General features: G+C 53.6%; 6 non-coding genes across 6 annotated transcripts; 2 read left to right on the forward strand and 4 right to left on the reverse strand.

Moving 5' to 3' along the window:
• Positions 1-13,235: 13,235 nt before the first annotated feature.
• On the reverse strand, positions 13,236-13,450 carry LOC120376590. The gene has a single exon (XR_005587447.1). It is a non-coding gene; the product is annotated as a small nucleolar RNA U3 (small nucleolar RNA).
• A 20,039-nt stretch (positions 13,451-33,489) lies between these two features.
• TRNAC-GCA lies at positions 33,490-33,561 on the reverse strand. Its single transcript has one exon. It is a non-coding gene; the product is annotated as a tRNA-Cys (tRNA).
• A 1,991-nt stretch (positions 33,562-35,552) lies between these two features.
• Positions 35,553-35,634, forward strand: TRNAF-AAA. Its single transcript has one exon. It is a non-coding gene; the product is annotated as a tRNA-Phe (tRNA).
• Positions 35,635-41,003: 5,369 nt separating this feature from the next.
• TRNAK-CUU lies at positions 41,004-41,076 on the reverse strand. The gene has a single exon. It is a non-coding gene; the product is annotated as a tRNA-Lys (tRNA).
• Positions 41,077-42,944: 1,868 nt separating this feature from the next.
• Positions 42,945-43,016, reverse strand: TRNAQ-CUG. The gene has a single exon. It is a non-coding gene; the product is annotated as a tRNA-Gln (tRNA).
• Positions 43,017-62,891: 19,875 nt separating this feature from the next.
• Positions 62,892-63,056, forward strand: LOC120376270. Its single transcript, XR_005587171.1, has one exon. It is a non-coding gene; the product is annotated as a U1 spliceosomal RNA (small nuclear RNA).
• Positions 63,057-70,434: the final 7,378 nt, after the last annotated feature.

A 70,434-nucleotide genomic window follows, 5' to 3' on the forward strand; every position in this document is an offset into this window, starting at 1 on the left:
GGAGAGACCCAGCCCCATAGACCCATAGGGGCAGCGGGATAAGGGGGGGTAGGAGAGGGGATGGCAGGGGAGAGACCCAGCCCAATACACCCCCAGAGGCAGGAAATGAGGGGAGAAGGGGGGAGGGAGGGATCCAGCCCTATAGACCTGTAGGTGCAGGGAGATATTGGGGGCAGGAGGGGAGAAGGGGGGTTGGCAGAGACCCAGCCCGGGGTGCAGGGAAATGGGGTGGTTTGGAGGGAACTGGGGAGGAGAAGAGACACAGGGCAGGACACACGTTGGGACAGGGAAACTGACTCACTCCGAATACATGCGGAGCAGGGCAGGGTGGAGGCAGATCATGCTGGGCCCAGGGTAATTTTGGGGGGTTCTGATTCCCCACTCAGCCAGGTGGCTCCCCTCTGGGCTGAGGAGACCTGGGATGGGCAGGTGCAGGGGCTGGGTGTGTGTGTCAGGCTGGGGGAGCTGCCTGGGCAGATGTGCTGGAACTGGGGGTGCTGAGCCACGTAAATTATCCCGATCTAAGTGCCATTGTAGAGAACACTATGTTGGCACAGCGCTTCCTGGCAGCCAGAGACTACGCTTTCTAAACCTGCTCCTGTGCATGTGGCCTCTCTCCTGATTCCTGAGGAAAGGAACCTCTCCAGGAAATGGCCACAGCTTCTGGGAATCTGCATGTGGCTGTGTGACGGAGCGATTCTGGCGGGTCCCAACTGAGAGTGCCAAATCAGGACCAATTGCTCAAACAGGGCAGTCACAGCCCTAGGCTGGGGTTTTTCCACCTCTAAGGCAAACCAAGCCAGCCAGACAAAAAGGACTTTGGTCTCACCCCACTGGCTAACCACAAGTCACACAAGCAATTTCCTTAGACACTCCAGTCTCCCAGTATCACCACCAGTGCACTCGTCCTGGGGATAAATGGTTATGAAAACCAACACCCCAAAAAAGAAAAAGGTTCTCTCAATCCCAAAGGACCAAGCCCCAGACCCAGGTCAATATACACATCAGATCTTACCCACAAATCACGCTGTTGCCAATCCTTTAGAATCTAAAATCTAAAGGTTTATTTACAAAGGGAAAAAGGTAGAGAAGAGAGGTAGAATTGGTTAAATGGAATCAATTACATACAGTAATGGCAAAGTTCTTAGTTCAGGCTTGCAGCAGGGCTGGAGTAAACTGCAGGTTCAATTTAAGTCTCTGGAATGCATCCCCCGCTGGGATGGGTCCTCAGTCCCTGGTGTAGAGCTTCAGTTTGTAGCAAAGTTCCTCCAGAGGTCAGAAGCAGGATTGAAGACAAGATGGAGATGATGCATCAGCCTTATATAGACTTTTCCAGGTGTAAGAATCCCTTTGTCCTCACGGTGGAAACTTACAGCAAAAATATGGAGTCTGGAGTCACATGGGCCAGTCCCGGCATACTTTGCTGAGTCACAAGGCGTGTCTGCCTTCTCTCCATGGGTCAATTGTGTAGCTGATGGCCCTTTAATGGGCCATCAAGCCAGCTATGCAGGGCTAACATCAGCTTTGTCTGGGACACTTCCCAGAGGCAGAGCATAATACAAAATATAGACAGTATAGAGCCAATACTTATACTTAAACTACAAAATGATACACAGACATACAGACAGCATAATCATAACCAGCAACCCAGAACCTGGTCTTAGACACCTTATATGACCCCCTTTACTTAGGATTTGGTGCCACCACAGGACCTTGGTTGCAACCCATGTTCTATATGGTTCCCATTTATATCAATAACGTCACACCCCCAACGCAAAATTGATGCAGGAAGGGATGACAAACATCGCTGACTGCATCCCAAGAGCCCCCTTTCCTTGGGTCTGTCTCACTACAGCTAGTGTTGGGCTAGAGGCCGTACCAGTGTATAACCAAAATGGTTTATCAAAGTCATGTTCAATAACATGAATGAATCTCTTTACAAACTCAAGGTATAACTTGGTTAGCTTTTGCAGCATGGTTCCTGTATGTTTCATGTGATCTTGCCAAGAGCTAAAGAAAACAGCTACTTTATCCATACCAGCTTTGGCCAATGTTTTGAACCCAATTAACATTAAACCAGTGTAGATATTGATGTTGTTCATAGTACAGGACTTTTGGCATTTAGCCATGAAAGCAATATGGTAGTGTGCCTCAGTTTCCCCTTTCATACAGCACATCAGGTCTGGAATGTATTTTCCCCTGTGAAAAGTTCCAACACTGTTTACAGGCATTAACTGTGAAACATCAGTATAGCAAGGCCCTTTAACATAAAGTGTGTTTTCATGTATTCCTTTCAACATGTTCAAGGGATTTTCCAAAAGATTAGGCACATTATACATTGTTACAGTTAGCATTAGCAATAACAACAAATTGATTGCAAGTGTCCATCTACAAACATGTTTGTCATGCCACACCCTTGGCTCAATACCATTGGAGTTTGGGCCTTTTAGGGTTAACCTGTGGGTTCCCTTTGCAAAATTCAGTCTTCTCTTTCCTTCTTGTCCTTCAGGATTAAACCCTGATTTCTCTTGCTTAACAGAGATCACTGGCTGATGGGGTGGGCCCTCTGTGCTAACAGCTATTAGCAAGTCTTTCTTCTCCCTGCCAGCCAAGTAATTCGCATCAACACAGACACTAGCTTTTAACTTCTTAGCTGCTATGGATTCCACGGCTGGACTTTGTCTTACAGAGATACCACACAAATCCAAAGAGTCTGAGGGTGAGAGCTGGCTTGCTCTCCCCTGCCTCCTCAAGCATTCAGCCATAAAACTGTTCTGCTTTGAAACACCAGTAACTGAATCTGTCCTTAGATCCTGAAGCACAGACTGCTCACTTACAGATTCAGCATGGAGACATTCCTGTCCCACCACCATTGTCTCCCCAACAAGCTGGCTACACACAGCCAGGTGGTTATAGGGCTGCTCCACTTCCTTAACAGCTTCTACTCCACCTGAGACCTTTTCAAAGCTGCCCACATTGGATCTCTCAAAAGGAAAGTCAGTGGATCCATTCACAACAGAAAATTTCTGGCTGTTAGGAACTGAAACTTCCTTGATTAAATCACTTTTACACCCTTCAGTTGCAGTAAACTGCTTGCACAGGCTACCATGAGGATTCCTTTCACTAGGAGCTTCTCTAAGCAGCAATTCACCCCTCACAGAAATTCTGCCCTTCCCCTCTCCACCTAGGGCTTGCTCTACAGGAACACTTCCCTGAGCAACCACAGCCGCTTTCTGGGTCTCATTTACACTTAGACTCACTTCAGGCCCAACAGGCGGATTTCTACACAATCCCCTTTTAGGCACACCTACAGACTTTCTAGATAACAGGTCAGAAGCAGTCTCCTTCCCTTGGCCATGAACAAGTTCAGGAATCTTTTCCTTCTTGCTACAAGTTGTCAAACTGTCAGTGGGTAACACACTTAAATCACCTTCATGCTCTCCTTGTGCCCTGGCTAGGGTATCACCCTGATCAGACAGAGTTGCTGCACCCTTTTCCAACCACACATTAGCAACTGGCAAACTACAAGCACCAGAACTGTCTGGTCTCTGGGATTTTGCTAAGACACTAACTGGATGCAACTTAGTCACAGTGCCATTCTCCCCAGCAGACACAAACTCAGGACTATTCCCTTCCTGGGCTTTAGCTGTATTTACAACCAACTTCGAGACAACTGAATCACCCTCAACCATCACAGGCTGAAAGGCCCCTTCTGTCTGCTCCACAGACACAGAAGAGCCGGAGACACATTCTCCTTCACCAGACACACAGCTTGGGATCTCATTTCCCTTGTCCCAGCACACAGGGCTGTTCACAGACAACTGCTTGGAGACCGAGATAGCTTCCTTCATAGGCAAGTCAATACCCCTGACCGACACAGGCACATTCCCTTCACTGTCACACTTCTCCACACAGGAAACAGGTAAGGGATATGGACACTCATCTTCCACTATCCCTCCCTTCCCAAACTGCTGATTAGACAAAGCCATCAGCTCACAAGGCTGCCTAGGCTCCTCCAAACTTTCCCTACCAGGCACATTGCCTCTCCCAACAGATAAGCTGCTGCTCTTTTCACTACACTGAGCTTCTTTTAGCAAATCACAGTTACCCATTTCAGGTTTACTTCTACAAGCTGCACTGGCCAACAATCCATTACCCATTACAAATTTACCCTCTCCCTCCTCAGTTAGGGATTTAACCTGAGAAACATTTTCCTCCCCAATGAGATCTTTCTGCTCTTGATCTAACTCCAGATTTCCTTCTGAGACATTAGACAGACATTCAGAAACTTCATTTACAGACAAACTGCTTTTTTGCACAGACAAACCTTTGGAGCAACCCACCTCAGGCAAATCATTGCTCACAATAGACACAGGTTTAAGATTATTCCTCTCCTGTGACTGGCTACCTGGATTGAACAAAGCTTCAACATTTTCCCCAATTAAAAGATCTTTAGGCAATAACTTCCTGACGCCAGCTATCACTTCATGCTGAGCCCCATTCCACTCAAGGTGGATTCTGGCTAAAGGCACATGGACAGTAAACTCACAGAGGATCACAACATTCACACTCTGATTTGGTAAATAATCTTCCTCTTTGACCAGATCTGCTTTAACAAGAGTGATGTTAGAAGCCATAATTTGCCCTAAACAGCTTTTACCATTGACTTTTACACACTCTATGAATTTTCCATTACCATTCCCATCCATAGCACTGGCACAATTTATGGGGCCACCCCCTACTGAACACACAGTAACAGCATTGACATAAAAGGTGGCATTGTTGGGGTACATTTGGTTACCCCCAGACAACTGCTCAGAGTTATACAACATACCAACATTGTTACAAACTGGACTTTCAAGAGGATACAGTCTCTGCTGTTCTTCCATTGCTTTTTTGACTTGGAGTTGGAGTCTAGCTGTCTCCTGTTGCATCTGTCGAGTTTTCTCCTCAGCAGCCAGCAGCTCCAGACGCCTCTTAGAAACTTTTTCTTCTCTCTTAGCAACTTCTTTCTTTCTCTCAGCAGCCTCTTTCTCCATTCGAATTTCTGCCAGTTCTTGCTCATAATCAAACTGCAGGCTGTCTCTCAAGGCTTGCAGTTTCCTTGCTTTTCCTGATGCTTTCTGTCTCATGGTCACTGACCTTTAACCAACCAAACTCTCAATCCCAAAGTTAAAATTTGGATAGCGTGGGGTTCTGACCCAAAGCTTAATTGACCTGGTTCTGTGGATCCAAGCACAACTACGCCACTGTGACGGAGCGATTCTGGCGGGACCCAACTGAGAGTGCCAAATCAGGACCAATTGCTTAAACAGGGCAGTCACAGCCCTAGGCTGGGGTTTTTCCACCTCTAAGGCAAACCAAACCAGCCAGACAAAAAGGACTTTGGTCTCACCCCACTGGCTAACCACAAGTCACACAAGCAATTTCCTTAGACACTCCAGTCTCCCAGTATCACCACCAGTGCACTCGTCCTGGGGATGAATGGTTATGAAAACCAACACCCCAATAAAAGAAAAAGGTTCTCTCGATCCCAAAGGACTAAGCCCCAGACCCAGGTCAATATACACATCAGATCTTACCCACAAATCACGCTGTTGCCAATCCTTTAGAATCTAAAATCTAAAGGTTTATTTACAAAGGGAAAAAGGTAGAGAAGAGAGGTAGAATTGGTTAAATGGAATCAATTACATACAGTAATGGCAAAGTTCTTAGTTCAGGCTTGCAGCAGTGCTGGAGTAAACTGCAGGTTCAATTTAAGTCTCTGGAATACATCCCCCGCTGGGATGGGTCAGTCAGTCCCTTGAGTAGAGCTTCAGTTTGTAGCAAAATCCCTTCAGAGGTCAGAAGCAGGATTGAAGACAAGATGGAGATGAGGCATTAGCCTTATATAGACTTTTCCAGGTGTAAGAATCCCTTTGTCCTCATGGTGGAAATTTACAGCAAAATGGAGCCTGGAGTCACATGGGCCAGTCCCTGCATACTTTGCTGAGTCACAAGGCGTGTCTGCCTTCTCTCCATGGGTCAATTGTGTAGCCGATGGCCCTTTAATGGGCCATCAAGCCAGCTATGCCGGGCTAACATCAGCTTTGTCTGGGACACTTCCCAGAGGCAGAGCATAATACAGAATACAGACATTACAGAGCCAATACTTATAACTTCAACTACAAAATGATACACAGACATACAGACAGCATAATCATAACCAGCAACCCAGAACCTGGTCTTAGACACCTTAGATGACCCCCTTTACCCAAGGTTTGGTGCCACTACAGGACCTTGGTTGCAACCCATGTTCTATATGGTCCCCATTTATATCAATAACGTCACATGTGGGAATAATGCAGAGTTTTTGCTCAGAGGGGAAGAATGGAATGGGGAGGGATCCTGGAAACAGGGCATTAGACAGTGCTGGGAGGGGATCCCAGAAGTGGGAGTGGGGGGCAGAGCTCTGAGGGGAGATCAGGGAAGGATCCCAGCAGCGTGGGAAGTGGGCAGCATGGAGAGTCCAGGCCTGGCATGGGGAGTGGGAAGGGGGAATGTGTCCCTCTAAACTCACCCAGGGCAGACTCGGCAGGACTGAAAGAATTACGTGTTTGTTGGTAAATGTCAATTACTGTAGAAACACACGACCCAATGGCAAAATATTTCCATCGATAATAATCAAAATTGACAGATGGGCAAAGTAAGAAACATGTTGCTTGAGAACGTGTCCTGTTCTAATCCTATATGGGTCCCTTCTGCCTTAGGCACCACCCTGTGGGCGTTTCATTTCCGTCCCCATTTTCACACAGAGACACAATTTTCTTTGCATGGATCCATGAACAGCAAAACATCCCTGTGTCTCTCGTCTGAGCCAGGGCATTCGATTCCAGTGAAACCTTCTCTCCTGCAATGGCAATGGTCAAACAGAGGGGACGTGTCCACCTTCACCCCCCGTCCCCCGGCAGTGAGATATTCTCTCTCCTCTTCATGCTGCTGTTGTTATTCCATGAATCATCAAGGATGGAATAAAAAGCTGAGTTTACTCCAGGGTGAGGAAAGAAAGGAGCCACCAACTCCCTGAAAAATCTCAGTGCCCAGAGAAAAGCTGCCCTGCTATTGGAATCACAGAGGTGCTGGCGATACGACGGGAAAAGGGGCTGTCTGAATTGCCAAGGCAGGGAATGAACAATCTACAGCAGCATCATTAACCACAAACACACTCTAGCCATGCTCCAGCCAGTAGGGAAATGAGCAGGAATTCTTGCTGTTCAGCCATGGCCACACGTACAGAGCTGCACAGCAGTGAGTGTGCTGGGGAAGCTGGTCTGAGCAATTGGAAATGACCCTTCAGTGAGAACAGAGCCATAGTGTAGAAAGGCCCCTGAGTTAAATGGTTGTGGCTGAGGGCTTAGGGAGCTGGGCTCTGACATCATAGGGGTTTTTCTGTGGAGATTTGATTCTTGCCAGCTAGGCAAGGCTGATGTGTGGTTTCTTCATGGATGTACTTTCAGTGATGCAGGTTTCTCTATCCCATTGTTCCATAATTATAATCAGCCAATCAGAACCTCTCCATAGACCCCTTACACAACAACCTTTCTACCATATTGGCTGAAAATATAGAACAGTGGTCGCAACGGTGATCTATACAGTTACAGATTATGTCAATAACGTCACAGGAGGTGACACGGCATCAGTGAGACTGATACTGGAATACTGCCTCCAGTTCTGGTGTCCTCATTTAGAAAAGACGTTGTGAAATTGGAGCTGGGGCAGCAAAGAGCCACCAAATGTTCTGAGGGCTGGAGAAAAATGCCGGTTTCGCTTACCAAAAGAAGATTGAAAGGTGACTTAATTGAAGTGTTGAAGGGCCTTAATGGAGAGAAAACATTGGGTATTAAAGGGTTCTTGAATCTAGCAGAGAAGGGCATAACAAGACCCAATGGCTGGAAGGTGAAAAGAGACAAATTCATATTACAAAAAGGCAAAAAAATTCAAGAGCGAGGATGATTCACCACAGGAACAAGCTACCAAGGAAAATGGTGGATTCTCCATCTCCTGATGTCATTAAATGAAAACTAGATGCCTTTCTGGAATGTGTTTGCTCCAAAAGTAGCTCTTGTGTCATACAGGAGGCCTGTGATATGCAGGGGGTCAGATTAGATGCTCTAATGGTCTCTTCTGGCCATAAGGTCGACTAATTTCTGAAAAACTGAGTGCAGCATTGGGATCAGCGTCTGATGTTTTCCTGTCTAGCCGGCTTGCTTCCTAGAACGAACACTCCTTGAGTGGGGTGATCCACAGGGAGTAGCTCAAACCTCCCAAGTGCCTGGCCAGGGGCAGGACATTAGCACAGCAAGGGAGGGGTGTGGCAGTGACATCACAAAGGCCTTTTGCAGGACCTCAGACTATTGGTCAAATGTGGTGGGGAGGTGGTGACCTCACAGAAAGATGCTGACATCAGCCAGGCAGGACAGGGGTGAGGGGCCAGGGAAACCTCAGAGACCCTGTGGCTTTGATTCAGCAAGTCTCCTTCTCCAGGTCTCTCTTTGAGGACTGAGAGAGTATTCGGGTTCAGGTACGTGAGCGCCAGGAGGAACCTCTTTCGAGTTTTCTCCTTCCCTTTTAGTGATTTTACTAGAAAACAGCCGTCCCTGTTTAGAGGGTAAGAGCCTCCTCTAGGGAAGGGGTGTCCTGGGGGTGTCACAGTTCGGATGCCGGTGCCCCCCCCATGTAAGGAAGTTCCCGCTACCCTGCTCTGTGTTCGCAGGGTGGGAGAGAGCAGCATCCACGGCAGTGATTTGCTCCTGGCTGCTGGAGCAGAGCAGCAGGCTCAGCTGTCAGAACTTCCCGGAGCGATGAAAGGGGAGGGGCCCATGGCTCTGTAGCAGGAATGCAGGGCAGGCGAGTTCACAGCGGGCATTGTGGGATACTGGCAGAGGCCAGTTATGGTGATATAATGAACAGCAGCGTCTACACTGACACTCTGTCACTTTAAGTTTGCTGCAAAAAGCTCATCGAAGTGGTTTTATTTGGTCACCAAAACAGGGCAGTTTTGTCACCAGATGTGGCATTGCAGTGCCAACCGAGGGAGCATAGTGTGTTTTTCACACACCTGAGCAATATAATTCTGCTGAAATAACTTTGTAGGGCAGACCTGGCCAAAGATATACAGACACACAGACACAGACACAGACACACACACACAGACACAGACACAGACACAGACACAGACCCTGCTGCTCTGCTTTGTGGGGCCCAGGGAGTCAGGTGTGAGCAGATGCTGTGCCTTAGTCACAGACAGGCACCCTGGTTTAGCTGGTTAAAGTACCTGTTTTGTAAACAGGAGATCCTGGGTTCAACTCCCAGTGGTGCCTTGGGGAGTGGCTTTTGGGGCACCTGGCATTGGCTACTGTCAGAAAACAAGGTTCAGAGCTAGATAGACCTTTGGTCTAGCCCAGTGTGGTTTTTCTTATGGTTTAAATTACACTCGCAGGCACTGATAATAGAGTTACTGAAAGTTTGGGAGTTAAGAGCTGATAGGTCAGTGGTCCAAGCCCCACGCGGATGACCCCCTCCTTCTGGGACAGGGATAGGTCTGAGCTCTTGCACCAAATGCTTATTGTGGCTGCCAGAATCTGTGGGCAGCTCATTTAGTTTGCACCCAGGGTTGAGTCCTTGATTCACACATCAAGGATAACAACCCTTTGTTTCTCCTGCCCCAATAACAAGGAGACTGGGAATCCAACACCAGCCAAAAGTGATCATTTTGGCAAACAACCCAACCTATTTCCAACATACTGTAAAATCCACATGCAGACTCCTACACGAAATCTTGCAAGAAAATCTTCCTGAGGGGGTCTGAAGCACCTGCTGCTGGAGGGAAGGAGGGAGCTGTGGGTTGGGATTGAGGGGCACTGGGAATAGGAGGGGGCTGTGGGTTGGGATTGAGGAGCAGCGTGAGGAGGGGGGTCCTGTGGGTTGGGATTGAGGGGCACTGGGAATAGGAGGGGTCTCTGGGTTGGGATTGAGGAGCAGCGTGAGGAGGGGGGGCCTGTGGGTTGGGATTGAGGGGCACTGGGAATAGGAGGGGGCCGTGGGTTGGGACAGAGGAGAAGGGTGAAGAGGAGCAGGCTCTGGTTGGGAGTGAGGAGCAGTGAGCATAGGAGGGACTGAGGGTTGGGTCTGAGGGGCACTGGGAAAGAGGGACATGGGTTTAGGCTGAAGAGCATCTTCATTTGGGGATCCAACAGGACAGGGGAAGGCAGCAGGTGATTCTAATTCCTTAGGGACATTCTGTGTGTGTGTGTGTGTGTGCAGGGAAGGAACATGCTATATGCCCAGAGGCCTTTATTCCTCCAGGCTGCAAGGACAGAGGGGCTGTCAGGAAGTTGCCCCTTCAAACCCACACACAAAAAGGCCCTTCTGAGGAAAGGGAAAATCCTGAAGACAAAAAAGTAACACCAAAGAGGATGTGAGAAACACACTTTAAGATCTTGGTGAGTAATTTATCATCTGACCCAGGACTTGAACCTTGGACCCTCAGATTAAAAGGCTGATGCTCTGCCAACTGAGCTAGCCAGGCTCACAAAGCAAAAGAGCAAGTTGGTGCAGAGGAGAAACTAGTCAAGAAAACAACAGCAGGAAACAATAGGGGAAACCTGCTGCTCTCTGGCCTGGTCAACACTACGAGTTTATATCAATTTTAGCAGCGTTAAATCGCATTAACCCTGCACCCGTCCACACAACGAAGGCCTTTATATCGATATAAAGGGCTCTTAATACCGGTATCTGTACTCCTCCCCGACGAGGGGAGTAGCGCTGAAATCACTATTACTATTTCGGATTAGGGTTAGTGTGGCTGCAATTCGATGGTATTGGCCTCCGGGGGCTATCCCACAGTGCACCATTGTGACCGCTCTGGACAGCAATCTGAACTCAGATGCACTGGCCAGGTAGACAGGAAAAGCCCCAAGAACTTTTGAATTTCATTTCCTGTTTGCCCAGCGTGGAGAGCTCATCAGCACAGGTGACCATGCAGTCCCAGAATCAAAAAAGAGCTTCAGCATGGACCATAGGGGAGATACTGAAGCTGATCTCTGTATGGGGAGATGAATCTGTTCTATCAGAACTCTGTTCTAAAAGACAAACTGCCAAAGCATTTGAAAAAAAATCTCCAAGGCTATGATGGACAGAGGCCACAACAGGGACTCAACACAGTGCTGAAACTTAAGGAGCTGAGACAAGAGTACCAGAAAGCCAAAGAATGAAATGGACGCTCACGGAGGGAGGGACGACTGACGACTGTAGCTATCCCACAGTTCTCGCACTCTCCGAGAACCATTTGATTTCTTGGCTGAGTTCCCAAAGCCTGAAGGGTCAAAAATATTGTTGCGGGTGGTTCAGGGTTATGTTGCCCCTCCCAAAAGCGAAGGGGAAAAAATTGTTTCTTGCCTTTTTTCAGTGTCACCGTATGTCCACTGGATGCTGCTGGCAGACACAGTGCAGCAGCGCTACACAACAGCATCCACTTTCCTTCCCTTCCCAAGGGCAGACGTTATAGTAGGACTGATATCTGTCATCATCGTCCTGTGAGTGCTCCTGGCTGGCCTTGGTAAGGTGGGCCAGGGATGCCTGGGCAAAAATGGGAATGACTCCCAGGTAATTCTCTTCTTTAAGCTTTGTCTCCTGGAGATTCAGTCCTGCCTGGAATATCATAGTAGCTGGAGGCTGTTCTCCCTTCCCCACTTTGAGCTCTACTTGCAGAGGCAATAAAGTCAGTGTTGTTTCAAATTCATGTATTCTTTATTACTTCATCACACAAATGGGGGATAATGTTAGCCCAGAAGCAGTGGGAGAGAAGGGAAGCAATGGGTGGGGTTGTTTCAGGGGCACCCCCTAGAATGACATGCAGCTCATCATTTCTGCCGGATGTCTGGGGCTCTGACCTGGAGCCACCATTTGCCTGTCTGGGTCTTTAGTAGGCTTGCCTGATAGTCTAGACAGGACTTACTCTCCATTAGACAAAATGTAAGGAAAGAATGACCTGGGGAATCATTCCCATTTTCATCCATGCACCCCTAGCTGACCTCACCAAGGCTAGCCAAGAGCACCCATAACAGCAGCAGATACAACTTAGATAATTTTTTACCTCTAGGTTCCCAAGACACAGACAAGGTTTTCATCTTGAGGCCAAAAGACCAAAAACACCAAGACACTTGATCACGGCCTTAGATAGACCAAGAAACTACTCACCTGTACAGTATAACTTGTAACTGTCATTGTCAATTTGCAAAGCAGCAAATGGCATAGTATGGTATGGCTTGGCTGGCAACCATCTTTGCTAACTTGCAGTACCGCGTCTGTCAGCACCATCCAGTAGACATACAGTGACGGTGAAAAAAACGCTGAACGGGCTCCATGGTTGCCGTGCTATGGCATCTGCCTGGGCAATCCAGGGAAAAGGGCACGAAATTATTGTCTGCCGTTGCTTTCACGGAGGGAGGATTGACTGACGACATTTACTCAGAATCACCCACGACACTGTTTTTGCCCCATCATGCACTGGTATCTCAACCCAGAATTCCAATGGGCGGGGGAGACTGCACGAATTATGGGATAGCTACCCACAGTGCAACGCTCCAGAAATCGATACTAGCCTCGGTACATGGATGCACACCGCCAAATTAATGTGCTTAGTGTGGCTGCGTTCACTTGGCTTTATATAATCTGTTTCCAAAAACCGTTTTTTGTAAAATCGGAATAATCTCATAGTGTAGATATACCCTGAGACAGCTTTAGAACCCTCTACCCACTAAACAGCCAAGAGACAGCAACTCTCAGATCCTGTGTGGATTGTCTGATGGGCTTGGGGCCAAGAGCAAACTGCATACCCCCTGCCAGAGCAGGAGAAGTAAAAAAAAATAGGGGCTTCCTGAAAAATGGGAAGGGAAGAAGAGAGAAGCAAGTGGAAAAGGAAGAGAACGTGCAGACACAGAACCCTACCTAAATTCTTAAATAGATTACAAGAAAAAAAGAGAGAGAGCAGCATAAAGAAATTTTAAAAATCTTTCAGTAAGTACTGAACTAGAAATCTTTAAAACACCATGTTCACAACTTTACTTCTTTTCCAAATTCTACCAAATCAAATTAAGACTTGCAACTAAACAGAACTGCACAGAAGCTTCAAAAAAATTCAGATAACAGAAAAGAAAACCAAAACATTTATTTTTAAACTTGCTTTATAAGGACTAACCACTCAGTCTGTGTTCTCTTCCTTCCAGCTTCCCAAAAGGAAAGCAAGAACAGTCATCAATAGCAGACAGCAGATGCACTAAAGCAACACTGTCCACACACTTCATGCTCAGAAGAGAACACTTTAACTCCTCATTGTGGTTAGCAAGGTCAGACACTTTCAACCACACTTCTCTAGTTACAAACTATAGAAATGATCCCTGAAAACATTCAAGTAGCAATAATCACACCTCAGATTAACTTCATTGATTATGACACTGCCACTCCACAAACTGCACTCAGTTACACACCCAGGCTAATGTGCACAAGCTTTCTTCCCATGGTGAATGTTTTCATACAACGGGTTTCACCCCCAGTGAATTAAAGAACAAAAATCTAAAACCAGGTTCCCATTTCATTAAAGCACAATCGAGACAGCTTTAGAACACTGGCCATTAGAAGATGTTTATGTCGCTATTTACAGAAACACACCTCCTGATTAGCATGTGGAGCTCCTACCGACCAATCAAACCCTCTTGCTTTGCCCAGCTCTCACAGGCGCCTCTGTACCACATGACAGCTTGTCAGGCACAGACAATGCGGACAGGTCAGCCCTTTCTAGCATGCTCTGCAGCTGTTTCTTGCTGGCTTGCTCTCAAATTCATCTGCACTAGAAGTTTTTGCAGGGTTCTATGTTACCGGTGGTACCTGCACTAAATCAGTGGGTCTCAACCTTTAGAGACACCTGTACCCCTTTCAGGAGTCTGATTTCTCTTGCATACCCCCATTTTTTACTTCACTTAAAAACTATTTGCTTACAAAATCAGATGCAATATTTATAAAAATAAATCACTTGAATATAAGTATTGTACTTACATTTCAGTGTATAGTATAGAGAACAGTATAAACAAACCAGTGTATGAATTTTAATTTGTTACGAATTTGCTAGTGCTTTCTATGTAGCCTGTTGTAAAACTAGGCAAATATCTAGATGAGTTGCTGTACCCCCTGGAAGACCATTGGATACCCCTGTTTGAGAACCACAGCACTAAATCACCCTTGCTTTTAGAACTGGTGCCACTTGAACCAAGGCATTGTGAACCATTTCAGTGCTAGTAGACAGTGGCAACACAGCTGCACTAGGTCTGTTGTTCGTCCCTGCACAATTCCCACTTGGAAAGAAGATATCTTCTGATCTGACCCTATTTACTCTTGTGAGCTGCACAGGCAACTTTCTCTGTTATGTGACTAGAATCCACACAATATATACTACCTGGCCTTGCTGGGAAATGCTCGATCTCTTTATTACAGTGTAGACCTGACCCCTCCTGCCAGGGCTAAATCCACAGACATTTTTCAGCCTCCGCAGTAATAAACTCTCTGGACAAAATGCTAGAAAGGAGCAGAACCAAAGGGGCTGGGCAGGCTCCATAGGGGACACTGGTTCCTCCTTCCCCACCGGTGCCCCAGCCATGCCCTGTGGCTGGCAGAGAACGGCCACCCCATCGCCACCCCAGAGGGAGCTGTGTCTCAGGGCTCCCCCAAACAGCACCCAGGAACCCCCATCCCTTTTGGGGAATGACTCAGGGCAACAATTTCCCACCCCAACAAGGACGAATTGCTGCAGATTAAATGGGGGGTGGGGGAAGCCCCCCAAATATGAGGAGAATTTAAATTGACATTTGAGAATTATAGAAAAAAATCAGGAAAAATAAGAGACTAGAGAGTCAATAATTTTAGGAAAAATGAGGGATTCTCCTTGGGTTTGACAGTCCTGTGTGGTGAGGGGAGAGAAAAGGGGGAGAACCAGAGAGACTTGTCACCAGTACTTGGGAGGGAAGTGGCACAAACAGGAGAAGGATGCAGGTATCTCCCCCCCCCCCCCCCAAACTCACACACACTCTCCCCCTGGACTCTCCCCCTGGCAGGCTCAACCCCCACCTGCCCCACTGCCCTTCCACCGCCTGCAGTTCCGGCTTCTCCATTCCCTGCCCGCCCCCGCCAGCCACACAACGGGGAACCCCCGGGCCCCAGGCTCTGGATCCCAGCGGGGCCGGGGGCAGATCCCGGCTGCAGCGGAGAACAGCGGCTCCGCTCCGGCTCGGGCGGCTCCAGCGCTGCTGGCAGCACGTGGCCACCAGGGAGCAGCTGCCATGTCACAATGTGCCAGAGCTCCGCCCCCAGGAGCTGCCCCGCCCCGGGGCTGTGCCAGAGCCTCGCCCCCAGGAGCTGCCCCGCCCCTGGGCTGTGCCAGAGCCCCGCCCCCAGGAGCTGCCCTGCCCCCGGTCTGTGCCAGAGCCCCGCCCCCAGGAGCAGCCCCGCCCTCGGGCTGTGCCAGAGCCCCGCCCCCCGGAGCTGCCCCGCCCTCGCGCTGTGCCAGAGCCCCGCCCCCAGGATATGCCCCGCCCCCGGTCTGTGCCAGAGCCCCGCCCCTAGGAGCTGCCCCACCCCCGGGCTGTGCCAGAGCTCCGCCCCTAGGAGCTGCCCGCCCCGGGCTGTGCCAGAGCCCCACCCCAGGAGCTGCCCTGCCCCAGGCTGTGCCAGAGCCCCGCCCCAGGAGCTGCCCCGTCCCGGTCTGTGCCAGAGCCCGCCCAAAGGAGCTGCCCCACCCCGGGCTGTGCCAGAGCCCCGCCCCCAGGAGCTGCCCCGTCCCCGGTCTGTGCCAGAGCCCCGCCCAAAGGAGCTGCCCCACCCCCGGGCTGTGCCAGAGCCCCGCCCCTAGGAGCTGCACCGCCCCCGGTCTGTGCCAGAGCCCCGCCCAAAGGAGCTACCCCACCCCCGGGCTGTGCCAGAGCCCCGCCCCCAGGAGCTGCCCCGCCCCCAGGCTGTGCCAGAGCCCCCCCCCCAGGAGGTGCCCGCCCCAGGCTGTGCCAGAGCCCCGCCCCCAGGAGCTGCCCCACCCCCCGGTTGTGCCAGAGTGCCGCCCCAGGAGCTGCCCCACCCCGGTCTGTGCCAGAGCCCCGCTCCCAGGAGCTGCCCAATGTCCCATCTCTGGGCTTAGTTCTCCTGCCTCCTTCTTCCCAGCACCCACCGCTCCCAGCTGCTCCCTTCCTGTGTCTGCAAACACACCCCGCCCCCGGGCGGGCTGCAGCCCTCGCTGGGGCTGTCTCCAGTGGCTGAAGTTGCCTCCATCTCTGCTTTACCTGAGGGGGGAGAGACAAAGAGAGGAGATGGTCCCAGGGTGTGAAAGCAGAATTAGGGGGCAGGGAAAGAAGGACTGTTTGGAAAGGTGGGTTTTTTGCGAGGGGGGAGGGTGATCCAGGGGGAGTCAGAAGAAGTTGGGCAGCAGAGGCTCAGAGAATTTGCGGGGAACCCCCTGGGTGTCCCAGTGTTGGCCAGGGTTTGTACAGCACCTAGCGCAATATAGGGTCCCGATCTCAGTCATGGTCTGTGAAGCACCTGGGAGCCCTGATGTCTGTTTCCTGATCACAGGCACTGGGAATGGAGAGAGGGAAACCTCAGCACCTGAAGGGTTAATCCATCCCTGTGTGCAACCCCCACTGGGTGGCGCTGCTGCTCTTCTGAGGGGTTGTTTTAACAGACAAACATCCCAATCCCAGTCCCATAGGGTCTAGTGGTCAGGATTCCTGGTTTTCACCAAAGCAGCCTGGGTTTAATTCCCAGTGTGGGAATAATGCAGAGTTTTTGCTCAGAGGGGAGGAAGGGAATGGAGAGGGATCCTGGAAACAGGGCATTAGACAGTCTTGGGAGGGGATCCCAGAAGTGGGAGTGGGGAGCAGAGCTCTGAGGGGAGATGAGGGAAGGATCCCAGCAGTGTGGGAAGTGGGCAGCATGGAGAGTCCAGGCCTGGTATGCGGAGTGGGAAGAGGGAATGTGTCCCTCTAAACTCACCAAGGGCAGACTCGGCAGGCTTGTAAGAATTACGTGTTTGTTGGTAAATGTCAATTTCTGTGGAAACACACGACCCAATGGCAAAATAGTTCCATCAATAATAATCAAAATTTACAGATGGGCAAAGTAAGAAACATGCTGCTTGAGAACGTGTCCTGTTCTAATCCTATAGGGGTCCCTTCTGCCTTAGGCACCACCATGTGGGCGTTTCATTTCCCTCCCCATTTTCACACAGAGACACAATTTCCTTTGCATGGATCCATGAACAGCAAAACCTCCCTGTGTCTCTTGTCTGAGCCAGGGCATTCGATTCCATTGAAACCTTCTGTCCTGCAATGGCAATGGTCAAACAGAGGGGATGCGTCCACCTTCCTCACCCAGCAGTGAGATATTCCCTCTCCTCTTCATGCTGCTGTTGTTATTCCATGAGTCATCAAGGATGGAATGAAAAGCTGAGTTTACTCCAGGGTGAGGAAAGAAAGGAGCCACCAACTCCCTGAAAAATCTCAGTGCCCAGAGAAAACCTGCCCTGCTATTGGACTCTCAGAGGTGCTGGCGATACGACGGGAAAAGGGACTGTCTGAATTGCCAAGGCAGGGAATGAACAATCTACAGCAGCATCATTAACCACAGACACACTCTAGCCATGCTCCAGCCAGTAGGGAAAAGGGCAGGAATTCTTGCTGTTCAGCCATGGCCACACGTACAGAGCTGCACAGCAGTGAGTGTGCTGGGAAGCTGGGCTAAGCAATTGGAAATGACCCTTCAGTGAGAACAGAGCCATAGTGTAGAAAGGCCCCTGTGTTAAGTGGGTGTGATGAGGGCTTAGGGAGCTGGGCTATGACACCATAGGGGTTTTTCTGTGGAGGTTTGATTCTTGCCAGCTAGGCAAGGCTGATGTGTGGTTTCTTCATGGCTGTACTTTCAGTGATGCAGGTTTCTCTATCCCATTGTTCCATAATTATAATCAGCCAATCAGAACCTCTCCATAGACCCCTTACACGACAACCTTTCTACCATATTGGCTGCAAATATAGAACAGTGGTCGCAATGGTGATCTATACAGTTACAGATTATATCAATAACGTCACAGGAGGTGACACAGCATCAGTGAGACTGATACTGGAATACTGCCTCCAGTTCTGGTGTCCTCATTTGAAAAAGATGTTGTGAAATTGGAGCTGGGGTAGCAAAGAGCCACCAAATGTTCTGAGGGCTGGAGAAAAATGCCTTCTAGTGAGCTATTGAAAGAGCTCAACCTGTTTAGCTTATCAAAAGAAGATTGGCAGGTGACTTCAATGAAGTGTTGAAGGGCCTTAATGGAGAGAAAAGATTGAGTATTAAAGGGCTCTTTAATCCAGCGGAAAAAGGCCTAACAAGACCCAATGGCTGGAAGGTGAAAAGAGACAAATTCATATTACAACTAAGGCACAAATATTCAACAGCGAGGATGATTCACCACAGGAACAAGCTACCAAGGAAAATGGTGGATTCTCCATCTCCTGATATCATTTCATGAAGACTAGATGCCTTTCTGGAATGTGTTTGACCCAAAAGTAGCTCTTGTGTCATACAGGAGGCCTGTGATATGCAGGGGGGCAGATTAGATGCTCTAATGGTCTCTTATGGCCATAAAGGCGACTAATTTCTAAAATATTGAGTGTAGCATTGGGAGCAGCGTCTGATGTTTTCCTGTCTAGCCGGCTTGCTTCCTAGAACGAACGCTCCTTGAGTGGGGTGACCACAGGGAGTAGCTCAAACCTCCAAAGTGCCTGGGCAGGGGCAGGACATTAGCACAGCAAGGGAGGGGTGTGGCAGTGACATCACAAAGGCCTTTTGCAGGACCTCAGACTATTGGTCAAAGGAGGTGGGGAGGTGGTGACCTCACAGAGAGATGCTGACATCAGCCAGGCAGGATAGGTGAGGGGCCAGGGAACCTCAGAGACCCCTGTGGCTTTGCTTCAGTAAGTCTCCTTCTCGAGGTCTCTCTTTGAGGACTGAGAGAGTATTCGGGTTCACGGACGTGAGTGCCAGGAGGAGCATAGGCGGCAGGTTTGTATAATTTTTGGTGGGGCCCAAAATGGTGCCCCCCCCACTCCCGCCCTGTAAGCCGATATAAAATGAAGCTACAACGCGTCAGTGCCACAAGATTACAAGGGTCAATTAAAAGGGGAAAGTCAGAAGCAGCACTTGCCTACTTCAATATACAGTATTATATTTTGTTGCACCTGTTGTGATGAAATGGGAATGTTCTTAATATTTTCTCTGAATACTGTGTGGGTGCCTCAGTTTCCCCTGCAAGATGCCAACTGAAGGTGTTGGGGACAAAGAGATCAGGTGGCCTCCTTGTCCGGAAGAGAGACAGAGGCCAGAGGAGGGAGTGTCAGTTTGGAGCTGGCTGGGGAAATGGGGAGAGACCCAGAACTTGTTTCTGGGCTCCCCACCCCCCAAGATGGACCTGACAGAGGGGTTCTGTTTTCTGTACCAACAAGCTCTGTTTAAACTGTGTTCCCGTCATCTAATAAACCTTCTGTTTTACTGTCTGGCTGAGAGTCACATCTGACTGCGGAGTTGGGGTGCAGAGCCCTCTGGTTGCCCCAGGACCAGCCTGGGCAGACTCGCTGTGGAAAGTGCATGATGTGGAAGGGCATGCTGAATGCTCCGAGGTCAGACCCAGGAAGGTGTAAGCTTCTTGCCCTGGAGACAGTCTGCTCCGAGAGAGGAGGCTCCCCCAGAGTCCTGACTGGCTTTGTATGGAGATGTTCCAAAGCATCACAGCATCCCCTTCCACACCGTGCACTTCCCAGAAGTCCGCACAGGCACTGACACTCCCTCCTCCGGCCTTTGTCTCTTTTCCAGGCATTAGGAGGCCACCTGATCTCTTTGTTCTCCAACACCTTCAGTTGGCACCTTGCAGGGGAAACTGATTTGGGAGAAATGAAGTAAAATCTGCCCAAACCGAGCTTGAGCACTCCTGAATTTTGAGGTGTTCAAATCTGGAAGGCAGGTGCTGGGGATGGGAGAGGGCTGTGGGCTCCATGGGGGAGCATGGCAGCAACTGTCTGGAGCTGCATGGAGCCAGATACGCTGGTCTGAGTGGCACAGTAAGCGGTTTGGGGGTTGGAGAAGAGCTGGGAGTTCCGGGGGGGCAGTCAAGGGACAAGGAGCAGGGGGAGTTGGATGGGGCAGAGGTTCGAAGGGGCAGTCAGGGGACAGGCAGCAATTGGATAGGCATGGGAGTCTAAGAGGTTTATCAGGGGACATGTAGGGGGTGCGGTCCTGGGGAAGTTGGGTGGGGTCTCAGGAGGGGCAGTTGGGGACAAGGAGAAGGGAGGCTTAGATAGGGGCTGAGGTCCCAAGGGGCAGTTAGGGGCAGGGGTCTCGGGAGGGGGTAATCGGGGAACAAGGACCAGTGGGGCTTAGATAGGGGGTGGAGGTTCTGGGGGGCAGTTGGGGCAGGGGTCTGGGGAGGGGGCAATCAGCGGACAGAGGCTGGGATTCAAAGGGCTCTGGGCTGCTGGCAGCCGCGGGGATCCCAGAGCCCTTTAAATCCCAGCCCCGGCTGGGAGTCAGAGGACTCTGGGCTGCCTGCAACCGCGGGGAGCCCAGAGCCTTTTAAATCCCAGCCGGGGCCGGGAATCAGAGAGCTCTGGGCTGCCCGCCGCGGCCCCAGAGCCTTTAAATCTCACCCGCGGCTGGGATTGACAGGGCTCTGGGCGGCCTGCACCCGCGGGGAGCCCAGAGCCTTTTAAATCCCAGCCACGGCCGGGAACCAGAGACCTCTGGGCTGCCCGCCGCGGCGGGGAGCTCAGAGCCTTTTAAATCCCAGCTGTGGCCGGGAATCAGAGGGCTCTGCGCTGCCCGCTGCGGCGGGGAGCCCAGAGCCCTTTAAATCTCAGCCGGCTGGGATTTACTGGGATCAGGGCTGCCTGCAACCGCGGGGAGCCCGCAGCCCTTAAAAACTCAGCCGCGGCAGGGATTTAAAGGGCTCTGGGCTGCCTGCAACCGGGGGGAGCGCAGAGCCTTTTAAATCCCAGCCGCGGCCGGGAATCAGAGGGCTCTGGGCTGTCTGCTGCGGCGGGCAGCCCAGAGCCCTTTAAATCCCAGCCGCCGGGAATCAGAGGGCTCTGGGCTGTCTGCTGCGGCGGGAGCCCAGAGCCTTTTAAATCCCAGCGCGGCCGGGAATCAGAGGGCTCTGGGCTGCCTGCAACCGCGGGGAGCCCAGAGCCTTTTAAATCCCAGCCGCAGTCGGGAATCAGAGGGCTGTGGGCTTCCCGCTGCGGCGGGGAGCCCAGAGCCCTTTAAATCTCAGCCGCGGCTGGGATTTAAAGGGTTCTGGGCTGCCTGCAACCGCGGGGAGCCCAGAGCCGTTTAAATCCCAGCCGCAGCCGGGACTCAGAGGGCTCTGGGCTTCCCGCTGCGGGGGGGAGCCCCGAGCCCTTTAAATCCCAGCCGCGGCCGGGAATCAGAGGGATCTGGGCTGTCTGCTGCGGCGGACAGCCCAGAGCCTTTAAATCCCAGCCCCCACCGGGAATCAGAGGGCTCTGGGCTGCCTGCAACCGCGGGGAGCCCAGAGCCTTTTAAATCCCAGCCGCAGCCGGGAATCAGAGGGCTCTGGGCTTCCTGCTGCGGTGGGGAGCCCAGAGCCCTTTAAATCCCAGCCGCGGCCGGGAATCAGAGGGATCTGGGCTGTCTGCTGCGGCGGGCAGCCCAGAGCCATTTAAATCCCAGCCGCCACCGGGAATCAGAGGGCTCTGGGCTGCCTGCAACCGCGGGGAGCCCAGAGCCTTTTAAATCCCAGCCGCGGCTGGGAATCAGAGGGCTCTGGGCTCCCCGCCGCGGCAGGCAGCCCAGAGCCCTCTGATTCCCTGCCGCGGCTGGGATTTAAAAGGCTCTGGGCTGCCGGCAGCGCACAGCAGGGGAGAAACCTAGCTCCAAATATTGCTGGAGCAGAGCCCCTGTCTGTGAATATTCCTGGGGCTAGCCCATATAAGTCAGCGCCCATGACTGCTAGGACAGGATCTGCTGCTTTCGTTACCACCATGAGCTGCTCCCCGCCAGGCACCACACCCCATTCACACGCCTTTGGTCACTATGTAGCTCAGTGGCAATCACTGCCCCGAAGTGACTCCGGCGCAGGCACCCACAGCACGAACTCCCCACACCGGATTCTGTCCACACGCAGAGAATTCTCTCCGCCGGGCTCCTTCGGTTCCTCTCGCTGCTCTGCGTCCTGCCGCCAGACACTGCTCATCTGCATAGCCCCGCCCACGGACACATGACATCTTCTGTCGTTTTGGTCTCCAGTGAAGGAGTCGCCTGCGGGGAGTGAGCACGTCACCCTACGTCACAGCCGCCGGGCGGGGATTGTCTCTGAGCCCCGCGCTGGGGGCGGGGCTTCAGGGAGAGACCCAGCCCCATAGACAGCCTGGGGCAGGGAGATATCGGGGGAGGGGAGGTGTGGGTGAGGGAGAGACCCACCCCCATAGCCCGGCCGGGGCTGGGGATATTGGGGTCTGGTGGGTAGACGGGGGGTTGGCAGAGACCCAGCCTGGGGTGCAGGGGAAATGCGGTGGGGTGGAGGGAGACATGTCGGGTGGGGGTGGGGTGTGTGAAATGTTGGTCCAGGGAATCTGAGTAACTCCCAGGACATCGTGTGCAGGGGGGAGCACAGGGGCAGGGAGAGAGCCCCAGCCCCAGCCCCACAGAGCCCCAGAGGGATATTGCGGGCAGGGGAGGGGATGGAGGGGGGAGAGACCCAGCCCCATAGACCCCTAGAGGCAGCGGGATATGGGGGGGCAGGAGAGGGGATGACAGAGGAGACACCCATCTCCATAGACCCCCAGAGGCAGTAAATGAGGGAAGAAGGGGGGAGGGAGGGATCCAGCCCCATAGACCTGCAGGGGCAGGGGATCTTGGGGGCCGGAGGGGAGAAGGGGGGTTGGCAGAGACCCAGCCCGGGGTGCAGGGGAAATGGGCTGGTTTGGAGGGAACTGGGGAAGAGAAGAGACACAGGGCAGGACACATGTTGGGACAGGGAAACTGACTCACTCCGAATACATGCGGAGCAGGGCAGGGCGGGGGCAGATCATGCGGGGCCCCGGGTAATTGTGGGGGGGTCTGAGTCCCCACTCAGCCGGGGGGCTCCCCTCTGGGCTGTGGAGACCTGGGGTGGGGCGGGTGCAGGGGCTGGGTGTGTGTGTCAGGCTGGGGGAGCTGCCTGGGCAGAGGGGCTGGAACCAGGGGCGGCTCCAGGCACCAGCACACCCAGCGCATGGTTGGGGGGGGCAAGCTGCAGGGGGGGGCTCTGCTCGTCCCCGCGAGGGCAGCAGGCACCCCAGCCCCTCCCGCACTCTACCCCCTCCTCCCAGAGCTGGGGAGAACCCAGGAGTCCTGGCTCCCAGCCCCGCCCCGAGTGGGAGAGAGGAGGCCAGGGAGAAGCAGGCGGGGGCGCTGGGGCGCGGCTCTGTGGGGGCAGGGCCAGGCCGTGACCCCAGGAAACGCGAGTTCGCATCAGGAGCCGGAGGGGGCGGGGCCGGGGCTCCCTGGGGGGCGGGGCGGGGATGAGGAGTGGCGTTGGGGGGGAGGTGTCGGGTTGACCCAGGGACCCGCCCTTACCTGGGCTGGAGAGGACGGAGGCGCCCCGGGGCAGGCTGGGAGTTGTAGTTCCTGGCTCGTCTCAGAGCGGAAGTGACGGTCGGTTGCTCAGACAACGCCCCCTCCCGGTGCACTCTGGGAAGCGTAGTTCTCTCTCTCTCACACGCGCGGCCCCTATTGGAGGCGGGGCCGTAACTCGTCACTTCGCCGCGCCCCTCCCCGCTCCCTGATTGGCGGAGAGAGCGCGGGACAGAGACTCGGCGCGTGGGGGCGGCCCCGGTTCCCTCGCCCCGAGGCTGCGCTGCCCCCCCACCCCCCGGCGCGCGCTGCGGCCGTTGGGATTCGAATCCCGCTGGCGGCCGGGGGGGTCTGCGCGGCTCAGTCCCCGCGGGCGGCACCGGAGCGGGGACGGGGACGTGGCTCGGCGGCAGCCGGCGGGCGGGGCGGGGCCGGTCCGAGGGGCGGGACGGTGATTGGCGGCTCCGCACGGGGGCTCAGACCTCAGTTCCAGGCGCCAGGCCCAGCCCTTGCCCCGGGCCCGTGGGATCCGGGCGGGGGGGGCCCAGGGCAGAGGCAGCGCGCAGTGAAAGGGCTTCACCCCCCCCCAGCTGGGCCTGGGGGGCAGCAGCGGGGGGGGGCTGAGCTGCCTGGGAGCAGCCCCACAAGCGGCAGCCTGGGGCCGCGGGGCCCCTCAGCCCCCCCAACCTGCCCCCGCAGTGTCCCCCCGCTGTGACCCTCCTGCCAGCCCCTCCCCGGCGTCCCTCCCCACCCTGTGCGCTCTGCTCGGCCTGTCCTTCGCCCCACCCTCCTCAGCGCCCGACCCCCCACCCTGCTCCTCCCCCTCCCCGTCCTCAGCACCCCACCCCCTTCCTCCTCCTCCCCCATCCCTGTCCTCAGCACCCTCCCTTCCCCTCCCCAGCACCCCACCCTCCTCCTGCCCCACCCCTGACATCCTCCTCCCCTCCCCAGCACCCCTGCCCTCCTTCTCCTCCCCATCCCTGTCCTCAGCACCCTGCCCCCGCCTCCTCCCCTCAGCGCCCCGACCTCCTCCTCCTGCCCCACCCCTGACATCCTCCTCCCCTCCCGTCCTCAGCACCCCACCCCCTTCCTCCTCCTCCCCCATCCCTGTCCTCAGCACCCTGCCCCCGCCTCCTCCCCTCAGCGCCCGACCACCTCCTCCTGCCCCACCCCAACATCCTCCTCCCTCTCCGTCCTCAGCACCCCACCCCCTTCCTCCTCCTCCCCATCCCTGTCCTCAGCACCCTGCCCCCAGCGCCCCGACCTCCTCCTCCCGCCCCACCCCCGACATCCTCCTCCCCCTCCCCGTCCTCAGCACCCCACCCCCCTTCCTCCTCCTCCCCCCATCCCTGTCCTCAGCACCCCGCCCCCACAGCGCCTGACCTCCTCCTCCCGCCCCACCCCGACATCCTCCTCCCCCTCCCCGTCCTCAGCACCCCACCCCTTCCTCCTCCTCCCCATCCCTGTCCTCAGCGCCTGCCCCCGCTCAGCGCCCGACCTCCTCCTCCCGCCCCACCCCGACATCCTCCTCCCCTCCCCCAGCACCCCACCCCCTTCCTCCTCCTCCCCATCCCTGTCCTCAGCACCCCGCCCCAGCGCCCCGACCTCCTCCTCCCGCCCCACCCCGACATCCTCCTCCTCCCCTCCCTGTCCTCAGCACCCCACCCCGCCTCCACCCCATCCCTGTCCTCAGCACCCTGCCCCCGCCTCCTCCCCTCAGCGCCCCGACCTCCTCCTCCGCCCCACCCCTGACATCCTCCTCCCTGTCCTCAGCACCCCACCCCTTCCTCCTCCTCCCCATCCCTGTCCTCAGCGCCCTGCCCCCGCCTCCTCCTCCTACCCCCATCCCTGTCCTCGGCGCCCGCCCCCACCTCCTCCCCATCCCTGTCCTCAGCAGCCCGCCCCCGCCTCCTCCCCTCAGCACCCGACCTCCTCCTCCTCCGCCCCACCCCTGACATCCTTCTCCCCCTCCCCGTCCTCAGCACCCCGCCCCCGCCTCCTCCCCATCCCTGTCCTCTGCACCTCCCCTCTCCCTCCCCAGGGCCCCGACCTCCTCCTCCCGCCCCACCCCGACATCCTCCTCCCCTCCCCCAGCACCCCACCCCCTTCCTCCTCCTCCCCATCCCTGTCCTCAGCACCCTGCCCCCTTCCCCTTCCCCAGCACCCCGACCTCCTCCTCCCGCCCCACCCCAACATCCTCCTCCCCTCCCCGTCCTCAGCGCCCCACCCCTTCCTCCTCCTCCCCCATCCCTGTCCTCAGCACCCTCCCCTCCCCCTCCTCCAGCACCCCACCCGCCTCCTCCCCATCCTCAGCACCCCGCCCCCTTCCTCCTCCCCATCCCCATCCTCAGCACTCCGACCCTCCTCCCCCTCTGTAGGGCCCCGATAGCCCCTTCAAGCCCCCGCAACCTGCCCCTCCGTGTCTCCCGTTCTGTTGTGACCCTCTCGCCAGCCCCATCCCCATCTGTGGGGATCCCTCAGCCCCCAGCATCCCCTCCCCCATCCTGTACAATCTGCCTGGCCTTTCCCTTTGCCGCCGCCGCCCTCCTCCTCCTCCCCCCTGTCCTCAGTGCCCCATCCCCCCTTCCTCCTGCCCCTCCCCGTCCTCAGCGCCCTGCCCCGGATTGATTCCAACCCATGTCTCCAGTGCTGGGCCCCACTTTCCCATCCCCCCACTGCCCCAGTCCATCCCCAGGGTGTGAGGTTCCTCATCTCCGATCTCTGCTGCCCCCCAACCTGCCGGGTTCCTCTTTTCAGCCACTGTGGGGTCCTGCAACCCACCCCCACCCATCCACTCTGGGCTCTAAATCCCACCTTCCCACAATGCACCTTGGTATCCCCACCCTCCTCTATCCCTAATCCCCCTAGTCCCTTCCCTTGGGTCCCCCTGGACACCCCAACCCACAGTCCGGCCCCCACATACACCCCAGTCCCTCATTCACACGCTGAGCTAGTTCTTCAGGGGCCCCCACAGCCCCCCAAACTCCTCCATCCATGAGCCCCGTGGGCCTGTGGCCGGGAAGTGGGGGAAGCTCCCAGTCTGGCTGGGCTGGGGGTGGGTGTTAATCTTTTCCTGGCTTGTGTGTGCTGAGCTCACAAAGGCTTTTTGCTCCCTCGGGGTGGGGGGTGGTTTTTGGCCGAAGGTGACGTGGTTTGGTAGCCCTGTGGATGCTGCGTGGTGTCTGGAATGGGGCGTCTGTGTTCCCATCATGCCCCTTCCCCTCTGCCTGCAGAGCTGAGCACAGACAGGTCTGAGGAGCAGAGCAGGAGCTCTGGGAAGGAGAAGAGCAATATGAAGATGGAGTCTAAGACGAGGCCAGGTGACTTCTGTGGAGGGAGACATGCTGGACAGCGCCAAGGATTGGGGAGACAACCAGGTGTGAGCCCAGGGCTCAGATTTCTAATTGTAGCTGTGATGGCAGAATGGGAGGAGGGTTGAAGCCGGAGCCCTGGGTGCGGGAGTAGCGAGAAGAGGAGCCTCGCCACCATTGCTTTTTCTTTTCCTCTTGGGTTGTGTTTCCTACCAAGGGAAAAGAAGTCGCGGGGACGGAGTCCAGCCCCGAGGTGAGATGGAAAGTGAGCGAGAACAGTGACAGGGTGAATCCTGTTGATGCCAGGCAAGACCTGCCCAGCTGGATGAGAGTAGCTGTCTCTGTCGGTGAGAGAAGTGTCTGGTTTGGGGAGGGCTCTGGTCACAGCCCCCCTGGCTCCAGGCAGGGACGTCCCGTTACCTGGGTGTGGGTTTCTGGACTAGCTGTGGCTTCAAGGGAGATGATGTTGCCATTCGTAGGGGCTGATCATCTCTCTGGCCAGGAGTGGTGTGTGCTCCCTAGCAGAAGGTTGGATCCATGAGGGTGACTCCCTGTTCTGAGTTTCTTTCTTTCTCCAAGGTTTCTCTCTCTGTGTTGGCCAACTTACACTCAAACTCTCTCTCTCCTTTCATGGACACCTGTCATGTTCAGTTGCCTTCATCCTCTTCCTCTGCTCCTCCTCCCCCAGTCCCCTATGGGCTCAGCTGGGTCTATCTGCCCACGGGCAAGGTCTCTGCCATACTGGGAAGGATGTGTCCTGCCTGCCAGGATAAGGGGGTTGCTCCTCCCACCCCCTATCTTCAGGGAGACCTCATTGCTGTAACTGGGTCACAGCATGAGTGGCCGGTCATGTCTTTGGGGCTGTGGGGTCTGAGACTGAGAGGAGTGGGCTCGCAGTCATGGCTTTGGGCACAGGATTAGAGATGCCCAGAACCCCCGTTATCACCCGCTAGCTCCATTACTGCATCACCCAAAAGCCTCGCTCAGGGTCCACTATGCCTCCTTGTGCTGGGCACTGCAGGGCCAATCAGAGGGACAGCAGGATGCATGAGGAAATAGATGTGTGTGTGAGGCAGATGGGTGGTGGGGGGGTGGCATACATTGGGGATGGATGGGAGGTTGAGAGTTTGACGGACAGCGGGACAGATGGAGAGCTGCAGGGACAGATGGTGAGGTCACAGGCTGGACTTTTGATGGGTTCAGCTCATGGCCGCTGGCCCTGTCATCTCCTGCCCCCATCTGCCCGTCTGACTCTGCCCCTGTCTCTCACGGGCAGCACTCAGCAGAGTCTGGCTCTGTCGTTACACTGGTGCCTACATCCAGTGCGCACCTGTGTGTTATGTGCTCCTGGAGAGCTCAGGCAGGGACAAGCGTGCGGCTCACGGCTGCTGAACCAGCTACTCCAAAGCCTGCCACAGATCTCCCCCTCCTTGGGCAGCCAGACCCTGGCCGGGGGGTTCCCTGTCCCTCCTCGCTGCCTGCTCAGCACAGAGACCGAGGTCACCTGCCTCCACCCAGCCTCTAGCTGGAGCTGCTCCAGCCCCGAATTGCTGGTATCCAGCCTGGCCGGAGTTGGTGCGATGTCCTAGCGGAGTCCGTTCTTTCTCCCCGGTAGATGACGATTTTCCCCACAGCAGTTAGTTGCTCTTTCTCTGCTTCCCCATAGCCCCTCCCCAGTGATAGGGACCCCTGCTGGCCAGGCACGGGAGTGTCCTGTAGATGCCTTCTTGTAGGAGCAGTGACTCCTGGTGGCGAAGGGCAGCAATGCCTGGCATGTATCTCCCCTAGCATTGCTGCAGCGACCCCTGGTGGCCACTGAGGGCAGTTGCCTATGTGACCCCACCACTGCCATTGCGCCTGTGAGCGCTGGTGGGTAGGTGAGGCAGGGCCCTGTATGTATATCAGCCATTGGGGCAGTGCCCTCTGCGTATCCCACTCTCATCTCGGGGACTCGTGTTGTCCCAGTGGGGCAGTCCCCTATGTGTATTTACTCCCCCCAACCCCTGCATTGGGCCAGTGAGCACTGGTAGCCAGAGGAGTCAGTGCCTGAGGTGTGTTCTTCACCTCCCCCAAGGTGGCAGGGTGCCTGGGTGGCCGTGTCAGGCAGTGCCCTGGGTGTCTTCCAACCCCTTTGTGGCAGTGAGCCCTGCTCCTGGTGTGTGTCACTCCCCCACTAGGGATGTGCACTGGTGGCCAAGTATGGCAGTGCCCTGTGTGTAGCCGCCTCCCTCTCCCCCCCGCCCCCCCAGGGTGACCAGATAGAAAGTGTGAAGAATCGGGACAGGGTGGAGGGTAATAGGCACCTACATAAGAAAAAGCCCCGAATATCGGGACTGTCCCTATAAAATCGGGACATCTGGTCACCCTATCCCCTCTACCCCTGAGCCAGGTATGGCAGGCACTGATCCCTGGCATCCCCGTGGGGCAATACCCTCTGAATATTCCCCAATTGGGGCAGTGACCCCTGCTGGTCAGGTGGGGCAGTGCCCTGTGTGTGTGTCCCCCTATTTAGGTAGTGACCCCTGGTGGCTAAGTGAGGCAGTGGCCTTTGATTTCCTCTTCTCTACCCAGCCCCCTCTCTCTCTGGGGTAGGGCCCCCATTTGGGTCACTACCCGATGTGTATCTTTACTAATTGGAGCAGTGACGTCCCCGTGGTGCCCTGGTGTGGCAGTGCCCTATTGGTATCTCCCTCCCCCTCTCCCCACACCATTGTGGTAGTGGCCACTTCAGGCAGTGGCCTGTTTATCATCCCCCCACACCACCACCACCACCATCGTTGCAGCAGTGCCCCCTGGTGGCCATGTGCGGCAGTGCCCTGCATGTATCACCCCCAACCATTGCTGCAGTGACCCCAGGTGCCCAGTTTGAGTAGTAGCCTGTGTGTACCTCACCTCTTGGGGCAGTAACTTGTGGGACCAGCTAAAACAGTGCACAGTCTGTGACGTCTGGTGGCCACGTAGGGCAGTGGCCTGTATGTACCATCTCCTCTGGAGCAGTGACCACTGGTGTCTTGGTGCTAAGATGCAGCCACCTCTGGGTTACATGGTGGGGCTGTTTACAGGACAATGGGGACAGGCCCCCCTGTTCCAGGAAGTAGGGGAATGTCTGGTGTTCGGGGCAGAGCATTCCTCCTATTGAACTGTGATGCTCTGAGCGGTAGCGGAGTCGACATGGGGCTGGCACAATCCATAGATCAGGTTGTTATATAAAATGCACATGGATTTTAACCCTTCACATACAGTAATGGCAAAGTTCTTGGTTCAGGCTTGTAGCAGTGATGGTATAAACTGCAGGTTCAAATCAAGTCTCTGGAGTCCATCCACAGCTGGGATGGGCCATTCAGTCCTTTGTACAGAGCTTCAGTTTGTAGCAAAGTCCCTCCAGGGGTATGAAGCAGGATTGAAGACAAAATGGAGATGAGGCATCAGCCTTGTATAGTCTCTTGCCAAGTGGTCTTTGCTTTCTTTTTCCCAAGGACACTCTACCCAGCATGAGGCATAGAAAAACCTTAGAGTTCTGTCCATAGGCAGGTCCCTGCATACCTTGCTGAGTGACAAGGGATAGCTGCCTTCTCTCAATGGGTCGATTGTATAGATGATGGTCCTTAATGGGCCATCAAGCAGGTTAGGCAGAACTGACACCAACTTGTCTGGCTGGGGTGTTCCCTGGAAGCAGAGCACAAGATTGAAATATGGACAGTATATTCATAATGTCAACTACAAGAATGATACACATCTAGAGATAGCATAATTATAATCAGCCAATCAGAACCTCTCCATAGACCCCATACACGACAACCTTTCTATAATATTGGCTGCAAATATAGAACAGTGGTCCCAACGGTGGTCTATACAGTTACAGATTATGTCAATAACATCACAGGAGGTGACACGGCATCAGTGAGACTGATACTGGAATAGCCTCCAGTTTTGGTGTCCTCATTTGAAAAAGATGTTGTGAAATTGGAGCTGGGGCAGCAAAGAGCCACCAAACGTTCTGAGGGCTGGAGAAAAATGCCTTCTAGTGAGCTATTGAAAAAGCTCAACCTGTTTAGCTTATCAAAATAAGATTGAAAGGTGACTTCATTGAAGTGTTGAAGGGCCTTAATCGAGAGAAAAGATTGGGTATTAAAGCAGAGAAAGGCATAACAAGCCCCAATGGCTGGACGGTGAAAAGAGACAAATTCATATTACAACTAAGGCACAAATATTAACCAGTGAGGATGATTCACCACAGGAACAATCTCCCAAGGAAAGTGGTGGATTCTCCATCTCCTGATGTCATTTAATGAAGGCTAGATGCCTTTCTGGAATGTGTTTGACCCAAAAGTAGCTCTTGTGTCATACAGGAGGCCTGTGATATGCAGGGGGTCAGATTAGATGCTCTAATGGTCCCTTCTGGCCATAAAGTCGACTAATTTCTGAAAAACTGAGTGTAGCATTGGGAGCAGCATCTGATGTTTTCCTGTCTCACCGGCTTGCTGCCTAGAATGAACACTCCTTGAGTGGGGTGATCCACAGGGAGTAGCTCAAACCTCCAAAGTGCCTGGGCAGGGGCAGGACATTAGCACAGCAAGGGAGGGGTGTGGCAGTGACATCACAAAGGCCTTTTGCAAGACCTCAGTTTATTGGTCAAAGGTGGTGGGGAGGTGGTGACCTCACAGAGAGATGCTGACATCAGCACGGCAGGACAGGCGCGAGGGGCCAGGGAAACCTCAGAGACCCCTGTGGCTTTGCTTCAGCAAGTCTCCTTCTCGAGGTCTCTTTTTGAGGACTGAGAGAGTATTCGGGTTCATGGACGTGAGCACCAGGAGGAGCCTCTTTCGACTTTTCTCCTTCCGTTTTCCTGATTTTACTAGAAAACAGCCGTCCCTGTTTAGAAGGTAAGAGCCTCCTCGAGGTTTGAAACCCGTTCAGTCTGAGCCATCTGGTGATGAAATCTAAGCATGGAAAACACGAGCTTAAGGAGGCAGAATTTTATTCCGCACCTGGGATTTTGTCCCCTAGAATTACTGGAGACATTAGGGTTTATCCTTTGTGTTTCACCTTTTCCTCCATCCCTTCCTCCTTTCTCTTCTCTTGCTTCTTTTGTCCTTTCACCTGTTTCCCTCCCAACACCAAGAGCGGGGTGTGTGTATGTGTTGCGGGGGGAGTGTTTGGCAGCTCCCACTGTGGGAGGTCCACCCAAAAATGTGGGGCTGAAATAGTGCTCGGGCAGTGATCCCCACCAGTGACCTGAACCATCCTTTGGGCTCTCTGGTGAGAACCCTCAGCCTCCCGTCCTCAATCTCTACCCTGATTGGCTCAGCAGGGGGTTATTGACAGGGAGGAGACTCAGGTCCTTGTTGTTCTCTTTTAAGACCAAGGAAATAAGTCAGAACCAGTTCTATGTTTGATGAATTTTGCTGCTTCTCTGCATTAATGGTCTCTGAGCAGGTCATGATTCTCTCTAACATTGCAGTTCTCCTCAAATACTTGCTGAATAATTACTGTGCACTGTTGGTCTGGAGCTCATCTGAGAGCACTTTATTCAGGTCATTCAATGGATGAAATTCAAGATCCGATGGTTAGTTTGAAAATCAGGGGTCTTGAGTCCTATTCCCAGCTCTGCCACTGGCTGGCCGTGTGGCCTAAGACAAGTCAATTCTCCTGTCTCAGCCTGAGCTTCTCCCTCTTCCAAGTAGGGATAATAATGATCCGCTCCTACCTACCTTACGGTATGTGGAGGCAGGGCTGGCTCTAGGTTTTTTGCCTCCCCAAGCAAAAAAAAAATTTGTCTGCCCTCCCATCCCCCTGCTGCCCGAGCCCTGGGTTCTCCCCTCCCTACACCTGCACCCCTTGCCTCCCCAGCTCTGGGCCTCCCACCACTTTCACTCCCCTGCCAACCCAGCCCTGGGCTCTCCCCCACACACACCCTGTGCTGCCCCAGCTCTCGACTCTCCCCTTCCTCCCTACCAGTGCTCCCCCACCCACACACCCCCTGCTGCCCCAGCCCTGGGCTCCTCCCCGCACTTGCACCTTCTTCCACCCCAGCCCTGGGTCACTGGTAACTTGCTCCCAGGTTAATAAAATAGAAAAAAGAGAGGATTGAATGTGTAACAGGGAGTTTGGTAAATCTTGGTTATTTTATTTTTTCAACAGGCTCCTGTCCACCTCCAGTAGAATTTTCAGTCCCAATGGCAACTTACTTACCAAATGTAATACAGACTAGTCCATGCCTCCCAAGTGGATGTGGTTCTTGTTCTTCTGCACATTGTAGCCTGTGGAGGCCAAGGACCTGTAAATGTGTCTTCATGTGCCTTTGTTTCATTGATGAAAACATAAACTAGACTCTTAGAGGATTGGAACTGATTTCAGCTGGGGGACATATTTGCTAGATTTTTATGCATTTGCACAGGAAAATGTTGAGTGTTTCCATTCATCCCTAGTCAGTGGAGCTCCTGAACATAATGGAAATGGGTATGCGATTACTTTTTGTTGAAGGACCAGGCTTTTAAGGGGGCACTTGGATTTGAACCAAGGCCTGTTTGATCTGCAGTCAAACACTCTACCACTGAGCTATACCCCCTAACAATTACATTGGCAATGGCAGTGATCTCAAGGATCTTGAAACCTGAGAGTGGAGTTCGTTTCTTCCACACCAGTGTTGCTGTCTGTGCATTCTGGAGCTATGGGGTGAGTGGGAAACGCCCACAACTAGCTTGTCAGTATCAAGAAAGGAGCAGCCGACATCAGGACCAACAAGACGTGTTGGTGGCGCATCAGGAAGAACCCACACTCCCAGAGACTTCTTGGTGAGGGCACGGTACACAATGGGGGCTACCTACCCGCCACGTCCCAGCAAGGGTCTTTCTAGTCCCACTTCAGTGTTACCCAATTTCTAATCAGTCTTTGGCCCAGATTCCCTCCCTGAGCGGCACCAGCACATACCTGGGCCCCCTGCTAGTGTTAAATCTGCCTTGAGCTGAGACCCAGCTTGGCAAAGAGCCTGCAGCCCCCTCTGTGCTGGAGGAGTGAGAGCAGCCCTGGCACTGGGCAGGGCAGCCCTGAGGGAATGAACCCAATGTGCCCGTGAGGCCCTGATCCAGAACCTCTGCCAGGCAGCTCGTGCTGCTCGGGCGTCTCTAGTCTCCAGCGAGGATTCAAAGCTTCTCTGCTCCAGGGGAAGCCCTGGGGGAGGGGGGCAGGGCTCCTGCAGGATAAATCTTCCTGCCGGCAGAGCTCCGGTCCCCTCCTCCTGGGCACAGGGCATTGCACACAGCACCCACCACATGCACACACCCCTTTGTGGGGAGAATCAGCTCTGGGATATTGGGGTCAACCCCCCCCCCCACCTCCTCCCTGCAAACCTTCTCCTGGCTTCAGTGAGGGAATGGGGGCGTGAGGGGCTAGTGCGGTAACAGCAGCAGCGTGGCTGTGGGGCTCGGCTGGTGGCTGGGGCGAGTTGCCTGAGCATGAACCCAGCCGACCCCAGGAGATGGACCCGGGTCACCAGCCCAACCCACCACGCGGCTGCTGCCGCTGCCCCGTTAGTGCGCGAGCTCCCACAGACCACGCTGGGGAGAGCCCCCAGCTGCAGGGGAGACGCCCCTGAGTGCCTGGCAGGGCCCAGCTCCTGGCTGACCTGCACTGCTGGGGGTCAGGGGGCTGGGTGACAGGGGGGCGTTGGCTCTGGGGTGGGACTGTCACTTCCCCCCCTGCCAAGCCAACAGGATCACAGCAAACGAAACCAGCTCGGCCAGCAGGGGAAGAGTTCAGTCCAGGGCCTGGTGCATTCTGGGAGCAGGGGCGGTGCAGAGAAAGGGCAGATACGGGGCAGCTCTGAACACTCCGCGCAGAACTGCCTGGCCTGTCCTGCAGCCCCTGTTACAGGGGGCTTTTAGCGATAGTTTTAATCAGGCCAATAAATTGAAACAAACCCCTGTTAAATCATTGCTCAGCCCGAGTCCTTCACCCACATTCCTTAGGGTGTTTCATTTCCTGCCTCAATTTCACACAGAGACACAATTTCCTTTGCACAGATCCATGAACAGCAAAACCTCCCTGTGTCTCTGGTCTGAGCCAGGGCATTCGATTCCAGTGAACCCTTCTCTCCTGCAGTGGCGATGCTCAGACAGAGGGGACGTGGCACCTGCATCCCTGCCAGGGAGATATTGGCTCGGCTCTTTCTTTCTGCTGCTGTTGTTAGTCCATGAAACATCAAGGGTGGAATGCAAGGCTGAGCTCACACACCAACCCCCTGAAATATTTCAGTGCCACAGAGAAATCCTGCCCCCGGCTATTGGAACGATGTGCTGGAGATTTGACTAGGAAAGGGACTGTCTGAATTGTCAATGTGGGGAATGAACAATAATCTAAAGCAATGTCATTAACAGAAACACACTCTCATCCTGCTCCAGCCGGAAGGGAAATGGATAGGAATACTCGCTGTTCGGCCATGGCCACACGTACAGAGCTGCACAGCAGTGAGTGTGCTGGGGAAGCTGGTCTGAGCAAACAATTTGAAGTGACAATTCAGTGAGAACAGAATCATCGTGTAGTAAAGCAAACATATATCAAATAGTTGTGGCTGAGTGGTTAAGGTGCTGGATTAAAAATCCATTGGGGTCTCCCTGTGCAGGTTCAAATCCTGCCAATTATGCAAGCACTGTGCTGCTGTTGTTATTATTGCTCTAGTCTAAGTGCCTGAGCATCCACAATGCAAACTGGAGCTAAATCTAGTTTCACTCTGTCTACACTTAAAACGCTGCTGTGGCATTGCTATAGCACTCTGGAGTAGACAGTGATTGGAGAGGTTTTCCCATCCCTATAATAGCTGCATTGACAGAACAATTCTTCTTTTTATTTAGCACTATCTAACCAGGGCTTAGGTCCCCTTAATTCTATGGGTTTGGGGGGGGGGGTTTCACACCCTGAGAGACGTCGCTCTGCCAGTTCAGTGTCCAGCGTACACCTGCCCTTAGATCCCCCTTGGTATTTCAATGCAGGCACTGACCTGTGAGAGGAAAACATCAGCTCACAAACACAGAGACTGAATTCCCCACATTTAATCTCGCTGCACTTTCCAGAAAGTCACGAAATTCAATTCATTCTTGCTAGGACAGAGAAAAAATAAGTGACACTAAGTTTTTGGTTGATTAAATAAAATTAAGTGTTTAATTAATATAGTAAAAAAATCTGTCCTGATTCCTCTAACTAACACCCCAGCGTGAAACAGGAACAGAGACAAATCTTGTCAGTGACGACTAATTTTGCAAATGATCTTCCCATTATTAATTTCCACACTGCTCCCATTGGAGGTCTGGGCATCTCCAGTGTCATTGCTCTGCATTCACCTTCCCCTAGAATTGTTCTCAGACATTTGCCTTCCTCTGCAGCACGGAGGATTCCCTGCACCTTGAAGTCTTTAAGCCACAATTTGAGGACTTCAGTAACTCAGACATAGGTTAGGGGTTTGTTACAGGAGTGGGTGGGTGAGATTCTGTGTCTTGCCTTGTGCAGGAGGTCAGACTAGATGATCATAATGGTCCCTTCTGACCTTAAGTCTATGAATCTATGAATCTATTCCCAAATTTGGAAAACTGCAGTTCAGAATGTGAATGGTGACCCCGTCTTCCTGCACCTGCTCCACATTGCTCCACAGCAGCTTCTCCACCTGCAGAGTCACCCCAGCATGGCAGTGCAGCCTCCCAGGGTTCAGCAGGGGCCCCTGGCAAGGACAGTGGGTGCAGCTAACAGCCCAGTGTGCCTGGCCATGAGGCAGCTGTAAAAAAGCAACAACCCCCTACACAAGTACAGAGATTGAATTCCCCAACTTTAACGTCATGGCCCCTGTAGAAAGCCACACGTGTCAGTTGTAGTTTCACAGGGAGATGCAAAAATCAAGTGACACCAATTTTTAAGTTGAGTAAATAAAGTTGAGGAGATAGTTATTAACCTCACAAAACTATACTAAAGATCCCTCAACATAACACCTGAAGGTGAAATATGAACAGAGACAAACCTTGTCAGCAAAGGCTCATTTCCCAAACGATCCTCACAATGTTACTAATTCCCACCCCTCCTCCACAGGAGCTCTGTGCAGTGTAACTGTTCTGCAGGCAGCTTCCCATTCAATGCTGTTGTGGGACATTCCCAGGCCTGGAAATGTACCAACGACAGAATTTGAAGAGCAAACCTGGCTCCCCGCACCAGGCGGGATTTGAGTGTTTTGTCCCTGTCACTTAGTCTTTGTCAATAGTACAGACGCCAGGGGCAGGACTCCAGGCTCTGCTTGAGGGATCCTGGCACAGGGGCTGGTGAGGGAAAAAGGATTGTAGATTCTCACCTGTTCTCTGGAGAGGAGGTAATAAGTGAAGGGGGCATTTTTAACTTCTCCTCTCTTCAGTGTCCTAGGGCTGGAATTCAACATTCCCCAGAGCCAAATGAGGGGGTTATGCCACTTGGTTAATGAAAGCCAGTGCTTCAGGGGAGGCTTGAATTCACAACCTCAGCATAGCTCCTCTCAGCACTGCTCTATAAGTACTGTGCGCTAACCAATTGTGCCACTGGAGCACCTGTTAACTGTAATTCTCCAAGACCCCCTAGGTTGATAAAGGCGAGGGGTGACCCCAAAACATTCTCAGTGGGTTTGAGAGCAGGTAGCGACAAGTGTTGTACTCGGTGGGGTGGATTCTTCTTAAGGGTTCCAGGCCCCATTTGACCCTTTTGTTCTTCCCTGTGTAATAACAGAGCTGGTTAAGACTCAATGGAGAGTCTTGCTGCAGACCAACAGATCTGAAATCACTGATAACCAGCTCTAAGCATTAGTCCTGCTTTGGGACAGTGTCTCTCGTGCAAGAAACTGCCCAGTCTGCGCTAGCAGTGAGGCTCCCTCACTAACAGCTGAAATCAGGGAGAGCTGTGTGAAGTGCAGGGCCCCAGGGGTGCCTGAACAGGGGGGAACAACACCCCAGGGCTTTTAAAAATGGGAGGGCTCTGCCTTGCCACTTTCTAATGACCATAAGGGCGAGTGAGGGGGGGAGGGGACGGAGAACAGTGAGCGGGAGGAGGGGTCTGGTGGGAAGAGGCATCGTAGGAGTGGGGTCTTGGGGAGAGGGGTGGGGCAGGGGCGTGGCCTCGAGTGGCAGGGGTGGGGCTACTGTTCGGGCTCTGGTGGCTGCTACTTTTAGGAAGCCTGTTCCGCTCCTGGTGGGACCACAAGACGTCCCAGAGCAGAGAGGGTGGCCAGCAGAGCGGTGACAGGGTGGAACGGCAAGGGGCCGGCAATGTGGCCAGACAGCGGAGGGAGAAAGGGGCTTTCCCCCCAGGAGGTGAGAGGTGAACTCTGGGTTTTCACTGACCCAGGGCAGCAGCTGTGGGTGAGGTGCAGTGAAGGGAGGGGCACATCCACAGAGCTTCTGGGGTCTGGATTTAAGAGCCCGAGGCAAAAGGCCACTACCCAGCGCACTGTGGGTGGGTGTTTTGCTCATAGTGTTGTGTTATGAATCCTGATTGTGGTGTTTTCCCAAGTTAATACAAGGTGATTTTCCTCCTTTTTATTAAAGTTTCTTTCCTGCACTCAGTGGTTGTGAGTGGGGAAAGTATCACCTCTTAGAGGCACCCAGTGGCCAGGGTTAGTTTACCCAGGTTACTGGGTGGGGGCTTAAGCAGATTGTGTGTTGTATTGTTGAAGAGGAGCCCCAAGCACCCAGACAGGGAACTGTAACTTCAACCTTCAGAGTTAGAGCCAGAGGTGCTGCCAGCTGAGCTAGCCAGGCCGGCTAAATGTATTAAGCCCTTTCACCGCAAAAGCAAACACTGGGTACTTCTGTGCTTCTCAGCAGCTGGGAAAAAGCCTCTTGGGGGAAAGCCTCCTGCCCCACCGCCAAAAGGAGCCCCTTGAGTGGGAACGGTCAGAGGCCCCACTCAGGGGCTGGCCCTGCTTTCCTACCGCCTTGTGATGCTGGCCGCTGAATGAATGCTGGTCTGTGGGTGGCCTTCAGTGGGGGTTCGGCATGCCAGGGAGCAGGCTGGCCACGCATAGGCATGGTCCTGCCCTCCTCTGGCCCTGCCCTCGGTTGCTCTGTGGCTTTTAAGCCTTCCCTTGGAGCTGTCAGCACCAGCTGCCTCTGCTCCAGGTGCCCAGAGGAGGAGAGGTGCTGGGCTCCAGCCTGGGACTCTGCCTCCCTCCTGCCTAGCCCTGACTATGAAGCCTGGCCCTGGCCCTCCTTTCTTCAAGTGCCAGGTGGACAAGAGGTAACATGTGGCTGCAAGCAAAATGGCCAAACTTGTGGGCCTCATGTGATGCAGCAAGAATCCCAACCACCTGGTCAAACCACAGGCATCAGGGTCACAAGTTCTAGAGCCCCAACCAATTTTGGCCATCAGACCTGGCTCCAGTGGGCAAGTCACCCAGCAGGAGGGGAAAGATTTGCTTTTGCACAGCTGGAGACAGGGAAGTTGAGCACTGTGAGCTCCAGGGCTTTACCACAAGCCAACACAAGGTCCCACTGAGATTTGAACTCAAATTGCCAGATTCAGAGTCCTGAGTGCTGCCCATTACACCATGGGACCAGCTTGTACTGCTTTCTCTGCACAGTGGTGACTCTCACGGGGCTGGCTCGTGTAAGGGACTGTTGGCCCCTTACTAAAACTTAGTGGGGTTTTGGTTGGCTAGTTCCCAGCACCAATAGAAGGGGGAAGGGTCAATGGGAAATCAGGCCCCTGAGACTGACAGTCCCCAGGGGCAATGGGGAGAGGACAAAGCTCCAAGTTAGCCGCACTGACAGGCCAAGCAGTGTAATGAGGAGTCACCAGGCCAGGGTCCCATCCTCCATGGGAGCTGGAACTGCCTGGGCCAGAGTGGGGCAGAGCTAAGGAGAGAGCAGGAGCCCGAGAAGAGCCGGGGAGCAGAGCTGCACCAGCCAGGGAGAACCAGAGCAGATCTGTGCTGGGAGCCGAGCCGGAGCAGCACGAGCTGTAGAAGCTGCCTAGGGAGCAGATCTGTGCTGGGAGAAGAGCTGCAGCAAGCGGAGCCAGAGGAGCAGCCCAGGGAGCTGGAGGCAGAGCCGCAGCAGCACTGGGGCTGGAGGTGGGTGCAGTGAGCAGCGTGGGAGAGCGAGGGGGACCTTGGGCAGAAGGCCCAGTGCAAGGAGATGCCATCAGTCAAGAGATCTTGCAGGCCAGACTTTTGGGGGTGGGGGGATCATATCCCCTACATGGGGGCAGACACTGGGAACAAGGGGCCTGTCACCTAGAGCGTGTTGCCACCACCAGAGCAAGTGTCCAGCCCGTGGTGTCCCTGCAGCACAGCCAGGGCCTGGGGAGGAGGCCTGGGACATGTGAGGGAGAGGCTGTGACCTGCCCTGACCCTCCAGAGACGCTGGTTGTGATCTCCCTGCGCCACAGAACAGGGTGACGTGTTTTCCTTTCCCATCTTTCCTTGTGTTTTACATTGATTGCTGGGTAATAAATGGTGTTCGCTTGAAGCACATGCAATGAGGAGTGGGTCAGGGAATTGCCCAGAGCGGAGCGAGTACCCCAGAGTGAGGACACTGTAGCCCCCGTTCAAGTGATCATGGCAAGATTGGAGGTCAAGCCCCCTAGGAATCCTGGGCCCAGCCTTGTTAGGGATACAAGGTCTCTGCCATACATGAGAGTAGAAAGAGAGTCCTTGAGGTCAGGCAGCCTCTGGGTAAGGGGGTGGGGACTCAGATCCTTCCGCTGGCCAATTCCACTGGGGTCGTGTATAAGCCAGATTAGACTCTCCTTACACTTGTACTCTGTCCTCACTGCTTCTCTCTCTTCCTTCCCCCATCTCTGCTGCTCCCCCTCTGGGCTTTCTCAGCACCTGGCCCCACAGCACTTCCTGGCAGCCAGAGGCTGCGCTTTCTGCATCTGCCGATGTGGCCTCTCTCCTGATTGCTAAGGAAAGGAACCTTTCCAGGAAATGGCTACAGCTTCTGGGAATCCCTGTGTGGCTGTGAACAGCATATGGGTCCTGGCACATAAGGCAACTTAAAAGCTGAGCACCCAGACAGGGGCTTGAACCCTGGACCCTCAGATTAAGAGCCTGATGCTCAACCAACTGAGCTACCTGGGCTTGTTGAGAAATAGCTTCACCGTTAAAGCAATAAAGAATCCTGTGGCAGACGTTTTGCAGCATGAGCTTTCGTGGGTGAATACCCATTTCTTCGGATGCAAGTGGTGGAAATTTCCAGGGGCAGGTTTATATATGCAAGCAAGAAGCAAGCTAGAGATAACGAGGTTAGTTCAATCAGGGAGGATGAGGCCCTGTTCTAGCAGTTGAGGTGTGAAAACCAAGGGAGGAGAAACTGGTTCTGTAATTGGCAAGCCATTCACAGTCTTTGTTTAATCCTGAGCTGATGGTGTCAAATTTGCAGATGAACTGGAGCTCAGCAGTTTCTCTTTGAAGTCTGGTCCTGAAGTTTTTTTGCTGCAGGATGGCCTCCTTAAGATCTGCTATTGTGTGGCCAGGGAGGTTGAAGTGTTCTCCTACAGGTTTTTGTATATTGCCATTCCTAATATCTGATTTGTGTCCATTTATCCTTTTCCTTCACCGTTCAGCACAAGAGCAAGCAGGCAGGCAAACGAGAGGCAAAAAAAGTCCCAGGAACCCCTCCTCTTTTTCTGCACAGCCACTGCCTGTCAGCAGGGTTCCCCCTCCTCCTCCTCAGTGAGACTAAATCTAAGCACCTAGACAGCCGGCCTGTCCGCTGCACCCCAATCCCCCATGCCTGAGCCTCCCTGCCAAAGCCCTGCACCTGGCCCAATAGAATTAAGTCTCACGTCTCGCTGGGAACTCGACTTCTTGTGCCCAGAGAGTCTCAGCCCCGCTCAGTAGATGACCCGAGAAACACAGTGTCCGGCTTTTCCAAAGAAGAGCTTAGACCCCCTCATCATGTGGCCTAAAGGATAAGGCATCTCCCTGTGGATCGGATGATTCAGGATTTGAGTCCCCTCGTGGTTGTGCTCACTTTGTGCTGAAAGTCCTGCTCCCTTCAGGGCTGGAACCTCTTCTTGGCCGCTCAGGCCAATGCTCTGGCTTCAGCTAGAGCCCCGGGAAGGAGTTGGGGGGTGGGCGTCACAAAGGCTGGGGCATGAGCCCCAGGTGCTTCCAGTCTCGGCTTTGCCCTTCCTGACTTGCCAAAGAAAATGGGCGGCTGCCCGGGCTAGCGTGTGCGCCTGTCCCTGTGCTGGAGGGGGGTTGCTACACAGCGTCTTTGGAGCCTGGGTCTTTCTCTGCTTCTCGCCAGCTGGGGAAAAGCCTCTTGGGGTAAAATCTCCTGCCCCACTGCCAAAGTGAGCACCTGGAGTGGGAACGGTCAGAGGCCCCCCCAGGGGGGCTGGCCCTGCTTTCCTACCGTCTTCTGGTGTTGGCCACAGAGCGACAGCAGCCGCCCCGCATGCTCCTCTGTGGGTGGCCTTCAGTGGGTGTTTGGCATGGCAGGGAGCAGGCTGGCTGGGTGTTTTTGTGCCCATCTGAAGGTCACACATAGGCATGGTCCTGCCCTCCTCTGGCCCTGACCTCAGTTGCTCTGTGGCTTTTAAGCCTTCCCTTGGAGCCATCAGCACCAGCCGCCTCTGCTCCAGGTGCCCAGAGGAGGAGAGGTGCTGGGCTCCAGCCTGGGAAGCCTGGCCCTGGCCCTGCTTCCTTTAAATGCCATGTGGGCAAGAGGAAGAGCTGCAGCTACAGGGACCAAAGTTGTGGGCATCAGGTGAAGCAGAAAAAAACCCAACCATCAGGTCAACCCGCAGGAATCTCTAGCCAGACGGTTAAGTTCTAGGACCCCACCCTCTAGCGGCCCAGCTGGACCAGAGACCCATCTCCAATGGGCACCAGTGACCCAGGAGGAGGAGAAACAAAACATCCACTCTAGTTCAGCCAGGGAGAGGGTAACCGAGCACATTGGGCTCCAAGGCTTTACAGCAAACCACCCTACCTGGCAGAGGCCCCACTGAGATTTGAACTCAGATTCCAGGATTCAGAGTCCTGAGTGCTGCCCATTACACCATGGGACCTGCTGCTGTTTTGCTTTCTAGACCCCTGTGACTCTCAGCTGGCTGGTTTGCACTCTGCACTTATTGCTTCCCACCAGCGGCTTCCTGTCGCAGGACTCTCTCTCCTCCTCCAGCGACTGTGGTCCTGAACTACCGGATCCGTGGGTCCTGCCCTGAGTCCCTGCATCCCCCTGCTTTGTCTCCATTCCCTGCAGGCTGCAAAAATGTCAGGGGAGGCTGCTCCTCCCTTCACTCGGTGCTCCCGCTCATATCAGCCAACTGCAGCCTCATCTCCTGGAACTCGGGCAGCTGTCGCTTGATCCTGTTCTACAGTCACATGCTGACTGGCTCCCCTGCCTGGATGCTCTTGTGGAAATCCCACAGGCGACACTGCAGGACTTGGCACTGTTGGTTTCTTTAATGTGGTGTTTGCACGACTGCCAGAACAAAGCCGCCAACTCCTCCCTCACCGACTCCCACCAATCCCCCCGGTAACCACAGAACCCTCTGATGCTTTCCCGTTCTGCCAACACCGCCAGGCCTTGCCCCCCTGCTCCTTTATCTTGCAAGCTCTGGATGTTCAGCTTCCAATATCCTCTGCCCTGGGCCAGGGACGGGGCGGCTCCAGGCACCAGCGCAGCAAGCGGCGGGGGGTGGCCTGCTGGTCGCTGTGAGGGTGGCAGTCAGGCTGCCTGCAGGAGGTCCCCTGGTAATGCGGATTAGGCGGCATGTCTGTGGGAGCTCCGCCAGTGCCCCGGCTGCAGCAGCAATTCGGTGGTGGTACGCTGAAGGCACAGGATCGGCAGACCTCCCGCAGGCATGCTGCCGAATCCGCCTTACCAGAGAACCTCCTGCAGGCATGCCACCGAATCCGTGTTACCAGAGGACCTCCCGCAGGCATGCTGCCGAATCTGCCTTACCAGAGGACCTCCCGCAGGCATGCCACCGAATCCGCCTTACCAGAAGACCTCCGGCAGGTGTTGGGATAGATCTGTATTACATTATACACTAATGTTAGATGTGTAGAAAGTGTGACTAGAAAGGAGCAGTGTGACGGTGCTGCCTGTGGGAGCCAGCTGAGGTCACTCAATCAGGGTGAACTGCAAACAAAATGGGGCAGACAAACCCCAAACATTGGTGGTTATTCCAGTACTTAGATTTACCAACCAGCACAACACAGCTTCTGTAGCACCTCACTGGTTACTCAGAAGTCCAAACAACGCAGTTCCCAGCCTCCGGCCTCCGTCCAGACACACACATCAGATATGATGATGATTCCTGAAAATCTGATCTCATCATATAAAAGAAAAGGTTCTTCCAATCCCAAAGGATCAGCCACATACCCAGGTCCAATTATAACTTAGATCTTACCCAAAATACACGCTACAGCCAATTCTTATTAACTAAGCTAAAATTTATTAAAAAAGAAAAGAGAGAGAGTGTTGGTTAAAAGATCAATATACAGACAGACTTGAATTCAATTCTTGAGGTTCAGATGCATAGCACAGATGAGCTTGTAGTTGCCAAAAGTCCTTTTAGAAATAGTCCATAGATTATAGTCCAATGTCCATATTCAGGGTGACTCCAGTCAGTGACTTGGGATCTCAATCCTTATGGCTTAAGGTTTCCGTCTCTTGAAACCCAAAGCAGTTCTGAGATGAAGCAGGATCATGTCCCAGGCTTCTTATATAGTTCCAGCAGCCTTTCAGCCTGAGAAAACTATAGGTTTAACTCCTTCTCCCAAACATCCTGGCAATTAGCACAGGGTAATTTACCCATTAAACAGTTCAGATACAGGTTAGTACAACCTTCAAAGAGACACAGAGACAATAATGCTATTTCACTCAAGTATCATAAATATTAATATTCCTTTTCTGATCTTTGAATTAAAACTACAGCAATAGACAAGACTTGTTTGCTGACATCACAAGCCCTGAGCAAACATCTCCCCTTCTACCTCTAACAGTGCAGACTTGCATTTCAAAGCTCTGTTCATTTACAGATCTTCCTAACCAGTCCTTAAGGTTCACCCATGGGTCAGGTCAGTGGGTGAGGTGAGTTAATTAACGCTTTCTGGCCCTGTCATCTTTCAATGAAATATTATATTACATTCATAACGTCACAGGAGGTCAGGAATGGGATGGCAGGGGCTGCGGGTCGGGAGTGAGGGGCACCATCAGAGCTGGAGGGAGCGCAGGGGGCTGCGGGTCGGGAGTGAGGGGCACCGGCAGAGCTGTAAGTCTGGAGGTCAGGACTGGGACAGCAGGGGCTGCGGGTCGGGAGTGAGGGGCACCAGCAGAGCTGTGAGTCTGGAGGTCAGGACTGGAATGGCAGGGGCTGCGGGTCGGGAGTGAGGGGCACCAGCAGAGCTGTGAGTCTGGAGGTCAGGACTGGGATAGCAGGGGCTGCGGGTCGGGAGTGAGGAGCACCAGCAGAGCTGTGAGTCTGGAGGTCAGGACTGGGATGGCAGGGGCTGCGGGTCGGGAGTGAGTTGCACCAGCAGAGCTGTGAGTCTGCAGGTCAGGACTGGGATGGCAGGGGCTGCGGGTCGGGAGTGAGGGGCACCAGCAGAGCTGTGAGTCTGCAGGTCAGGACTGGGATAGCAGGGGCTGCGGGTCGGGAGTGAGGGGCACCAGCAGAGCTGTGAGTCTGCAGGTCAGGACTGGGATAGCAGGGGCTGTGGGTCAGGAGTGAGGGGCACCAGCAGAGCTGTGAGTCTGGAGGTCAGGACTGGAATGGCAGGGGCTGCGGGTCGGGAGTGAGGGGCACCGTCAAGGCTGGAGGGAGCGCAGGGGGCTGCGGGTCGGGAGTGAGGGGCACCAACAGAGCTGTGAGTCTGGAGGTCAGGACTGGGATAGCAGGGGCTGCGGGTCGGGAGTGAGGGGCACCAGCAGAGCTGTGAGTCTGGAGGTCAGGACTGGGATGGCAGGGGCTGCGGGTCGGGAGTGAGGGGCACCGTCAGAGCTGGAGGGAGCGCAGGGGGCTGCGGGTTGGGAGTGAGGGGCACCAGCAGAGCTGTGAGTCTGGAGGTCAGGACTGGGATAGCAGGGGCTGCGGGTCGGGAGTGAGGAGCACCAGCAGAGCTGTGAGTCTGGAGGTCAGGACTGGGATGGCAGGGGCTGCGGGTCGGGAGTGAGGGGCACCAGCAGAGCTGTGAGTCTGCAGGTCAGGACTGGGATAGCAGGGGCTGTGGGTCAGGAGTGAGGGGCACCAGCAGAGCTGTGAGTCTGGAGGTCAGGACTGGAATGGCAGGGGCTGCGGGTCGGGAGTGAGGGGTACCGTCAGAGCTGGAGGGAGCGCAGGGGGCTGCAGGTCGGGAGTGAGGGGCACCAACAGAGCTGTGAGTCTGGAGGTCAGGACTGGGATGGCAGGGGCTGCGGGTCGGGAGTGAGGGGTACCGTCAGAGCTGGAGGGAGCGCAGGGGGCTGCGGGTCGGGAGTGAGCAGCACCAGCAGAGGTGTGAGTCTGGAGGTCAGGACTGGATAGCAGGGGCTGTGGGTCGGGAGTGAGGGGTGTCACAGAGTCCCCGGGCGATGCTCTGGAACTGCTCCCCACGAAGCCAGGCAGGACTTTGGGGAGCCTCCTCTCCCTTGGAGCAGCCTGTCTCCAGGGCAAGAAGCTCTCACGGCTTCACCTCCTGGGTCTCTCCTAGGAGCATTCAGCATCCTCTGCCCCTCCGTGCGCTTCCCACAGCGAGTCCGCCCAGGTGGGGTCCTGGGGAAGCCACAGGGTCCTGCCCCCCCACTGCGCAGTCAAACGTGACTCTCAGCCAGCCAGTAACACAGAGGTTTATTTATATGACAGGAACACAGTCCAAAACAGGTCTTGCCGGTACAGACAACAGGACACCCTTTAGTTAGGTCCATCTGGGGCCCCAGGGAGGCCACAGCCCCGTTGGGAGGCCCAAGCCCCATGGGGGCTCCCCTCCATTTCCCAGCCAGAAAACTGCCAACCCCCCTCCAGCCCCTCCTCTCTGGGCTTTGTCTCCTTCCCAGGCCAGGAGGTCACCTGATCTCTTTGTTCTCCTGCACCTTTAGCATCCCCTTGCAGGGGGGAAGGGCCTGGCCATTAGTTGCCATGGAGACTTCATCACATGACCCACTCTAGACGAAGTGAGGCAGAGTTTGGGCCAACGTCAGTTTGGAACAGCCCGACTGAGCCCGGCAGTTTTCTCAAAGTATCTGCTGTTGTAAACCGCATGTAGTGTGGACGTGCGAACCCCAAAGGTATCAAACATGAAAGACACATAAGGCCAGTTACGGGGACGTTTCCATGGCCAGGCCTGAGGGTTAAGCAGCTGGGATCTAACAGCTGCCTCCTCAAAAGGAAAAGGGGCCTCAGCACCCATAAAAATAACTGGTTGCAAAAATCAATCATCCTGCATCCATCACCACTTTAAATTCTGACCTCTCCTGCCCGATGTGTCTTTGTTTAGCAAACAAGTGAACTGGGGAACTCTGTGGCTGTTACCCTCTAACTCAGGAGAAGGTTACACATCTTGACTCAAGCAATATTCCTCTTGAAAAAAAATTATTTTAAAGTTTATCAAAATAAATTCCATTTGAAATAGAAATAATTACAATCTACGCTGGGGCTCTATTTTCATACATGCTATTTCTCTCCCATGTTCCCCCACTCTAATTCCTTTGGAGTGAGGTTTTACTTTTAAAGATTAGCCACCATTTCCGATATAGTAGGAGGGCAGGAGAGAACTAGAAGAAAACCTGAATTATATTGTAACACTGAAAGTTATCACATAATCAGCCTCTTACTTTACACTAATTAACTTCATGTTTAATTTCATTGTCGCTGGTAACAACTTATTCAAAGATTACAAAATATAAACCTATAGGGCAGTTTTCTCTTAATTCCCATTTCCACCCAGTGAGCTTTGTGTGAAATCACATTCTACAATAACCTAGGAGCCTTCCATTTCTGTGAGTTCATTTCGTCCTGGGTCTTCTCCCAAAAGTGTGGGTGGAAGAGCTCTCATGCTAGTGGGTAGGTTGCATCATGAGAAAACCACCTGTGCTCTATTTCCACACTTTCTAATCTTTCAAAGTAGCAGGAGGTGGAGAAGTGATACAAATGCTTAAGACCTAATAGCAAAACTAAGAGACAAAACCACGGAGTCAGGACTCAGCATTCATGTATCCTGCGGTCTGAACTTGGAATCTGATACATTCCCTCATTGGCTACCATCATTTGCCCAGCATGGAAGTGCTTCTTGTCCAGCAAGTCAGCCAGATTGGGACCCATAGGCATGGAATGGCTCGGAAGGAATCAGCTGTTTCTCTCTGTGCTTTATGAAACTTTGGATCCAAATGGTAAAAGACAGTTGTTCCCAATTTAATCATGGCGTCCTTTACGAGTGGGACCAATGCCACTTAACTAGGGAACAGCGTTCTAAAAATAGTTTACCTGGGCCACAGGTCACCATAGCTTCCATCTCTAGGGTGAAAATCAAAATCTGCAGTTTCTCCCTGAGTTCTTGTCAAATCTTTGACCTTTCTTGGAGTAATTTTACACGTCTCTGGTGTAGAATTCTTCACCAACCACACAACGTATCAATAGCGATAGTGAGGCACAACTCTCCCAAATATGCCCTTTCATTTCTTTATTCTGGTCGCACAGATTTAAATTAGGGACTAAATTCAGGTGCGGCTTAGAATCCTTGTAAAACACCAAATGTCAGGTCTCTATTGAAAACAGGTCTCTTTCTGCAGCTATATCACATTCAACACGGATTTCATTTTCTGCATATTTGCAGCATCTCCCAGGGGTGAGCAGAACAGAGACATCACTTCCATTTTCCCCATCTCTACCTAGATAGGAATTGCATTTCCCAAATAATAGGCAACACGCACCTGATTAGGAAGGCGATATCTTCAGGAGTCACCTCCTGCAGGGCCTGGGCCACAACTGCTTTGGAAGCCCAATGCAGGGGTATCGTGCTTAGTTCCAAGCCATTTGCTAGGGACTCGTTTTCCCAGCCCTTTAGAAAAAATACTGACCTAACCAATTGAACAACAGGGGGATTGGGATGGTGATGGGGAATAAAGAACAGGGAGCTGCAAAAGGCAGAAGCAGGCAACTCATCTAGGGGAGCTGAGAGACCACAGTGAACATGGTGCAAAGGTCGCTCTGTGGGAATTCGCAATTGTGATTTTTTAAAAAACAATCTTTGTCCAGCCGGAATCAAGGTATTTCTTACAATTCTCTCATATGTGGATTTTCTTATGTCTAACAAGGTGTGAGCTCCGATTGAAGCTTTTCCCGCACTCAGAGCACGTGTAGGACGTCTCTCCACTGTGGATTCTCTGATGAGAGATGAGGGCTGAGCTATAACTGAAGCGTTCCCCACACTCAGAGCATGTGTAGGGCACCTCCCCGTGTGGATTCTCTGATGTGTGATCAGGGCAGAGCTCTGCTTAAAACTCTTCCCACACTCAGTGCATGTGTAGGGCGTCTCTGCTATGTGGATTGTCTGATGTCTGATAAGGTTTGAGCTCCGATTGAAGCTGTTCCCACGCTCAGAGCACATGTAGGGTCTCTCTCCCCTGTGGATTCTCTGATGTGTGAGAAGGTCTGAGCTCCCATTGAAGCGTTTCCCACACTCATGGCATGTGTAGCGTGTCTCTTCCAAGTTGATGCTCTCGTGTGTAATAAGGTCTGAGAGGCTACTGAAGTTTTCCTCTGGCCTGTGCTTAGTCTCACAGGCTTTTGTTCTTTCTGGGAGTGCACAACTCCTGGAAACATTTCCTTTGGATATTCCTGATAACATCCCATGTGGTTCTACTTGCTCAGCATCTTCCTGCTGGGGAGTCTCCTCGTTCTCACTTGCCATCCCACCGCCTGATGGGAGACAGAGAGAATCCAGACATAGGTCACTCCCTGCGCCGGAGAGAAAAGGAATCTCAGAGAGAGGAATGGAAAAAGGTGTGAACAAACCAAAATATGTGCGGGAGAAATCAAAGCTATCAGGAGCTGATTTTCCCCAAACCCTTCCCCAGAGCAGAGAGAGGAAGGGATCAGTTCTGGGTCTGCATCTCACCAGAACTCTCAGGGGAAGGTGAGATTGGGGAGGGACCTGCTGCCAATTGTCAGTCAGGATAGGAGGGAAGCCATGAGTGACATCTGCCTAATGATTCCACATCTGCAGGGAACAGTTCTGAACTTGGAGCACTTACAACTTGGAGAGTCTTTGTAGGGCATCCCAAAGGTTTCCTGTATTCACAGACAGTTGTTGAGATGGTTCACCCAATTCCTCACCTGTGCACACGGCTCTCGGGAGCACTTTTTTTCAGAGCCATAGAGGTCTGAGACCCACGGCTGTTCCCCTCATTCCAGCTGCGAGATCACATCAGGTTTGGAAACTGGAAACCCTGGGAAGGGAAAGAAAACAAGGGAGGTCAGTGGAATTTGTGAGATACTTGTCACAAGGAATATTCCAGGGTTTTAACCCCAGCTCATTTTTAAGACGTAACACCCCACGGCCGGCTTCCTTGGCTCAAAGTGGCAGAAGAGTTATTATTATAACTCATATTCATGACCTTAGTGCCTAAGAGCCAATGAACCGTGGGCCCCTGTTGTGCTAGGCACAGCACAAACCCAGAATAGAAGATGGCCCATGCCCTGAAGAATTAACAGTCTAACTAGACAAGACAGACACAGATGGGGGAAGAGGTGGAACCCGCCAGCAGAGTGAACTATGTGAAGGCAGAGGGACAGATCTGATGAACACAGGTATAGAACTTGAGACTATTGTATTTAATGTTATGACTAGGGCCAGTGTTTTCCGGAAATTGCTGCTATTACTGCATTTCCCCCTGAAATTACTCTTCATTTCTGGAATCACCCTTTGTATCCAGAATAGCTGAACAGAAGGTGGTTGGGGATGCAGGGTCACAAACCCCACATTTCTGCCTGGAGACCCCTGACTCCTCCCCAGGGCACGGGGCAGAGGCTGGGGGCTGGCTGCTTTTGAGACTTGCTGCCAATTTCTTCCCTCCTCATACAAGTCTGGGCTCAGAAAAAACACTGGAGCTTCCCCTTGGGAGACGGGGCACTTGGCAGTGGGACGCTGGGCACCCTCATTGTGCTGCAGCGCAGATGGCATCCACAGCACCTCTCCCCTGCACACAGCTGGTTCATGTCCCATCTCCCCAGCACACAGCCGGCTCTAGGCTCTCAATGCCCAGTGTCTGGGCCCCACCTCCCCCCCACAGCTGGCATAAAGGATTATATATTGCTCATGTCCCCTCCCCCCAATGCACTTTCCGGCTGTAAAGGATTATATGTTGCTCATGCTTGTCAATTACTCTGTTTTCGCTGCCAGCAAACACTGGCCCTACTTATGACTGTTATCTGTATCTTTGAGCCAGCCCTTGAAAGCACGAATACTTCACAGACTGTGGTGCTGAGATGGGCCAGATGATACCGGGGAGGCTGAGGGATGGGGGGATGGGTTTCCTGTGCAATCTGGTGTCACTAAGGCTGGATCTCAAGGCTGGTTATGCAGAACTCCATCTTCTGAAGCTTTGTCCAGCACAGAAAGGGGCAGTGACTGATTTTACCTCTTTCGGGAGACTGAATATGACAGACTTTTTGGGGAGAAACAGTTGAGTTTGAGCTGACTGAGAAGGGCCTTTTTGGGCTACAAACTGCCATGACCTGATAACCCAGACGTAAGCTTTTAAAGAAGGTTTTTAATACACTTTGGAATGATCGGGGATTCCCAAGAGGACTGATGGTAAATATACATTTTGATGCTTTTCTTGCTTTGTATCTTTTCCCCATAAGGCACACTGACACTGTCATGGATCCACAGGATCTGTGCAATGCCCTGGCTTTTAAACTGTCCTTGGGAGGTGCCCCTTGAGTGCACTAGACCCCCAAGGGCTCCTACTCTTCCACAAGGACAGGCCATGTAGCTTCAGCATCTGAGACTGAGCCTCTGGCTTCAACACTCCTATTTCAACCTGTGAGCTCTGCCAGCAGATCCAGCCGAACTACACTCCTGTTCAGAGACTGTTCCTCAGTCAATGCACAGAGCAAGTTTGTGCTGTGACACTGGGCAGACTTTTAAAACATAGCAGGGTTCATTAGTCAACTGAAATACAGCACTGAACGTCTTTAGATTAGCACAGAGAAGCAAAGACGACGATACAGTCCATACTGGCCAATGCCCTTGAGCCAGGCTGCTGTAGAAAACAGTTTGGTTTCCTTTCACTGAGCCTGTCCATTTATCTTCGCTCCGGTAGAGCTCCCTGCATCTGCAAACCCAGTTCTTCCTGCTCCCAAGCACATCATGAGTCCATGTATGCTTCACTCAGCCAAGCTGAGATCCTCCCATGGACAGGTGACAATTATTCCCTGGTCTCTGTCGGGTATTCCACTGATGTAGGTTGGTCCCAGCCTGTCCTTAATGACCCATTCATATCACCCCATGACAGTTCCGTGACAAAACACCTCATGTCTCCTGCTCTTTATAATCATGGCAATACCAACCACAGAGGGAAACTGAGGTGTGTATTGGCATCACCAAAATTCCTGCCTCTCTCACACACACACTGCTCACAGCCCTTGGAGAGAAAGCAAAGCACGGGAACTGGAGGTTAGTCCAGTGAACACAGTGGAGGACAAGCTGCAATCCTCACACCCTGGTCAAACAGGAGAGGCATGTGGGTCCCCACCCACAGAGAGGGGCTGGCTAGAGGCCTGATACCCGAGAGGCCATTCCTTGAGCAGACCATGGAGGCAGGTCAAAGGCTTCGCTACCCCAGAACAGTGGCATCGCAAAAGCACATTTTGGGGAATTAGGAAATCTAGTGACTCAGGTGTAATGGGAGGGAGAATTAAACTCCCCAGTGTGTGGAGAAGGCTGGGGAATTAAACACTAAAATTCAGGAGCAACAGCCTCTAATTCTTCCAAAAAGAAGGAAGTTTGGGGTGGGCTTTAGCAATTAGGTTGCAGCACATTCATAGATTGGAATTATTAATTAATAAGTGATGTAAATCATGAGTATTAATGCTTGATGCTTATGGACTTCCCAAAGGCCATGTATGGGTTGGGGCAGCTATTGACATTCTTGTAATCAGAGAAAAGGAGCAGATATGGTATATAGCCATCCTATTACCATAAGGAAGTGGATAAAATACCTCTCCTAGTTACCAGGTTTTCATTTTTTCGGGTCCCTGAGACAGTGTAAACTGAAGCAGGGCTCCCTTCTGATGGGCTCCCTTGCCCGTCGATCTTTCTTTCCAATGGTGTCCGTATCTTGTAAGTATGCACAGGGCAAAACCCTCTTTACTGTACTGATCTTAGTTGAATCGTTACGTGTATTGAGCCTGGCCTATGATTCCAGTTATAACTGTCTGGATTAAATCACGTTTCTGCGTTTCACCAAATTCCATCTTCTCAATTAACTCTGAGTAGCCCTGTACAAGGGCAAGTTGTGCCCCAACCTGTAATCTTATAAGTGTAGAAACTGTCCAGGCTACACCACCGCCCTGTGACAACATCAGCCAAGTGCCCATTGGTGCCTGGGAGGTGGCCCTGGTGTGGGAGGGAGGATGCAGCAAGGACTCAGGGTCGGAGGCCGGGGTCACTGTGCATTGAGATGGGGAGGTCATATGGGGAGGGGGGTAATGAGCGGGAGAGGGAGGTCAAGAGTTATAATAATAATAATATTGGGGGGGGGGTGTATAATGAAGTGAAACTGAACAGAAAGAAAACTGGAGTGGAGGCTCTAAAGCAACAAGGTTTGGGTAGGGATTCGGGGTTAAAGGTCTGGGATCCCCCAGAGCTCTGGATCCCCAAACCTCTCCTCCCTCCCACTGACCCACCCAGCCCACTTCCCGGGTGCCCTTCCCCCACACTCCCCTCCCCTTCTTCCCACTACTCTCAGCCGGCACCACCTCCAGCCACCTTGGGAGCTTCTTGTGTTCCCTCCTCCTCTCTCACTACCTCCTCCCTCCCTGCTGCTTCTTAGCTCTAACCCTGCACACGCCCGCCCCATGTCCTGGCACCCCAGAATTATCTACTCCTCCCTTCTCCTCCCCTCCCATAGCTCTGTTCTCCCTTCACCCGTGGGGTCCTGAATGGCAACATTATACACTCTCCTATCAAAAGAGGAGCTCACCTGACTGTCACACAAGCCAGGCATGAGTCACACACCTATTAACTCAATTTAGAATTCTACAGGAGGCATGAAAGCTACAGTGATTAATGTAGTTATTAAGGTATCCTATAAGGATACATTAAATGCAATTTTAAAATTACTGTTGGCACCAAAAAGGCAAATGTCCAAAAATTATTCTAATGGGTGGGAGATAAGGCAAAAAAAGGAGGGCAAGGGAACTTGTCAAAACTTGTATGACAAATAAAAAGGTATAAAGTTATCACTACTCAGGGTTTTTAGAGCCCCCACAGCTTCTAATACCCCAGGGGACAGGACTCCTCACCCAGCAAGACCACCGTCTCATAGTTCTCCTGCATGACGTCTCTGTAGAGGGCTCTCTGAGCAGGGTCCAGCAGAGCCCACTCTTCCCTGGTGAAATACACAGCCACCTCCTCGAAGGTCACCGGCCCCTGAAAGAGCGAGAGTCCAACACTCAGTATCTACTGCACCACTCACAACCCCACCACTCACGGGGGAGAGGAGCCAATCAAAGGGAAGCTCTGGGTGGCTCACAGGCAGGAGTCCCACCCCCACCCTGCTCAGAGCAGCCAGGAAACACCAGGGGGAGGGGACGAAGCGAGAGCCCCTTGTCTCTCCCAGCAGATCCATCACCCCTACTAGCCACAGCCGGACACAGGGGATGGAGCCCCTAGCAGGGCGCAGGGAGAGCTCGCTGGCAGAGAGCCCAGCGCTGTTCTCATTGTGAAGAGTTGGACAGGACCAGACTTAGTGGGGGGCAGACGACATGACGGTCCAGGGGGGCCTTGCTGAGGGGTGTCCTGTCTCTCCTCCCCCCACTTCTCTTCAGCTGTCTGCCCCTGCAGCTCTTCCTGCAGCCCTGCCCCCTCCCCCCCCACTTGGAGCTGCCCCTGCCAAGCTGCTCCCAGGAGCCTCCCGTGTGCTGTGCGGGGGGCGGGGGGGGGAGTTTGCTGATGTCAGGGTGGCCCCACCCTCCTGCCTCTGCCCAGTCTCTGCTGAGCTGAGCAGGGGGGACAAGAGTCTGTGCTGCTGCCTCTGGGTCAGGAGTGGGAGCCGCTGGCCCCTGCTGCTGTGTGAACGAGCCTTCGGACTAGTGAGTGCCGCTGGGCTGGGAGTGACAGCGGGTGTGTCTCTCCCCCGCCGCCCCCCACACACTCACCCCACAATAGACACTTCAATTACTGTTATTACTTCTTTTTACTTCCTGTCAAAATGCGCAAAGTGCACATAGTCTCTGTAATTTTATTCTTTCACATTCGGTCAGGATGACAGTGCTGGTATTTTAGCTTTCTAACTGGTCTGTGCATTTCAAAATTTTATTTCTGTCTTATGCTTAAATTCAATTCTTTGAGTAATGAGTTCTAAAATGCCTCACCTGTCCTGGCTGGAGTAATTATCATTATTACTGTTATTACCGTATTGTGCTTTGTCATTCATTATTTAAAATGGTACAGTCAAACAACAGACTCTACATTTTGCATGTACTTACCTTAGCAGGGCTTGTTAAAAAAAAATTAGCTAAACTCAAAACTTTAGACACTGTAAGAACATAAGAACATAAGAAAGGCCGTACCGGGTCAGACCAAAGGTCCATCTAGCCCAGTATCTGTCTACCGACAGTGGCCAATGCCAGGTGCCCCTGAGGGAGTGAACCTAACAGGCAATGATCAAATGATCTCTCTCCTGCCATCCATCTCCATCCTCTGACGAACAGAGGCTAGGGACACCATTCCTTACCCATCCTGGCTAATAGCCATTTATGGACTTAGCCACCATGAATTTATCCAGTCCCCTTTTAAACATTGTTATAGTCCTAGCCCTCACAACCTCCTCAGGTAAGGAGTTCCACAAGTTGACTGTGCGCTGCGTGAAGAAGAACTTCCTTTTATTTATTTTAAACCTGCTGCCTATTAATTTCATTTGGTGACCCCTAGTTCTTGTATTATGGGAATAAGTAAATAACTTTTCCTTATCCACTTTCTCAACATCACTCATGATTTTATATACCTCTATCATGTCCCCCCTTAGTCTTCTCTTTTCCAAACTGAAGAGTCCTAGCCTCTTTAATCTTTCCTCATATGGGACCTTCTCTAAACCCCTAATCATTTTAGTTGCTCTTTTCTGAACCTTTTCTAGTACTAGAATATCTTTTTTTGAGGTGAGGAGACCACATCTGTACACAGTATTCAAGATGTGGGCGTACCATGGATTTATATAAGGGCAATAATATATTCTCAGTCTTATTCTCTATCCCCTTTTTAATGATTCCTAACATCCTGTTTGCTTTTTTTGACCGCCTCTGCACACTGCGTGGACATCTTCAGAGAACTATCCACGATAACTCCAAGATCTTTTTCCTGTCTCGTTGTAGCTAAATTAGCCCCCATCATGTTGTATGTATAGTTGGGGTTATTTTTTCCAATGTGCATTACTTTACATTTATCCACATTAAATTTCATTTGCCATTTTGTTGCCCAATCACTTAGTTTTGTGAGATCTTTTTGAAGTTCTTCACAATCTGCTTTGGTCTTAACTATCTTGAGTAGTTTAGTATCATCTGCAAACTTTGCCACCTCACTGTTTACCCTTTCTCCAGATCATTTATGAATAAATTGAATAGGATTGGTCCTAGGACTGACCCTTGGGGAACACCACTAGTTACCCCTCTCCATTCTGAGAATTTACCATTAATTCCTACCCTTTGTTCCCTGTCCTTTAACCAGTTCTCAATCCATGAAAGGACCTTTCCTTTTATCCCATGACAGCTTAATTTATGTAAGAGCCTTTGGTGAGGGACCTTGTCAAAGGCTTTCTGGAAATCTAAGTACACTATGTCCACCGGATCCCCCTTGTCCACATGTTTGTTGACCCCTTCAAAGAACTCTAATAGATTAGTAAGACACGATTTCCCTTTACAGAAACCATGTTGACTATTGCTCAAGAGTTTATGTTTTTCTATGTGTCTGACAATTTTATTCTTTACTATTGTTTCAACTAATTTGCCCGGGACCGACGTTAGACTTACCGGTCTGTAATTGCCGGGATCACCCCTAGAGCCCTTTTTAAATATTGGCGTTACATTAGCTAACTTCCAGTCATTGGGTACCGAAGCCGATTTAAAGGACAGGTTACAAACCTTAGTTAATAGTTCCGCAACTTCACATTTGAGTTCTTTCAGAACTCTTGGGTGAATGCCATCTGGTCCCGGTGACTTGTTAATGTTGAGTTTATCAATTAATTCCAAAACCTCCTCTACTGATACTTCAATCTGTGACAGTTCCTCAGATTTGTCACCTACAAAAGCCAGCTCAGGTTTGGGAATCTCCCTAACATCCTCAGCCGTGAAGACTGAGGCAAAGAATCCATTTAGTTTCTCCGCAATGACTTTATCATCTTTAAGCGCTCCTTTTGTATTTTCATCGTCAAGGGGCCCCACTGGTTGTTTAGCAGGCTTCCTGCTTCTGATGTACTTAAAAAACATTTTGTTATTACCTTTGGAGTTTTTGGCTAGCCGTTCTTCAAACTCCTCTTTGGCTTTTCTTATTACACTCTTGCACTTAAGTTGGCAGCGTTTGTGCTCCTTTCTATTTGCCTCACTAGGATTTGACTTCCATCTTTTAAAGGAAGTCTTTTTATCTTTCACTGCTTCTTTTACATGGTGGTTAAGCCACGGTGGCTCTTTTTTAGTTCTTTTACAGTTTTTCTTAATTTGGGGTATACATTGAAGTTGGGCCTCTATTATGGTGTCTTTAAAAAGGGCCCACGCAACTTGCAGGGATTTCACTTTAGTCAATGTACCTTTTAACTTTTGTCTAACTAACCCCCTCATTTTTGTATAGTTCCCCCTTTTTGAAATTAACGGCCACAGTGTTGGGCAGTTGGGATGTTCTTCCCACCACAGGGATGTTGAATGCTATTGTATTATGGTCACTATTTCCAAGCGGTCCTGCTATAGTTACCTCTTGGACCAGCTCCTGCGCTCCACTCAGGATTAAATCTAGAGTCGCCTCGCCCCTTGTGGGTTCCCGTATCAGCTGCTCCATGAAGCAGTCATTTAAAGTATCGAGAAATTTTATCTCTGCATTTCGTCCTGAAGTGAAATGTTCCCAGTCAATATGGGGATAATTGAAATCCCCCACTATTATTGGGTTCTTAATTTTGATAGCCTCTCTAATTTCCCTTAGCATTTCATCATCACTATTACTGTCCTGGTCAGGTGGTCGATAATAGATCCCTAATGTTATATTTTTACTAGAGCATGAAATTTCTATCCATAGAGACTCTATGGAACCTGTGGATTCGCTTAAGATTTTTACTTCATTTGAATCTACACTTTCTTTAACATATAGGGAATCTACACTTTCTTTAACACTGTGCAGATGAAGATCACTTATCTTCAGATTGTATTTTTAAATCTGTCTGTAAAGTAACTTAAAATGTCTATGAAAATAAATACAGTTCCAAGTATGATACTAATAGCAATGATGGAGTGAAATGTTAGTGAGTCACCTACATGATAGTGATTAGTTAACACAAATGCCAAAATAACTAGAGAAACAAATTCCCATTCGTAAAAAAGAGAAAAAAACTTGAATTCCCTATGTAAACTAAGTAAATATGTTTTCAGTGGAATGAAAAACAATTGACTAAAATAGAGGAGATAATGGCAGTAACATGGAGCGTGTCTGTTAGAGAAAGTAAGCAGATTTTATTTATTTTTATTTATCTCTACTAAAGATGGGGTAAAAAGTATCAACCTTGTGTTTCTGATACCTGCATTAAAGCTCCAGAACTGATACCTCAAGGCTTGGGATAGGGAATATCTTGCTGTATTGTCTCCTGATTGTTCTAAATTTACTTTTAAATTTAATATGTGGCTGTATTAAGATTATGGGAAAAGAGGTACCAAGTGGTAACAGGGTGAACAATTAGCAGGAAGATTAATTTTAAATAAATTTTTTTTTGTAAAGGCACCTCTGTTTCCAAATGTGCCTTAACCACAGGATACAGGTTGTGTGTCAATGCTAATGAGGTATAATCAGAATCTCATTATAAAAAGGGGGTGCCCAGAGCAGGAAAATTGAGCTCTCTGTGGGAAATTCCAGCAGGAACCATCCCTCTACTGATGATCAATCCATGAGAGATACCTCAGACCCTAATACTATTGAACAGGATGTGAGTAGAACTAGAGTTGTAACTTTTGCACAGATCTTTATAGAATGTCTATATGCTGCAGCTTGGGTATTCATAACCTTAACTGTAACTTCAATAAAACTTGTAAACTCGACTAGACCTTGTAGCTGTGAATGTCTGTGTGGTCACTACCCTTGGTCTGTGTGTGTTCCTAGAGACTGTACATTTGAAGCAAGTAGCAGAGGCGACTTTCACTCTGTTAAGCTTGAAACTGTCGCCACCAGAGCCGACACCGCGGCGGTGTAATATCACGTTACAAACTGCACTTTAAATAAAAGGCTGCACAATACACCACACACCAGGCCACCCTCACTTCTGCGCTGCTGCTGCTGGCGGTGGCACGGCCTTCAGAGCTGGGCGCTCGGCCAGCACCCGCCGCTATCAGGCCGCCCTGCCAGTGCTTAATTTGTGCCATGGCTGAGCTCTGGCACCTCTTTCAATACAAATTAAGCAATAGAGGGAGGCACCGGGGCCTGGACGTGATGGTGGGGAGCCTGTGAGGGCCAGGGGGGATGGGGGGCACCAAAATACAAGTTCACCCAGGGCGCCATTTTCTCTAAGGCCAGCCCTGGAGCTGGGTATGGGGGAGGGGCACATCCCCTAAGGCCGTGGTTCTCAAGCAGGGGTCCCTGGACCTCTGGGGGGCTGCGAGCTGGTTTCAGGGGCTCCTCCAAACAGGGCCAGTGTTAGACTCGCTTGGGCCCAGGGCAGAAAGCCCAAACCTCCCTGCCTGGGGCCATGAGCCCTGCCACCAGGGGCTGAAGCCAAAGCTGGAGGAATTAGCTCTGTGGGGGGCCCTGTCACATGGGGCCCCAGGCAATACCCCTGTTTGCTACCCCCTAACACCAGCCCTGGCTTTTCTGTGCAGAAAACCAGGCATATGCAGGGCAGTGGGGGTTTTATAACATGTTCAGGGGCCTCAGAAAGAAAACAGTTGAGAACCCCTGACTAAGCCTCATTGGTGGGTGCCCCTCTACATCTCACAGCAGCCGCTGGTTAGTCGGGTGAGGCTCCAGCCCTGGGATTCTGCTCCCTTTACCTAGCCCCACCTAGGTGTGTTCTTTGCTCTTCCACAAATCAGAGCATTTCCACCTTCTAACCTCATGGGTCTGTTCCTAGAATGGAAGCCACATATTAAACAAGTCCCAACAGGTTTGCTACACCCTGGCTTCCTCCCATTCTCCACCCTGTGAATTTCCTGCCCCGCACCAACCTCTAAACCAGACTGCCCAAGCCTCCCACCTCCTGTGTATCTGCTGTCACTTTCCCTCCAGCAGGAACCCACCAATAACCCCCAATAATCCCTACCTGAATGGGATCCTCTGAAGCCATTTCCCTTCCCTGTCCCATAGGAGGATGGGATGAACCGGAGCGAGATGTGGGCGTCATTCTGCAGCCTGGCAGGATGAGAAGGGCAGTTGTGGATGTTTCAGAACTGGCTTTAGTTCATTTCACATCACAATTCCCCCAGGCCCTTTCCCTGCAGACAGACATCCTAGACTCTGCCATGCTGGAAAATGCTTGATCTCTTTATTACAGTGTAGACCTGACCCCTCCTGCCAGGGGTAAATCCACAGACGTTTTTCAGCCTCTGCAGTAATAAAGTCTCTGAACAAAATGCTAGAAAGGAGCAGAACCAAAGGGGCTGGGCAGGCTCCATAGGGGACACTGGTTCCTCCTTCCCCACCGGTGCCCCAGCCCTGCCCTGTGGCTGGCAGAGAACGGCCACCCCATCTCCACCCCAGAGGGAGCTGTGTCTCAGGGCTCCCCCAAACAGCACCCAGGAACCCCCATCCCTTTTGGGGAATGACTCAGGGCAACAATTTCCCACCCCAACAAGGACGAATTGCTGCTGATGAAATGGGGGGTGGGGCGAAGCCCCCCAAATACGAGGAGAATTTAAATTGACATTTGAAAATTATAGAAAAAAAATCAGGAAAAATAAGAGACTAGAGAGTCAACAATTTTAGGAAAAACGAGGGAATCTCCTTGGGTTTGACGGTCCTGTGTGGTGAGGGGAGAGAAAAGGGGGAGAACCAGAGAGACTTGTTACCAGTACTGGGGAGGGAAGTGGCACAGACAGGAGAAGGATGCAGGTATCTTCCCCCCCCCCGACTCACACACACTCTCCCCCTGGACTTTCCCGGCTGCCCAGAGACCGTTCAACCCCCACCTGCCCCACTGCCCTTCCCCCGCCTGCAGCGCCGGCTTCTCCCTCCCCTCCCGCCCCCGCCAGCCACACAACGGGGAACCCCCGGGCCCCAGGCTCTGGCCCCACCTGGATCCCAGCGGGGCCGGGGGCAGATCCTGCTGCAGCGGAGAACAGCGGCTCCGCTCCGGCCCGGGCGGCTCCAGCGCTGCTGGCAGCACGTGGACACCAGGGAGCAGCTGCTGAGCCCGGGCTCCTGCGTCACAATGTGCCAGAGCCCCGCCCCCAGGAGCTGCCCCGCCCCCGGGCTGTGCCAGAGCCCCGCCCCCAGGAGCTGCCCCGCCCCCGGTCCGTGCCAGAGCCCCGCCCCCCGGAGCTGCCCCGCCCCCAGGCTGTGCCAGAGCCCCGCCCCAGGAGCTGCCCCGCCCCGGGCTGTGCCAGAGCCCTGCCCCAGGAGCTGCCCCGCCCCCGGGCGCCGCGCGAGCCCCGCCCCCTGCTGCGGCCCCGTCCCCGTCTGTGCCCGAGCCCCGCCCCCAGCAGCGGCCCCGCCCCCAGACTGTGCCAGAGCCCCGCCCCCAGGAGCTGCCCCGCCCCCGGGCTGTGTCAGAGCCCTGCCCCAGGAGCTGCCCCGCCCCCGGGCTGTGACAGAGCCCCGCCCCCAGGAGCTGCCCAATGTCCCATCTCTGGGCTTTCTTCTCCTGCCTCCTTGTTCCCAGCACCCACCGCTCCCAGCTGCTCCCTTCCTGTGTTCAGAACACCCCCGGGGCGGCTGCAGCGCTCGCTGGGGCTGTCTCCAGTGGCTGAAGTTGCCTCCATCTCTGCTTTACCTGGGGGGGGGGGAGGGACAAAGAGAGGAGATGGTCCCAGGGTGTGAAAGCAAAATTAGGGGGCAGGGAAAGAAGGACTGTTTGGAAAAGTGGGTTTTTTGCGAGGGGAGGGGAGGTCATTCCTGTATTGGACCAACTGCTGGTGGGGGGAGAGCGAGAGAGAGAAGCGACACGCAAGCTGCGCTATTTCCCCAGCAGCAAGTGGGCCATGCCGTCTCTCTGATGGCCTGGCTTCCCGGGACGGGACCCGGCTACCACTACAGGGCAGGCCAGAGCGGCGGCCCGGGCGGGCAGGGGGAGGGGCCCGAGTGGAAGGGCGGAGCCGCGTGAGCAGGTATGCAGATCTGTGTGCGAGCAGAGCATTGTGGGAGCGGACGCAGGCTGCCAGGCAGGGCCCGACTTTGGCACTGGGAGCTCGGCGTGGGGAAGGGACGGCCTCCGGGGGCCGCGTCGGGGCAGCTGTCGGCAGTGGGGGCCGGTGTGGGCGAGGCCGGCGGTCGGTCCACCCCGTGTGTTATAAGAGCGGGGCGAGTGAGGGCGGGCGGCGGCCGGGCAGCAGGAACTCATACTTACCTGGCAGAGGAGATACCATGATCACGAACGTTGTTTTCCCAGGGTGAGGCTCATCCATTGCACTATGGGTGTACTGACCCCCTGTGATTTCCCCAAATAGGGGAAACTCAACTGCATAATTTGTGATAGTGGTGGACTGTGTTCGCGCTCTCCCCTGGTGATTGGTTGGAACAACAGAAAACCAAAAGTGGGCTACTTAGTGCACTGCAAAGCAGACTCTAAGGTTTTTTTTTCTGTACCTTTAGAAGTGCTCTTTTCCACAGGCCTTGTACTTTTGGGCACCTTTGCCGTTTCTCCTCGTAAGCAAAGCTCAGCTCTGAAACTTTACTCGGGCCTTATAAGGCTCTCTGTGTTCTTGGTTTTCCCTGGTCTTTTGCAGCTGGTCTGCTCTCTAGTCTGCTTTTGGGGGGGCTTGGACCGGTGCCTTCTTTGGCTCTAAGGGGAGCTGCCTGCCTGCTCTGCTTCTTTCCCTGCTTGTAGCTTCTTGCCCGGCCCTTCTTCTCGGGCTCTTCCTCCTTTGACGGGAGGACGGCCTGTCCAAAACGCCTGTCCCACCTGGTCTCCTCGTCCAACAGGCAGCCTCGCCCCCTGCCCTGGGGCCGCTTTGGCTTTCGCTGTCTGTTCCTGTCTCTTGGTGGCCACCCTGTCTGTGCTACGGAGACTAGGCTGTCACAACCCCATGCTGGAGGAGGGCTTTCCGTCGCTTGAGGCCCACCCACCGCCTCCCCGAATGCCCTTTAGCTACGCTGCGGGTTAGGGCGGCGTGGCCGCGTCGCCCAGGAGCGGGTTTTCCCTTTTGCACACCTCTGACGGACGGAGCTGTTTTGACTTAACTGTTCAGCACGCACCGACCCTCGGGCCTGGGCTGCACGGGGAACGTAAATCGGCGCGGCTACATCAGTCCGCGCCTTGGTCGGAAGAATTCTTCCGTCGACCTAGCTCCCGCCTTTCGGGGAGGTGGATGGCCGGCACCAACGAGGAAAACCCTCTCCAGGACCCTTCTCCGGGAACAGTGCCCTTCCGTTTGGGGAGATTATGCTGCTTTAAAAAAGAGAAATTGTTTAACTGCCTTTCTCTGAGGCAAGGTTGACTTTGTATTGCTTCCCTCGTGGCTCCTTGTAGCAGTTGTGTTCTGAAATCTTTAGGGTTTGACTTCATTTATGATGAAATCTTGCTGTAACTTTATTCTAATTTTGAATCCTTGCAGCCAATGAGACGCTTCGGGGGCGGTGTCTGGGGGCAGCAGTACACGGAGGCCCCCCAGCCCGCCCTGCCTTGGAGGCTCCGGTAAGTGCTGCATCCCTGACCCCCTCCCAGAGCCTGCACTGCCAGCCCCTCCCCACACACCTCGTCCCACCCTCCACACACCCCTGCCCCCAACTCTCTGCCACAGGCTGCACTCTCTCCCTCCATACCCCCAGCCCCCAAACTCCCTCCCAGAGCCTGCACCCCCTCCCCCTTCCCACACCCCCCCTCCCGCCTGCCCCCAAGCTCCCGCCCAGAGCCTGCAACCCCACCCCTCCTCCTGTTACCGCTACCCCCTGCCCCAGCCCAGAGCCTGCACCCTGCACCCAAACTCCATCCCAGAGCCTGCACCCCAGAACCCCTCCCCAACCCAGGGCCTGCACCCTAGACCTCCTCCCCCCTCCCAAACTCCCTCCCAGAGCCTTAGGCAGGTGGAGGGTGGAGTTTTGGGGGATGGGGTCTGGGCGGTATGAGTGACATTATTGGCCCACTGGGAGGACTGGAGGACTGGCCCTGGCCCTAAGGTAAATTGTGGTTGAGACCCTGCTTTAAGGGATTGGAGCAATGCTGGAGAGACTGACGGGCAGGGAGCTGGGGAGCTGTGTGTGCTCCAAGGAGAGTTGTTGTTGTGCTCTGGTGACACAGAGCGGGGGTGGGGAGTTTGTAAGCTGTGGTGTTTGTATAGAGAGAAAGTTTACTAACCCCCAGGTTAAAAACTGTTCCAGCTCTGGGCTATACAGGACACCCTTTTTTGAGAGTGTAGATCAGTGGTTGAATGTTTCTCTGCAGGATAATAAGTTTGTAGTTCCAATCCAAGTGATTCCTTTTAAAATCTTTTTCGAATGAAAATCAATTTCCAGACCCATCTCCAGTATTTTCAGGAGTTCGCTGAATGGGGGCAGGGTGTTTGAAATGAATTTAAACACTCAGCATTTTCCTATGCAAATGAATAAAGACCTAGCAGAGCTGTCCAGCAGCTGAAATCAGTTCCAGTTCCAGTTCCAGTTCGGCGTCTCTAAAGGGACACTCGGTAGCTGAGGCAGGTGGGACACCTCTGTGGTGATGACAGGTGAAAAAATGCTGGATTCAATGAAAGATGAGCCCATAGGAGGGGAAGGTGAACGGCGGCACCACACAGGGTCATAACACTCAGAGACGGGGCTTCACTGTCACTGCCCCTGCGTTTTCCATTATTTCTATCCTAAGGAACACACCCTCCCCCTCCCCCCCCCCACTGTCACACAAAACTTTCTCCCCTTGAGCCCCATCCCACCCCTACCCCTCCCCACACGCCATGGGACACAGCCTCTCGGTGACTCACCCACATGGGGGCTTGTCTCTGCATCTCCCCAACAGGGGAGCAGAGAGCCGAAAGGGCCATAGGAGACCAATGGAGCTAGGCAGGGATAGAAAATACTTCCCCTCCCTTCCCAAGAGTCCCATTAATCTCACCCATGGGATGTTCCAGCACCGGGTGGGCTCAAAGCACCAACCTTCCCCTGAGAAACGGAAGGGGCAACCAGCTCTATCACATGGAAGGAGACACCCCACCTCTGCTGCTGCCATCCTGCAGCCTTTAATGTGGATTTGTTTTAGCTAATGCAACCCCCACTCCGCTAATCCATCCGTGAAACATGGAGACAAACTCCTGAAAACAGGGTTCAGTGGTGCAATGGGTTAGTGCCCAGTACTTACAGAGCAGTGCTGAGTGGAGTCATGCTGAGCTTGTGAGTTCAAACCTCCCCTGAAGCACTAGTTTCCTTTAAGCAAATGGCTTCTGCCAATCATTTTGCCCTGCAGAAAATACAGTTGCAGCTCAGAAGACACCGAGGTCCCCTTGCTTTACAGAGAGCAGGGCAGATTCCACAGATCTACCAGGCTCTGCTCTCCACCAGCCGCCTGTGCCAGGAGGGGCCGAGCAGAGCCCAGAGCACTGCCCCCGACTCCCCCTCAGTCTTTGCTCCCCAAACCACCTGTGTGCTCACCCTCTTCGCTGTGAGACTCAAACCCTGCCTGGCTTTCTGTATGTTGGGGTTTTTTGTCTCTCGTGTTGATGTGCATGTGGGTCCTGTGTAATTTTTGTGGATGCCTTGCATAGTTTTGTGTGGGTGTGGGTGTACGACTTTTGCATGCAGATTGTTTTTTGCTAAGTATTCTTTTGGTATGTGGTTTTTGTGCTTTCCTGTTGTGGGCTTTTGCTGTATTTTTTGGTGTGGATTTGTTCTGTTTGTGTGGCTTTCCCTTATGTGTATATGGCTGTGTGTGCTGTGTGGGTTTGGTTTTTGTTTATGTCTGTGTGGGCCTGTGCAGTCTGTGATGTTCTCTTTCTCTCTATTTGTCTCTCTGTTTGTATCTTCATGTGTAAATTCACTGGAACTTTTCAAAATCTCCACAGCTTTGCCAATTTTCACCAGGAATTTTACTCATTAACAAATTCTCACTTGTTCCCTACCAGTTGGTGACCATTGCCCCAGGGGCCTGTCAGTCTCAGGGTCCTGATTTCCCAATGACCCTTCTCTCTTCTATTGGGACTGGGAAGTAGCCAATCAAAAAAAAACCCACTCAGTTTTAGTAAAGGGCCAACAGTCCCTTACACAAGCTGGCCCTGTGAGGGAGGGAGAGCTCAGTGGTTTGAGTATTGGCCTGCTAAACCCAGGTTTGTAAGCTCAGTCCTTGAGGGGCCATTTAGGGATCTGGGATAAAAATCTGTCTGTGGATTGGCCCTACTTTCAGCAGGGGGTTGGACTAGATGACCTCCTGAGGTCCCTTCTAATCCTGGTATTCTATGATAGGGTCACCAATGTTCAGAGAAACTAGCACAAGCTGGTCCCATGGTGTAATGGTTGGCATGCTGAAATCTGAGTTCAAATCTCAGTGGTACCTTGTGGTAAATCCCTGGAGATCCAAGTGCTTTCCTATCTCCAGCTGTCTAAAAATGAGTAGTTTTCCTTGTGCTGAGTGACTCATACCCACTGGAGCCAGGTCTTTGGTTGGAATGGGGTCTAGAAGTGGCTATGGTTTGACTGGGTGTTTGGGATTTCTGATGCCCACAAGTTTGGCCCTTGTGCTTTCTACCACACTTTTCCTCTTGCCCACATGGCGCTTGAAGAAAGGAGTGTCAGGGCCAGGTTTCATAGTCAGGGAAAGGCAGGAGGGAGGAAGAGTCCCAGGCTGGAGCCCAGCACCTCTCCTCCTCTGGGCACCTAGGGCAGAGGCGGCTGGTGCTGAGAGCTCCAAGGGAAGGCTTAAAAGCCACAGAGCAACCAAGGGTAGGGCAAGAGGAGGGGAGAACGATGCCTATGCGTGGCCAGCAGACAGCCACAGAGACGCCCAGAGAGGCTGCTCCCTGGCATGCCGAACACCCACTGAAAACCACCCACAGACCAGCATGTGGGGCGGCTGCTGATGCGTTTTGTCCAACATCAGAAGATGGTAGGAAAGCAGGGCCAGCCCCCCTGGTGGGGCCTCTTACCATTCCCACTCAAGGTGCTCACTTTGGCAGTGGGGCAGGAGATCTTACCCCAAGAGGATTTTCCCCAGCTGGTGAGAAGCAGAGAAACACCCAGGCTCCCAAGGTGCTATTTAGCAAGTACCCTCCAGCACAGGGACAGGCGCACTCTTGGAAGAGGGAAACTGCTCCACATGCTAGCCCGGGCAGCCGCCCATTTTCTTTGGCAAGTCAGGAAGGGCAAAGGCGAGACTGGAAGCACCTGGGGCTCATGCCCCAGCCTTTGTGACACCCAACCCCCAACTGCTTCCTGGGGCTCTAGCTGAAGCCAGAGCATTGGCCTGAGCGGCCAAGAAGAGGTTCCAGCCCTGAAGGGAGCAGGACTTTCAGCACAAAGGTAAAATTGCACAACCACAAAGGGACTCGAACCCTCAATCGCCTGATCTGAAGTCAGACACCTTATCCGTTAGGCCACATGAACAAAACATTTCCAAACACTTATTTGGAAAAGGCAGACACTGTGTTTCTCAGCTCCTCTGCTGAGTGGGGCCAAGACTCTCTGGGCACAAGAAGTTGAGTTCCTAGTGAGATGTGAGACAATTCTCTGGAGCCAGGTACAGGACTTTGGCAGGGAGGGTCTGGCATGAGGGATTGGGGTGCAGCAGATGGACCGGCTGTCTAGGTGCGGAGATTTGGTCTCACTGAGGAGAAGGAGGAATCCTGCTGACAGGCAGTGGCTGTGGAGAAAAAGTGGGATGTCCAGGCTGCTCCGGTCTCCTTCTTCCAGCTCCTCATCTGGCTGAGCTGCTCCACCAGCCTGGACAAGTCCTCTGCATGCTCAGCAAATAGCCGAAGAGCCATTTCTGCCCAAACCTGTGCTGGGGAGTGAGTTTCTTTCTTCCCTGTCCCATCCGCGCTAGAGCAGACCACTAGATCGAGAGAGACAGTCAACAACTATTAAGGCTAAGATTATATAAAGGGGGTCACAGAATTTGTGACTTTCAGAGATCTCAGTGACATTTTCCACCTCAGCCCTGGGGCAGCAAGACTGGAGCTGTCGGCCGGTGGGGGACTCACAGCTATCAACCACCAGCGGCGGAAGGGGCTCCCACAGGCCCATGCCACCACGGATGGACCCCACAGCTCCCAGCTACTGTGAGTGGATCCCAGAGCTCCCAGGTACCACATGTGACAGGGGGACCCTGGAGCTCCCAGTGGGGTGACTGGGTTATAAAGTCCGGTCAGCGGTGCTGCGGGGCTCAGGCAGGCTGGTCCCTACGTGTCCTAGGGCACCGTGCTGTGCCCTGGAAGTGGCCAGTAGGTCCCCCCTGCTGCACCGCTGACCAGGAGCCGCCCGAGGTAAGTCTGCACCCCAGCCCCCTGCCCCAGCCCTGAACCCCCCCAAACCCAGAGCCCCCTCTTGCACCCCAGAGCCCTCACCCCCCTGCACTTCAACCTCCTGCCCCAGCCCAGAGCTTCCTCCCACACCTGGAACCCCTCATCCCTGCCCCCACCCCAGAGCCATCACCCCGTCCTGGACCCCAACCCCCTGCCTCAACCCACAGCCCCCTCCTGCACTCTGAATCCCTCGGCCCCACCCTGCAGCCTGGAGCCCCCTCCTCCACCCCAAACCCCTCATCTCCCCACAGCTCCCACAGGCAGACCCTGGGCTCCCAGCAGCCATGGGTGGCCGGGGAGCCCCCCCAGCCCCACCCCACTGCGTATGGACCCTGCAGCTCCTACGAGTGACCCCAGAGCTCCCAGCCGCTGCGGATGGACCCAGGGTTTCCCAACAGGCCTTGATGGCGGGAGGACCCCGCAGCCCCACGTCGTTGCTCACAGACCCTGCAGCGCCGCAGCCCGGGGAGCTCCCGGCCGCCCCAGGCAGGAGAGGAGCCCCCGGCGCTCAGACCCCGCAGGCAGAGCCCGGAGCTCCCGGTCACCGGGCGGGGTGAGGAGGAGCCGCAGCCCCGGGAGCTCCCGGCCGCCCGGGCAGGAGAGGAGCCCCGGCGCCAGACACCGCAGGCAGAGCCCGGAGCTCCCAGTCACGGGGGGGGGTGAGGAGAAGCTGCAGCCCCGGGAGCTCCCGGCCGCCCGGGCAGGAGAGGAGCCCCGGCGCCAGACACTGCAGGCGGAGCCGGGAGCTCCCAGTCACCGGGGTGAGGAGAAGCCGCAGCCCCGGGAGCTCCCGGCCGCCGGGCAGGAGAGGAGCCCCGGCGCCAGACACCGCAGGCAGAGCCCGGAGCTCCCCGTCACCGGGGGGGGGGAGGAGGAGCCGCAGCCCCGGGAGCTCCCGGCCGCCCGGGCAGGAGAGGAGCCCCGGCGCTCAGACACCGCAGGCAGAGCCCGGAGCTCCCAGTCACCGGGGTGAGGAGAAGCCGCAGCCCGGGAGCTCCGGCCGCACCGGGCAGGAGAGGAGCCCCGGCGCCAGACACCGCAGGCAGAGCCCGGAGCTCCCAGTCACCGGGGTGAGGAGGAGCCGCAGCCCCGGGAGCTCCCGGCCGCCCCAGGCAGGAGAGGAGCCCCGGCGCCAGACACCGCAGGCAGAGCCCGGAGCTCCCAGTCACCGGGGGTGAGGAGGAGCCGCAGCCCGGGAGCTCCCGGCCGCCCGGGCAGGAGAGGAGCCCCGGCGCTCAGACACCGCAGGCAGAGCCCGGAGCTCCCGTCACCGGGGGTGAGGAGAAGCCGCAGCCCCGGGAGCTCCCGGCCGCCCCGGGCAGGAGAGGAGCCCCCGGCGCTCAGACACCGCAGGCAGAGCCCGGAGCTCCCAGTCACCGGGCGGGGGGTGAGGAGGAGCCGCAGCCCCGGGAGCTCCCGGCCGCCCCAGGCAGGAGAGGAGCCC

The sequence above is a fragment of the Mauremys reevesii genome, linkage group 12 (genome assembly GCF_016161935.1).
Source record: "Mauremys reevesii isolate NIE-2019 linkage group 12, ASM1616193v1, whole genome shotgun sequence".
Taxonomy (NCBI): Eukaryota; Metazoa; Chordata; order Testudines; family Geoemydidae; genus Mauremys; species Mauremys reevesii.